Source organism: Notechis scutatus, chromosome 6 (assembly GCF_049901735.1).
Source record: "Notechis scutatus isolate UNSWTSFEM ecotype Mainland chromosome 6, rNotScu1.2, whole genome shotgun sequence".
NCBI classification, from domain to species: domain Eukaryota; kingdom Metazoa; phylum Chordata; class Lepidosauria; order Squamata; family Elapidae; genus Notechis; species Notechis scutatus.
The window spans coordinates 35,572,659-35,644,747 of record NC_142014.1 but is presented as its reverse complement, the minus strand read 5'-3'; the positions used below and the strand labels follow the sequence as shown (position 1 = coordinate 35,644,747).

General features: G+C 35.9%; 1 protein-coding gene across 6 annotated transcripts; it reads right to left on the bottom strand.

The window, feature by feature from the left end:
• Nucleotides 1-30,837: 30,837 nt before the first annotated feature.
• Nucleotides 30,838-71,669, bottom strand: MSRB3 (methionine sulfoxide reductase B3). 6 transcript variants are annotated; one of them, XM_087967949.1, is made up of 8 exons: nt 71,419-71,656; nt 64,470-64,613; nt 61,746-61,872; nt 54,540-54,648; nt 50,705-50,782; nt 47,991-48,019; nt 37,449-37,546; nt 30,838-34,632 (listed from the first exon to the last, which is right to left on the bottom strand). In XM_087967949.1, the coding sequence occupies exons 3-8, from the start codon at nt 61,819-61,821 to the stop codon at nt 34,468-34,470; spliced, it is 555 nt and encodes a 184-aa protein (XP_087824075.1). In that variant the 5' UTR covers nt 61,822-61,872; nt 64,470-64,613; nt 71,419-71,656; the 3' UTR covers nt 30,838-34,467. The 6 variants fall into 6 exon arrangements, with proteins under 6 accessions (XP_087824075.1, XP_087824077.1, XP_026523558.1 ...); XM_087967951.1 differs by having other exon boundaries at nt 71,334-71,431; XM_026667773.2 differs by lacking the exon at nt 61,746-61,872 and having other exon boundaries at nt 71,419-71,669.
• Between the last annotated feature and the right edge of the window lie 420 nt (nt 71,670-72,089).

Here is a 72,089-nt window from a genome sequence, read left to right as displayed (position 1 = left end):
TTGATTCATAGATCTTACATTCCAGGTTCTTACGGAGAATAGATCTTTACAGTATCGGACTTTCCCCACCATATACATCCACAGCTGAGCGTCCTTTCAGCTTTGGCCCAGTCACTTCATTCTTTCTGCCTCTACTAGTACTAGCCCTCTGCTCTTCCCCAGTAGCATATTGGACAACAGAGGGATACAATTGAGATCAAGTGAGGTAGTAATACTCTATAAAGCCTTAGTAAGACCACACCTAGAGTACTGCATCCAGTTTTGTTCACCACATTATAAAAAAGATGTTGAGACTCTAGAAAAAGTACAGAGAAGAGCAACCAGGATGATTAGGGGACTGGAAACCAAAACATGTGAAGAACGGTTACAGGAACTGGGTTTGGCTAGTCTCGTAAAGAGAAAGACCAGGGGATACATGATAGTAGACTTCCAATATTTGAGGGGCTGCCACAGAGAGGAAGGGGTCAAGCTATTTTCTAAAGTGCCTGTAGGCCAGATAAGGAATAATGGATGGAAACTGAATAAGGAGAGATTTAATCTGGAAATAAGGAGAAACTTTCTGACAGTGAGAACAATCAACCAATGGAACAGCTTGCCCTCAGAAGTTGTGGGAGCGCCATCACTTGAGACTTTCAAGAAGAGATTGGACTGCCATTTGTCAGAAATGGTGTAGGGTCTCCCACTTGGGCGGGGGGTTGGATAGATAACCTATAAGGTCCCTTCCAACTCTGATTATCTGTATCTGTATCTACCTTCCAACCTGAGGGGCTCATCTTCCAGTGTATATCTTTTTGCCTTTTGGTACTGTCCATGGGCTTTTCATGGCAAGGAAACTGGACTGGGTTGCCATGTCCTTCTCCAATGGGTCACCTTTTGTCAGAGCTCTCTGCTATAACCTGTCCATCTTGGGTGGCCTTGCAGGGCATAGCTCATAGCTTCATTAAGCTACACAAGCTCCTTCGTCATGACAATTCTGTAATCCATGAAGGAGATATACAAAATACATAGTAAAACAATTCCCCGAACTCTTTGAATGAAACCAAATGTCTCATATGAACCATGAACCATAAAATTGTTACTTATCCTGACATTAGTTTTATAAGATAACCTAACTCTAATTCACTGTATCTTACAATCTAATTATTAAGCAAAACAAACCTTGGAACAAAATCTGAAACAAAAAATAAGCACGTTCAACCTGTGCTAAGTTTAGAAGAAACATAGTAATGTAGTCTGTATTTATATCTCTAGGGGAAAGTATGCAATAAAAGGAGCCACAAAACAATCCCCGAACCAATGCATAAATCTAAGATGACACTAATAGCAATAGCACTTAGATTTATATACTGCTTCACATTGCTCTACACCCCTCTCTAAGCGGTTTACAGAGTCAGCATATTGCCCTCAACAATCCACCGTCTTTATTGTAGGGGACAAGACCTCTGATTTACAAGAACAAAATCTATAATGAAATTGAATTGGAAAATTTTCCCCTGCAAGTAAGTGAAATGGAAAAAGTGACTCATATTTTAAGAATACAAGCTAGGTAAGAGAAGGAAAGAGGGAGAAAAAAAAGAGAGGAATAGATACATATTTCTGAGAGCAAACTCAGGACTCCAAGTTTACTATTCTTCTATTTGCAACAGGGAAAGATTGCTTGCAACTAGAACCAAATATCCTGGGAGAATTTATGAGATTAAACCATTTTTTAAAGTTTGCTATACATTAGGAGTGTGTCTGGATTGATTTATTGAGGAATTACTACTCAATTTTTTTGAGCCACATTCCTTCATGATTAAATAGGGAGAATTTGGGCAAACAAATGAGGAGAATGAAGGCAGACCAGAGGGGGGAAATTCCCATAATTTTAACTAAAATGCTATTTTGGCTCAGATGATACTTCAGGTGGCTTTGGTAATGGATATGATCATAGCAACTCATAAGCTGTACACATTGTGATTATTTCACCCAAGTCCAGTTCATTCTAGAAATATGCAACTATATAAAATCAAAGAGATGTTCTGCTTTGAAGGAAAATTCCTTGACTTCTGCCAAATTGTAAAAATGAATATGTACCCTTAAGGAATTAATTCCTACATGCAACCTGAGCTAAAATTAGTAGAAAATAAGAGAAGAGAAGCTAAGAAAAATCCATTATGATTGTAAATATTTTGTAAACATGATGTTGTTATGGTAATTTTTCTCAATGGAAGGACATCCAGACAACTATTCAATCTTCTAGTCTGCTGACAAAAGAGCAGACAGGAGAAAGGATTGTGTATTTGAAGTCTCTTCATTGCAATTACATACCTCCTAATCATAGAAAACTGCCTTTGAAAACTATGGTATTCTTGTGTACATTATTGATTAAAGTGAAGACAAATGGATAGCAGAAACACAGCAATAAAACCCTACTTCATAGTAGATTTGTAGAACAGCTTTGGAACCATTTACATAGTACAGAAGTATTAAAATTATAATTTCCATAATTGGGAACCTCAGATCCAGGATGCCAGCATGTACAGTAGACACTACATTGGGGAAGGCTGATGGAGCATTTGCTGTGTTTCCAACTGGACAGCTTTTAGGACATCAATCAAAATATATAATTAAGCTAGTGCTTCCCCTTTTATTGTTCACTATGTGGGGAAGAAAAGATAGACAGTGGGAGAGTTGCAGCAGGCAGGGATGGTTGTCTGAATGTCATGTAAAATCTTGTGAAAGAAGCAAGATAGAAATGTCTCATCAGGAATCTCTAGGGATTTAAAACAGTCACATGGACACCATATGGGAATAAACCAACCTCTCATTTTTTCCAGAACTGAATTGAAGAACAAGATCTAAAAAATATATTGACTCTTATTAATATAGCTATTAGGCAAATAACAGCACAATTATTCCTCAATTACATCTGCAGAAAGTTAAGCACTTCAGAATGAAAATCAATTCCAAAACTTTTACCTTTTAGCGCAGCTTTTTTGGATCTTTGCCTTACAATATTCATGTTTGAGCCATTTGTGGGGGGGGGCAGTTCTCCTGTACTATTTCTTTCATAATTGATTTGGGACATTGTGAACTTTACAAATTACTCTTAGTTTGGAAACTTAGGTATTACTTAAAGTGTTAGAAAATGGCTCACACCAATAGCTCATAAATGGGTCAGACAGTGCTATTCCCAAATGCCCCCAGGCTGGGAGTATCTCTTGTCAGCTTCATGATTTGTAATTCATTACAATAAAATTGCTATCTATAAAGGCAGCAAACAGGACAATGGCTTGCCCCTAATGAGAGGGTGGGAGGGAAGAGAAACAAAATTTTCTTTCACTAATCCATGGTTTAATCAATTAACAAAACTTTCTGGCTTGGCACAATACAACACCAAACCATGATCTAGTTACCATGGCTAGATTAGCACCATGTACTACAGTCAAATGGGCTTGCCTATGGCAATTGTGGGGCCTGAAGAATTCACCCCACAATATATATATATATATATGGAGAAGGCCTTCTTGCAAATAAGCAACTTCTTGCCTTGGTAGATTCTCTTGCAAATGGGTAGATGGGTAGCTGGAAGATGGGTAGCTGGATATGTATGCTCCCCCAATATTTGACTCCTAAATCATTAATGATCAAAAACAATTTTGAAATTCATTTGGTAAAATGTAAGCAGCCAGAGCTGATTGTTTTTAAGGATCTCTGCTTTGTGCATTCTGAAAGCTGTTTCAGATAATAGTCTCAAATTGCAACTTATGGTGACTAAGGTAATCGAAAGAAACATCCATGTTTGTCATGTCTGCAGAGATGTCTGCAAAGCCCACAGCCCTTTCAAACGAAGCCTGCCTAAGTTACAACAGTGATAAGGTTCATATATGCCAGACCTGCCTTCTGATTTGCAGACAAACTGAGGGTTTGGTGGAAATATGTGGAACATGAAAGAGCTCTTTGAAGTGGTTATGCTGAGAGTATAGTACATTTGGTCAAGAGCCCTGAATATTAGGATCCAACAGAAACACTTTCTAACTGCTGCACTTTATCTCTGCATTTGCTTTATTTAATGGCTGAGCTATAGCAAGAATGAAGGAGATTGTAGCTGTGACTCATCCAAGAAATTTCTTCAGCTCTGACTGAATGGTGGAGAATGGAAGGATTTATATTCCTTGCAGACAGCTGGTCATTTGCATTCTTTAGAGAGTTGTTGAGGCCACTGGAGGTTTATCTGTGTCCTCACCTGAGTAGTGCAAATGGGTGTCAAGCCTTTTTGGAATTGCTGAAAGGACCGTGTTGTAGACTGGAGATAGATGATGGCTGTTCAGTTTTGACATGATGGCCTCTTTGACCAATGGTCCTCTCTGTCCAAAATATGGACTTTGCTGTCTTCGAAAGAGTAGCCTTTGTCTTTTAAATGCAGATAGGCTGCTGAATCTTGTCCTAATAGGTTTGTTCTATGTTTATTCTATGTTGTGCCATGTGTTTATGAAGTGGTTGTTTTGTTCCCCCAATGTACAGATCTGCACATGGCTCACTGCATTCTACTGCATATACCACATTGCTCAGTTGGTGTTTGGGTATTTTACCCTTGGGGTGGACAAGCTTCTGCCTTAGTGTATACTTGAGTTTGAAGTGTGCACATATATAAAATACAAGCTGAATAGTCAAGACCTTGTTGATGATCCCAACTCTGTCAAGGACCTTGGAATACTCATCTCTAATGACCTAAGTGCTAGAGCCCACTGTAACTACATAGCCAAAAAGGCATTAAGAGTTGTTAACCTAATCCTACGTAGCTTTTTCTCTGGTAATATCACACTACTAACTAGGGCATACAAAACATTTGCTAGACCAATACTTGAATACAGCTTATCAGTCTGGAATCCGCATTACGTATCTGATATTAACACAGTTGAGAGAGTCCAGATATATTTCACAAGAAGAGTTCTCCACTCCTCTACTTGTTGCAGAATACGTTATGCCACCAGACTTGAAATTCTAGACCTAGAAAACCTAGAACTACGCCGCCTTCGGTCTGATCTAAGTATAGTATACAAAATTATATATTGCAATATCCTACCTGTCAATGAATACAATGAATACTAAATAAATATGTTGTGTTGGCTGAAGATCCTCCTGAGCTTTTTAGATATTTCTGCAATGTATGGAATGACAACATTGATTTGTTTATTGTTCTTTTCTTTGTCTGTTATGTAAGAGCTCCTGCTGGATCTTTTTGGGGATTTGATAGCCACACACTCTGAGGACTTCCTTGATGTGTTTTAGTTCTTTTTCTTTCTCATCTTTGCTGGTAGGTGGGTGATGGGAATCAAAATGTAAACATTGATCTGGGGGGGCGGGGTCTGTAAACTTCAATGTTAAGGCTTCTGTCTTCCTTAATGTGTACTGCACAGTTCAGGAAGACTAAACTATTTTCCTTAACATCTTCCTACATAAATTTTCCTTAACATCTTCCTACAATGGGGGGACACAAGTGAACCTATGGTGCAGACGTGTTTTTGTTGTTTTTAAAATAGATAGTGGCCAGGCGGAGGTCCAGTAGGGCACATACGTGGTCTGGGCTGAGGTTGATTCTGTCTGTCACCTAAGGTGCTGTCCTGTAGCGTTTCTTCATTACTGTGACACCTTCAGTTGTTGGAATGCAGGTGAAGAGGGAAATCACTTCATAAGAAACCATGGTCTCATCCAGTTTTAGCTTCTAGTTTTAGCTGCGTCCAGTTTTAGCTTCCAAACCTTACTGACCTTTGAATTGTTAATGTGATCGGTGTTATTGTTAGAGGAGCTAATACGGTGGCTAAATGTTTTGCAATGTTGTAGGTGACAGAGTTGATGCTACTGACAATTGGTCTGTATGGAGTTTCCTCTTTGTGGATTTTGGGGAGTCCATATATGTATGGTGTGGCTTCCCCAGATTTGAATTCCAAAATTTTCTGCATTATACTATGTATATCTTTCTAGTATTTGGGATTATTTTGACATGTCCACCACATAATATATCCTTCTGTTTTGTGACATTGCCAACTTTTATCATTATACAATTTTTCTATCTTAGATATTATTGATAGAGTTGTACGCCATCTGAAGAACATTTTGCACCAGTTTTACTTTAAATTATAATTTTATGTAAATGTTATAAAATTAATCTATAATTCTCTTCCACTCTTGTGTTGCGATCATTTTTTTTAAAAAAAAAGTGTGTTCATTTTATCATTCAGGTTTTTTTTTGTTCTGTCTCCGTATTTATTTATTTATTTATTTGATTTGCCAATTGTTTACAAGATAATAAGTATAAGTGTATACATAGTTGTGAATACATGAAATGGGTACATATAAGAAAAATAAAAGAAGAATAAGAGAAACAATAGGACAGGGACGGTAGGCACGTTGGTGCGCTTATGCACGCCCCCTACAGACCTCTTAGGAAAGGGGTGAGGTCAATAGTAGACAGTCTAAGGTTAAAGTTTTTGGGGTTTGGGAAGAAACTACAGAGTCGGGTAGAGTATTCCAGACATTGACCACTCTATTGCTGAAGTCGTATTTCCTGCAATCAAGTTTGGTGCGGTTAACTTTGAGTTTGTATCTATTGTGTGCTCTTGTGTTGTTATGGTTGAAGCTGAAGTATTCATTGACAGGTAGGACATTGGAATGTATGATCTTATATACCATGCTTAAATCAGACCGAAGACGGCGTAATTCAAGGTTTTCTAGTTCTAGAATTTCAAGTCTGGTGGCATAAGGTATTCTACAATGAGTAGAGGAGTGGAGAACTCTTCTTGTGAAATATTTCTGGACTTTCTCAATTGTGCTAATATCAGATACGTAATGTGGGTTCCAGACTGATGAACTGTATTCGAGTATTGGTCTAGCAAATGTTTTGTATGCTCTGGTTAGTAGTGTGATATTACCAGAGAAAAAGCTACGTAGGATTAGGTTAACAACTCTTAATGCCTTTTTGGCTATGTAGTTGCAGTGGGCTCTAGCACTTAGATCATTAGAGGTGAGTATTCCAAGGTCCTTTACCGAGCTTGGGTCATCAACAAGATCTTGACTATTCAGCTTGTATTTTATTTTCTGATTTTTTTGCCAATATGTAAGACAGAGCATTTATTTGTTGAGATTTGAAGTTGCCATTTGTTTGACCATTTTGATACATAGTCAAGATCTTTTTGTAGGGTAGCAGTATTGTCTGTGGTATTGAACAGCTTTACATCATCAGCGAAAAGAACGCAATTGCTCTTAATATGATCACAGAGGTCATTTATGTAGAGTATGAAGAGAGTTGGTCCTAGAACACTGCCTTGGGGGACACCACTATTGACAGGTACAGAATTTGATAGGACGCTCCCAATTTTGACCATGTGTTGTCTGTTTGCCAGGAATGCTTCTATCCAGTTATTCAGTTGTCCAGAGATACCATAGGATTTTATTTTTAGGAGTAGTTTGTCGTGTACCACTGAATCAAAGGCTTTACAGAAGTCTATGTAGATTGCGTCTATTGCTTTGCCCTGGTCGAGTTGTGTCGTCCATATGTTTTTGCAGTGTAAGAGTTGCAGACTACAGGATAGTTTTTTTCTGAAACCAAATTGTTTATTGGAGAGTAGGTTGTTTGTCTCTAAATGGAGGATGATGGATTGGTTAATAATTGATTCCATGACTTTACAGGTGACGCAGCATAAGGAGATTGGTCTGTAATTTTCAACTAGGCTTGGGTCTCCCTTTTTGAAGATGGGGATGACTGTGGCTTGTGACCATAGGTTAGGCAAGGAGCTGGTCCTGAAAGATTTTTCAAAGATTATGCTTAGAGGTTTGGCTATGGCAGTGGATAGCTTTTTTAAGAAGTAGGCACATATTCCATCCGGTCCAATAGATAGAGATGGTTTTAGATTGCGTAGTGCTTTTTCAACATTGTCTTCTGTATTTATTTTTTATTTATTTTTATTTATTTATTTGATTTGCCAATTGTTTACAAGATAATAAGTATAAATGTATACATAGTTGTGAATACATGAAATGGTTACATATAAGAAAAATAAAAGAATAAGAGAAACAATAGGACAGGGACGGTAGGCACGTTGGTGCGCTTATGCACGCCCCCTACAGACCTCTTAGGAAAGGGGTGAGGTCAATAGTAGACAGTCTAAGGTTAAAGTTTTTGGGGTTTGGGGAAGAAACTACAGAGTCGGGTAGAGTATTCCAGACATTGACCACTCTATTGCTGAAGTCGTATTTCCTGCAATCAAGTTTGGTGCGGTTTACTTTGAGTTTGTATCTATTGTGTGCTCTTGTGTTGTTATGGTTGAAGCTGAAGTATTCATTGACAGGTAGGACATTGCAATGTATGATTTTGTATACCATGCTTAAGTCAGACCGAAGACGGCGTAATTCAAGGTTTTCTAGTTCTAGAATTTCAAGTCTGGTGGCATAAGGTATTCTACAGCGAGTAGAGGAGTGGAGAACTCTTCTTGTGAAATATTTCTGGACTTTCTCAATTGTGCTAATATCAGATACGTAGTGTGGGTTCCAGACTGATGAACTGTATTCGAGTATTGGTCTAGCAAATGTTTTGTATGCTCTGGTTAGTAGTGTGATATTACCAGAGAAAAAGCTACGTAGGATTAGGTTAACAACTCTTAATGCCTTTTTGGCTATGTAGTTGCAGTGTGCTCTAGCACTTAGATCATTAGAGGTGAGTATTCCAAGGTCCTTTACAGAGCTTGCATCATCAACAAGATCTTGACTATTCAGCTTGTATTTTATTTTCTGATTTTTTTTGCCAATATGTAAGACAGAGCATTTATTTGTTGAGATTTGAAGTTGCCATTTGTTTGACCATTCGGATACATAGTCAAGATCTTTTTGTAGGGTAGCAGTATTGTCTGTGGTATTGAACAGCTTTACATCATCAGCGAAGAGAATGCAATTGCTCTTAATATGATCACAGAGGTCGTTTATGTAGAGTATGAAGAGAGTTGGTCCTAGAACACTGCCTTGGGGAACACCACTATTGACAGGTACTGGATTTGATAGGACGCTCCCGATTTTGACCATTTGTTGTCTGTTTGACAGGAATGCTTCTATCCAGTTATTCAGTTGTCCAGAGATACCATAGGATTTTATTTTTAGGAGTAGTTTGTCGTGTACCACTGAATCAAAGGCTTTACAGAAGTCTATGTAGATTCCGTCTATTGTTTTGCCCTGGTCGAGTTGTGTCGTCCATATGTTTTTGCAGTGTAAGAGTTGCAGATTACAGGATAGTTTTTTTCTGAAACCAAATTGTTTATTGGAGAGTAGGTTATTTGTCTCTAAGTGAAGGATGATGGATTGGTTAATAATTGATTCCATGACTTTACAGGTGACGCAGCATAAGGAGATTGGCCTGTAATTTTCAACTAGGCTTGGGTCTCCCTTTTTGAAGATGGGGATGACTGTGGCTTGTGACCATAGGTTAGGCAAGGAGCTGGTTCTGAAAGATTTTTCAAAGATTATGCTTAGAGGTTTGGCTATGGCAGTGGATAGCTTTCCACTGTAAAATCGATATGTATTAGATCATTGTTGTTATCTGTGGTACGGCTAGGAAATACTGGGCATGATCCATTGCTGTTTACAAATACTGAGCCGAAGAATGTGTTAAAGATGTTGGCTTTAATGGTGTCGTCGTTGCAGTCTTTACCATCAGGTCCTATCAAGGGTGGGATGGACCTTGAGTCTTTTAGTTTGTTGTTTACAAAATTGTAAAAAGCACGGGTGGAATTGGTGCTTAGAAGGTTTTCCTCTTGTCTAAGAAAAAGGTTATATATGTGCCCTAACAGATGATGTTATTTTTGTATGAGCATTTCAAATTCTGTCTTTTTTCTTGATATCCCTTCTTTCTTCTTAAATCCCTCCTTCCTTCTTTAATCTAATCTCCTCTTGCTTTACTTGTCCTTAGATTAGTCTATAATTCTCTGATCTCCAAAATCCACATCTCTATGGACAGAGCCTTCGGTTTGCTATGGAGAACAAGTCTAATGGAAATAAAAGACAAAAGCAAAATCCGCTTTGGTTCTTTAAAGTATGGTTTTTGTAGATTTCAGGTCTCCCTGCCTCTTATCTGGCTTCACGGGTTAGTTTTGATTGGCAGAAACATTTCTTCTTTTACATTTCTAGTGTCTGAAACCCTTGGAATGAGATCTTGCTTTCCCTTCCATCAGTACATCTTATAAATTCTGTGAAGTAACTTAGGCTGACAGATACGTTTAAGCAGTAGGAATGATGTGTTACTCATTACAAAACACTAAGTGAGCTTAATTATTAAGTGGAAATCTGAATCTGATTTCCCCAATTCAAAATCAACACTCTGATGATTAGTCCACAGTAGGTCTGCAACTTGGTGCTCTTGTAGACTGCAAAGTTCACATTGACTTGAAAGATGAGAGTTACAGTCTAACATATCTGGAATGGCAATAGGTTGGGATACTTCAACTCTACCAAGCGATTCTATGGACTATCACTTCCAAATAATTTTAAGAATGTAAAATAAATAGTGGTTCAAATTGTTCACTGTGAAATAGCATAATCCCTCATGATCCTAGTATTCACACAATATTTCTTGTCTTTTTTGTACTTAAGTGCAATTTTCCTAGTATTGGCATCTTGCATGCTGTAAGATTTGCTCATTACTAGTGGCCCATTCTATAGCTGGACGATAAGTTACTATTGGAAAGCTAACAGAATGAATACAAGTAAAAAAAACTTTAAAACTTATAAAACTTTGACAACCAATTCAAGAAAAAAATGAAGGAGTCTGATAGCTTTGCAGTTAAAAAGGAGAAGTGGAATCAAATAGCAAGCATATCCCTTGAACAACAGTATTTCAACTTCTGGAAAGAAAAGGAATGTCTGAAACCTGTCATCTCATCTAAAAGAATTACTTAAGCAACAAAATCCATTGTATTTATCACTTGTGATGACTGCTAAGAAAGATCTCCCTGTGAGTTAGATACAATGAAAGATAAACAATACCTGTAATAGCTAGGAAATCAAATTCCATACTGATAACAGCTGGCCTTCTGAATGTTTTAACATTTATTGTACCATATAATTTACAGACACAGTTGAATCCAGTCTTATGGGGTTGAGTGAAGTCCAAGTGGTCATGGACAAAATAAATATGACAGAGAGAAGAATCCAGGGCAGAGGGGGAGGGGATCAAAATGATGAACAGGACTGTATTAGTGAAATCCCTCCCCTCCTTTTTTTACATATATAATATATGTAATATACACATTAAACAATTGCCTTGCCTGCCCATTTTGATTTGGTTTACACCTGCACATACTCCCACTTTTTAAATTTTGATTTGCTGGGTGGAGTATGAACTTTACGTAAGTATTTATGTATGTGTTTCAATTTAAGCATTATTCGGTTCAGAACTGACTTTGGATAGCTCACAATATAGTAAACAATAAAAATATAATGCAAAACAAGTGAACCAGTAGACCCGGTGTTATATGTGATTTGTGAACATTTTGTATGAATGATTATAATGAAATATAGCCATTGTATTAAAACTATTGTGCAATTTTAAACTGAAGCACAAGCAGCTGCAGCTACAGCCATCTGGCCAGCACATCAAGTTTTTATGATGGCAGAAGATGGTAATTAGGTAACAGCAAGAAGGATGAGACAGTAAGGTAGAGAATAAATGAAAGGATGAAAGCTACAAGACAGAACTGGTTAACTAAGTCACAGGGAAATCCCAGGGTCTTGCCATACTTGAGGAAGATGCTGTTGCTGAGTTCCCAAATTGCAAATTGCAAGCAACTACTGCAAGGACAGTGTCAGTGTTCCAGAAAAACTCTACTCCAATTAAAAACTCTGAGACAAGCATCTTCTCAAAGTTTCCTTTTATTAGAGTACTATACTGGCACATCTGGGAAAACCCAAATCTGAGAATTGCAGGTTTTCCCTTAGTAATTCAAAAGTCCAAAACCAACCCCTGCACCCATCAGTCCATCACATGGTCCAATCACCAACCGTCCCAACTTGAGACATCCCTTCAACCACTCCTCCTCCAGGTGCAGGAATAACATGACCTTGACCGAAAAGAATGCTATTATGTCTAACTACCAACATTCTACAATTCCCCCCTCCTACTTTCCCAAGCACAGGAATGTGGCAGCGTGGAAGCTTCTGATACTAATATGGCTTCCAAAGCTGACAGACAAATTGTATGTCCAAGGTATAAAAGCATCCATCTCAGTGTTTTGTTTGTGACTGCACACTGAGTTTTAAGTATCCTTTGATTGAAAACAGGGCCTTTTCATTTTGTAGGAAACTGTTTGGGACTTACAATATACAAAGGAAGAACTAATTATGTTAACTTTAAACTGTGATATACTGGCAGCAAGCACACTTGGTAGCTTCTCAGCTCTACCCAAACCTCTTTGTTAAATTAAGCCACCCACAGCGAAAACATTCACAGAAAGAACAAAATAATAATAATCTTCTAGTGCTCTACTCTTTGTTAATTGTAAAACCTGTCTGATTATGACAGTGTTCTGTTGGAAACTTTCCATCCGGGCATTCCTGGTCTGCTCAGATGGTATCAATGTGCAGATGTTGACATTTGCAGCATTGATCAACTAACGCTAATGGAACTATTCAAGTTGAACTAATGTAGAAAAAATATTTTCGCATTTTTCATTTGATGGAGAAAAGAAAGATGTGCTTATCTGTAAGTTAGTGAAGAAGTCCACGTTGATATTGTTCCAGAAAAATAATAAGATGCTTTTACAGTGATTAGAGACATATTGAAGAATGCACTTCGACACTGATTTTTCTATATTCTGTACACAGTTTTTTTTATCTTAGTCTTATAAAATTGTCACACATAGAAGAGATATTTTTCTCATACTTTTTCTCATAGTCCATAGTGTATCCCAGCTGTTCTTTTAGTCTCTCACTCATAGAGCTATTCTTTATTTGTAGATATACTGTATGTCTTGAGAACTTCAAAACACAGTAAATTTAAACATGATTGCTTATTCTGCCTTGTAAATGAAGTAAAGTCAATGCAATTAACAACCAAATTTTAACAAATAAAAGTTCAGTATATCTCAGCAATTTGCTCAGACCCTAGAAAATAGTTGTGCCAGATTTTAAAGAGGTACATATTAGTGGTATACAATAGGGGTCCCTAACCCCCATGCCGCAGATCACTACTGGGCCACAGCCCATTGGGTACCGGGCTGCTGAAGTGGTGGGCAAGCGGCGAAGCTTCATTTGCATATGCATGGGACTTAGGTTGTATGCATGAAATCATTCTGTCTGCTGCCAAAATAACCATCATCACCAGTCCATGGAGTCAAAAAGTTGGGGACCCATGATATGCAACAATTACATATCAACTAAAATATCCATGGAAAAATAACACATAAATTAAGTCAAATAAAGAATAGCAATACAACCACCACCATAGGCAGGATCATGTGAGGTATTATTTTTAGAACTCTTCTTAGTAGTTCCAGAAAGTTCAACCCTTTTAAAATCAGGCTCATATACACTCAAGGAATTAAATATTAAAATCCAAAATTGTTCCATCAGCCTCAGGGAGCATAGAATGAGTTATTGGAACATTCTGCATAACTGAAGTAATGTGAAGATGAACAACCTGTCATTAATGTTTTACACAATGGCTCTGAACAGATTTTTTGCAACCCCTCCCACAAAACTCCTATAATTATGCACCAAAATTCACTGGTAAATAATACCTGGAGCCTCAAACAAATGGAACATCCCAATTATCAACCAGCCAACTAACCTGAACATTAACTCCGCTTACTTTGTAATGTCATGAGATCACCATACCTCCTCTTTGGCTCCCATGAACTGAAAATAATTCCCTTCCAAAAATGCAGCCACAAGCCACAAAAATTTAGCTCACTTCATAAATAATGTATAGAACAAAATGCAAATTCATAGCAGCTGTTCATTGGTTATTAGATACTGTTGCTCTCCACATCCCTGTGGAAATCTTTTTAAAAGACTTTGGGCATCCATGCCCATTTCCTGCAAAACGTAACTTTAGTAATACTTTTTAAAGCCCTAAGTAGCCTGGTAAGGGATGGAGAACCTGTGGCTGTCCAGATACTTAGGAAATGGAAATACTCTTCCTCCTTGGTCATGCCTGTTGAACCTCGGGATAGAAAACATCCAGAGGACCTCAGATTATGCAGCACTAAAGTGGTTATTGAGTCATTTAGCAAAAGCCTTGATAGGATGTCAGGATCCTCCTGACCCAGCCCCTTGTAGAGATTTGCTTATCAGGAACATGGGAAAAGTTCCCTCCCCCCTAAGAGTTACTGATGGAGGAACATGCTACTTCTGGAATGATGACTGCCTTCCACTTTCTTGGCTCGTGGTGAAGTTCATTAAGGTCTCTCACTTCAATATGAACTTTAACATAATCTGTTGCAAGAGGCTACATTTTTGTTCATGTGTATTAAAAGATTATATGGGTGGGTCTGATCAAATTTATTAATTTTCCAAAACTAAGCAGTGTATTTGGGCAGTCTTTGGTCTCTCTCCTATTCTTATCTTACCCATTCATTTCAGCTAATTCTTCCAGTTAGAACTTTCAGCTCTGCTTTTCAATCAAACTGCTGCTTTTTATTTGTAGACATTTGTAGCCAGAGCCATATGGCAGCCATTTGCGGGTAACTTGATCCCATGCAGTCAGTTTCTGTGCATGAATAACTCCATCGTGTGAATGGGATGGTTGCATTTGGTGAAACATTTTTACAACAGATGCACATTTCAACAACTGTATATTGATATTAAAATTTCATTTATTTTTGTGTAAAACCACAATAATTGAAACTGAAGTACAATGTATTCTATAATGGAAAAAAGGGACAACTAAATCAAGGCAGAAGCCAGCATAACTTTCTGCTAGTGTCCAGGAAGCTATAAAAGTTCTGAAGATTTTATTCAGGAAATGGAAAGCCTAACATAACCAGAAGGATAGAAAGGAACATAAGCTCTGGCAGGAAAAAAAAACATTCAGATTTTAAAAGTTTAAGAAAGAGAGAGTTTGAGAGAGAGAGAGAGAGAGAGAGAGAGAGAGAGAGAGAGAGAGAGAGAGAGAGAGAGAGAGAGAGAGAGAGAATGAATGAATATAAATCTGAGGAGCATATGGTAAAACTCACTGAGTTAAACAATAAGAACCTTTAAATCGATTCAACACATAAAACCAGCCAACCAGGGAAGAAGTTGGGCTGTTAGATCAGGAAGAAGTGAAAGGAATAGTCACAGAAGATGCAGACTTTTCTGCTGTGCCCCACACTTTATAGAACAGTGATGGCTAACCTTTTCCACATTGTGTGCCAAAAGTGTGCGCACCTGCGTGCATGACTGCACTCGCGTGCCTGCACCAATGATGCAACTCCCCCCGCCCCTGCGTATGCACGCATGACCCCTCCCACACTGCATGCCTCTGCGCATGTGTCTACCACATGTGCGTCTCTCCCCACACATGCATAGCAGATACCCGACAATCAGCTGGCTGGTGGGGGGTGCGCATGCACAAAGTGGGGCTCTTCCAGGCGACCTCTCACATGCGAGCAGAAGTGGCTTTGCGTGCCACTTCCGGCACACCTGCCATAGGTTTGCCATCAGTTATAGAACATCCTTTCCCCCAAGGTGAAATTAGCTTCACACCTCTTTAGCTGTCCAGAGGTTCCCCCAAGAACTGGTTGTATCAGAGGGGACTGGTCAAATATCTTCGTATCAGCAATCCCAGGGAGCTGGTGAAATATTTCAATAGCTCCTGGATAATTAACACTTCCTTTCTGCCTAATCTCTTTTTATTCTGTTTTTTGTGCTTTTTATAATTTAGCGTGTTTAATATTAACAATGTTAACATTAATTTGTATATTTTGTTTTTAATTTTATTTATGCCACCCAGAGTCATTTGATTGTGAGATAAGTTTCTCTCTTTCTCCCTCTCTCTCCCTCCCGTTCTCTCTCTGTGAGAGAGAGAGAGAGAGAGAGAGAAAGAGAGAGAGATTATTAAATAAATAAATAATAGTCTGCAGAGAACCTGAATTTATTGCCTTTGCTAAAGATACAGGACAAATTCTTGAGCCTATGTAGACATTTTCAGAAAAAGAATGTATCTAAGAAAACTGAGATATTCTACAGTAGGCTGTATTTAGAAAGTGTACATCATAAAACATTGATAGTACCCACTGAGAATCCTTAAAGAAATTGAAATTGGTCTCTTCTTAGCAAAAAAAAATAAATATATAATTTGTCCATCAGATTGGGCTCTCCAGCAAAGGGACTGCAAGACATCTACCATGACACAAATTTTTGAACAGGGACTCAAGGAAGATCCAGTAAATGATATATTGATTAAATAAATACGTGTGCTAGAAATCTGCTAGAAGTTGATTTCAAAATTAGAATAATTTTGCCTTGCAAAAAGGAAATTAACATGGATCCCATAAAATGTAAATCCTGCCTCACCAAATTTATAAAGAAGTTCAAAAGTGTCAACAAGAACATGAATGAAGGCAGTCCTGTCCACACCAAATGTTTGGATTTTCAAAATATCTTTTAGAGAATTCTTCATCAAAGGTTCATGAGTACACTCAGAAGTCTTAGGATCAGATGGCCTGTCTTTTAAGAGCTTGAAATAGGTATAAAGCAGACAGAAAAGAATATGAATAAATTGGTTATTTTCTCAATACAATCAGGAAAGAAGTCACGTATCCCCCCAAAAATGTATTATAGCTGGTGCTTTTTAATGAATAGTTGAAGCAGAGAGTTAATCAGATTTGTGGACAATGCCAAACAATTGAGGTGGTGAAAATCAAAAGTGATTATAAAGGTGTTTTTGCCCTAAAGTCCTAAGCTATTTACATAATTAAGAAAACTATCTTGGTGTCATAATGGATGCCTCAGTGAAGATGTTGATAAAGTGAAAAACACAGCTTGTATGCTAAGTATTATTAGGAAAAGTGCTATATAAAAGTGTTAATACTATAATGCATTAATGCATTCAGATTTGTGTTGTGTCTGCATCTGGAACAATGTACAGTTCTGGTCACATTTGAGCTCAGATATATCCTGCCTTTTCAGTCAGTGTATGTCCTTAGTAATACCATACACGTTGAGATTTTATTAACCCCAATTTTGCCAAAGTTTCATAAATATTGAAGATGGGGGGAAGGGTATTCCTGGGCTTGTCAATCAGGTGGTGAATTGGAGCCGATATCATCGTGATTCTGAGTTTATTATAGATTGGTTTTATCTTCACTATCTTTATAGCATCTTTTATGCTGTTTTGATGTTATTTCGGGATTATGTTTTACATACTAGAACAGTTATGGTGAGATGGGCAGCCATACATACCTAATCAAATCAAAGTAGGAAAGAGGAAACTAAAGTGATCAGCAGGCATGACACCTATGAGATAACAGGTAGACTGGGACCTTTTAGCTTGTAGAAAAATCAGCTGAAGGGAGACATAAATGAAGTATTTAAGTATATAACCTTTATGGGTATCTGACTCAAATAAAGAGGAAAGAATTTTCAGGATCTGGTTGAAGAGACAAAGTATGGAATTGTCTGGTGTTAGCTTTTGGAAGCTTATCCATCATTGGCAAAGTGGGTAGCAAATGGTGATAATTATGGGAAGAAGCAGATACAGATAACAAAAGTGTTCTTTCAAGGATTTTTTTTCTTGTTCTGGAGATGGAGGCATTTTCCACCCAATTCTTCTTATGGACCTTCATTATTTCATTCTGAAAAGCTAGTTTCTGCAAAGAGAATACAATAGGAAACAATCCTTCCTTCAAATGAAAACCTGGCATCATCATAAACTACAACAAGCATGGACTATCCTGTTTTGCTCTTCCAAGGTGGTGGTTCCCCATCCAAATCCTAGCCTGGCCCAATCCTGCTTAGCTTTCTAAGTCAGGCAAAATCAAGTCACACGCTACAATCTGCAGAGCTTTATGATGAATAAAAAGATGGCAAACAGTACCCAAGGAAGAAGCCACAGCCACCTGTCTCCTGTTGTAAGTGAAATTTAAATCTATATGTTTTGTATTTATCAAAAATTAAACAGTTGGTTTTAGTGTTGAATGAGAGTTGCCTTGGAATATCTTCTTTGCATATGGAAGGATAACAGCATTTTCATCATCTAAATACTGTAATTTTCCTTAATTCCTTAAGACAAAGTTACTTTATAATCCTAAAATATAAAAATCTGTACAAGGTGGAAATTCTATCTGTATATCTCTTCAAAACTTTTTGTAAGGTAGACTTCCAGCAGTGATGTCACAGCTAATGTGGGGAAAGAGAACGGGCTCCATTTCCTAGACCCAATCTCTTGTGCTAGGAGCCCCCCAGGGGGATCGCAGGTCTCGAGGGACACGCAGCAAAAGGGAACGCCCAGGGGGCAGCCTGGTGGAAGGCGACCACCTGTTGCAATGAAGGAAAACCTCCCCAAATCCAGCATGAAAATCATTGGTTGCATGCAAGGAAAGCAGCAGAAACCTTTCTTTCTCTCCTCCAAACTCCCCCAGAAATGAGTCTTTAGGACCCTGCAAGGCATCCTGCTCCAAGAGGCTGCGCTGGCAAAGACTCATTTCTGGAGGAATTTGGGGGAGAGAAAGAAAGACTTCTGCTGCTTTCCTTGCATGAAGCCAAAAGTCTCTCTCTCTCTGTCCCCCTGAGAATGGAGCTGGAGATGGTATCCTGCGATCCCAAATAAAGAACGATCAATCAGTAGAAAAACAGGGTGGGGGATTTTCCTGCAGACTTTTTGGCAGATTTTCCCAGGATCTCTGGTCCGCAGGATTTAAAATGATGAGTTTGGTGGTCCCCGAGGTCCAAAAGGTTGGCGACCCTGATTTAGATGGTTAATCCCGGAAGGCTTGCTTATCACCTGGCAAGAGAAGAAGATTAAAATAGATAGTCTAAGGAAGGCATGGGACTTCTATGATGAATTGATGATAGTAGAGGAGGAGATCGGTAGTAAGGAGGAGTCAGAAAGTAAAAGCCAGGAGGAACAACAGTCAGAGGAAAAAGAACTGGAACAAGAAGAAAGAAACAAAGAAGAAACAGAACAAGGTGAAGAAGAAAGAATCAGGATAAGGACACAAAGGGAAAACAGAACAAACGACCAAGACAACCACATAGGCAATATGATGGAAAATGAGATTAAATTAATATCTATCAACATCAATGGATTAAACTCCCCAATAAAAAGGAGACAAACTTTTACAAATCTTCAAAAACAAAAAACAGACATAATATGCCTCCAAGAAACCCATATTAAAAAACAAAACAAAAACTACCTAGAACAAACAAAATTAGGGAAATTATTTGTTTCATTGGCAGATCAAAAAAAAAGGGATTGTGGTATACATCAAAGAAAAAAATAAAAGCAACACAAATTTACGCTGATGACAATGGTAGAATATTAATGATACAAATTAAAATTCAACCAATTTTTTTTATTAGTAACAATTTACATCCTAAACAAAAATAAAAAACAAAATAATAGAATCAGGACAGAAACATATCTGTTTGGTAGGGGTCTTCAGTGCAGTGGTGAACCTCAAAAGGGATTACAAAAATAACAAAAAGAAAAAAAGGAAAATATTACCAAATTAAATTTAAGAGATAGTTGGAGGGAGCTAAATGGAGAAGAAAGCAGATATACTTTCTATTCAAATTGACACCAATCGCTGTCTAGAATAGATATGATTTGGATGAATAAAGAATTGGAAAATGAGTTTAAAAATATAGACATATTGGTCAATACCTGGGTAGATCACAATCCCCTACAACTAATTTGGAAAGGTTATAATAGAAAAAATAGAAGATGGAGATTAGATATACAGATTCTAAAAGAAAAAGAATATACATAACTTGTTAAAAAAGAAATGGAACTTTTGCTTAAAGAAAACAACAATGAAGAAACGATGCTACAAAACTTATGGGACACTACAAAAGCCTACATAAGAGGAGTAACCATTGCCTATATAGCCAGACGAAAGAAAGAAAAAAGGGAAAAAAACAAAACAAATTACAAGATGAATTAAAAAGGATAGAAAAAGCCTACAGGAGAACCCACAAAATGATAAAAATAAAAAGGAAAGATATTTGATTAAACACAAATTAAATTTACTAAATCAGGAAGAATGTGCAAAAAAAATGAAATTAATTAGGCAGAATTTTTTTGAACAAGCAAACAAGCCAGGAAGATGGCTGGCTTACAAATTAAGGAAGGAAAGGGAAAAGAAATTAATACAAATATTACAAGATGATAGGGGGAATCCCCAAAACCAAATTGAGGGAGGAGGGGAAAGGATTATACAAAACTCCTACGAAAAACTGTATAGTAAGAATAAAATAAATGGGGGAAAGATAGAATAGTATCTAAAAGAGAAAAACTTACCACCAATCTCGGAAGAGAGTAGAGCATTATTAAATAAACAAATTACCCAGATAGAAATGAAGAGAGTTGTTGATAAACAGATAAACAATAAGACATCAGGACCAGATGGGATTCCAGGGGATTTTTATAAGATTATGTATGAAGCTATGGAACCGTTGATGCTAGAGATATATAATGAAGCGTTATTAAAAGCTAAACAACCCAAATAATGGGCAGAATCATATATAACTTTGATACCGAAAGAAGGTACCAACCGCTCCCAAATTCAAAACTATAGGCCAATCTCCCTGCTAGATGCTGATTATAAAATACTGATGACAATCAAGGCAGAAAGAATGAAAATAATTCTGAATGAAATAATACATGTAGATCAAAACAGTTTCCTCCCTAAAAGACAAATTAGAAACAACATTAGGACAGTAATGGATATACTGGAATATTATGAAGCGCATCCATATAAATCAGCAGTGCTGATTTTTCTGGATGTGCAGAAAGCCTTTCATAATTTAAATTGGGATTTTTTTTTACAGCAAATAATAGAGATGAAATTTGGACCAAAATTTGAAAAGATGGTAGCGGAAATCTATTCCACCAGAAAGCAAGTGTAATAATTAATGGTGATTTTACTGAAAGACTCAATATAGTGAAAGGGGTGAGACAGGGATGTCCAATGTCACCTTTGATCTTTATTCTCGCAATAGAAATCTTGTCAACACAAATTAGGAAGAATGAGAAAATTATAGGAACTAAAATAAAGAAGGAAGAATACAAAATACAAGCATTTGCGGATGATATCGTATTCTTCATAGAAAACCCAAATATGAGCAGGAAAATGTTATTAAAAGAAATAGAAGAATTTGGCAAGGTAGCAGGACTCAAGATTAATAAAAATAAAACCAAAATGTTAGTTAAAAATTTGACAGACCACCAAAAGAGGGAATCAGAAAAGGAAATAAAATTGCAAATTACGAACAAGATTAAATATTTAGGTATTTGGCTGATATCAAGATGCTCATCATTAAAAGAGGATAATTATGACAAATTAATGAGCTGAACAAAAAAGGATTTAGGAACATGGAGTAAATTACAGTTATCCTTAGTAGGAAAGATTGCAGCAATAAAAATGAACCTATTACCAAGGTGATTATATTTATTTCAGACGGTCCCTATAAAATTAAATAAGAAACTTTTTGAGGAATTGAATAGAGTGGTGATGAAATTTATATGGGAAGGGGGGGGAAAACCCGCATAAGTGTTGTGGCTCCAATTCCCGAGCCTGTGCTGTTAGAGGAAGAGGACTCGGAAGATGAGGAGGAGGAACTGGGAATGCCTTCCTCCCCAGGACCTTCCTCTCTGGCAATGCCTTCCTCCCTGATAATGCCTCAGGTTTCATCAGACAACCGAGAGGAACAGCCTGAGATTAATCAGGAGGAAGGCATATCGGAGCAGCCCTTGACAGGAAGTCAAGAGGAAGAATGTTGGCTTGATCCTAGGCAGCGTCATAGGAAGAAACGTGAGCAGCAACGTAGGAGGCGTGGGAGGGTCAGAGAGTGAGCTGAGTCATTGAGCCACACCCCACAGGGGATAAAAGTGGGTGTGTTGTCGGCTGGAACTTTGTATGGGACAAAGTTTAATCTTGCTTCAGGTTTTCTTTGTGAATGATTTTATGGTCTGCCTTGTAATTTTCTGGAAGTAGCTTTTTACTTGTTATCAGTTCGGACTTGGCAGGCAGAGTGTGTTGGAATGCCAAGGACATTATCAGTTCCAAAGAATTAACTCTGTGAAGTCCAAGCCAGCTTGCCTGCCTGTGTTTGTGTGAGTTTGTACTCTTTCATCTTTTGGAAAGAAGAAAGGTGAGACAGAACACAGAAGGTTAAAATTATTGCAAAAGAATATATATAAAGGTGGCTTTGGACTGCCAGACTGGGAATTGTACCAACATGCAGCAGCGCTAATTTGGATCAAAGAATAGATTGTCCTGAGTGACAAGAGGCTATTAACTCTTGAAGGACATGATCTACAAATTGGTTGGCATGCTGCTATATGGGAGAAGAGAAATAAGACAAGTTCTCACTTTTTAAACCACCAAATAAGAGAGGCACTATTGGAGATCTGGAACAGAATTAGGAAAAAAACATTACATTAAAATACTAGGTTGGCTTTCCACCATGGAAGCCATGATATACCCAAATAATTTAGATATAAATAAAACGATTAGATACAATCAATTATTAGATGATCAAGGGATACTGAAAACAAATCAAAAATTGAAAGAGGAAGGGATAGTGATAGGTTAGTGGCATACATAATGAAGACTGTAAACTTTTTGTTTGAATAACTCCATAACAACCCACATTGTAAACTTTACAAACCTGTGTACCTTCGATTAAATGATTCATAGTCTTGGTTATATAGATCTCATTTGCTGCCTAATTGATTAATTGATTATTGCCATTCCTGGAGGGGGGAAAAGGGTAAAGCAATATTTGCCAGACACTGGGCCACATACATACTGTTCCCAAGTGACAGTGCCCAGAAAGAGACTTCCAAATAGTTGAGACTTCATTTGATTAATGCTAATGTCATCAATTTTCCACAAATGATAGTCTATATTTTTGAGAGAACACAGCTACTTTTATTGTAATGATTATGAGGTACTTCTCTCCATAATATAGAAAGTGGCCTGAATCAACATCTGAGGCTCATTTGAGAAATAAAAGAATGGGCACACCCTCTGCATGCAACCAGACCAGCAAATTATGTACCAACATAGAACAGTGATCTTGACCAGGTTTGCACCAGGCAGAAAGTAAATAGAATAAGTGCCAGCCCTGTTTCAACTGTTTTTGAAGGGGAAGGGGGGGTAGGGGGTAAAGAATGCTCTTGAGAACCACTGTCAAGTCATTCATACTATAAGGTTCTCATGAAGTTTCCTAATTAAAATAAGGAAATGCTGATCAATGAATAATGCAATCATTTTCTTCCAAAAGCTAATTCTAAGCCCATTTCCCCCCCAATGGCTTGATCAACATTTTCCCCAAATATACAGAAGACCTTTCCCTAGTAACTTTCTGCAAGAATGTTTTTGCCCTGTCCTCTGGGAGAAGTGAAATAAAAATTGTTCAGCATGGTGCAAAGATTAATCAGTTACCTTTAACCAACTACTATGGGAATTTATAAGCAGTTTTACTCTTCTCAGATTAGATTATAAATCAATGACAACTTTTAAGAATGGCAAAATTTTGCTGTTACTATTGCAGTTCCTCATAAGAGTATAATATGTTGCTGTATTGTGCTGGGATTGTTGTAATTCTATCATTTTAAGTTCTGGTTTTAGGATGAAGTTTGGCTTCAGAATCATGATTTAATTAGGGCAATTGCTGGAATCCTGAGAACATGGTTTATGGTGATGATCTATAAATAAATAATCTAGTTTCTTTTGAACTTGTCACTCATTTTTGCATTTAGGGATTCACAGAAAATAAAAAGATTTGGAAACTATAATATAGTACTTTGTTTGAAATTGTTCTCACTAACCTAGAACAAATAAACTTGGATAGTAGGCAGTCTGAAGGGATAGCCCCAAGACAGAAAGCAGAGTTACACTTTTGCTTTTGTTTTGGTTTGTTTGCATGTGTGACTTGCCCCATGGACTGCTGCAGCCGTTTCAAGAGAGCATTGCTCTGAACCATGCTCTGAATGTTTGTAATGTTCCCAATAGCATTTCTTACCAATAGTTACTCATTTCTAAGGACACAGGAAGAATCATCTGAGATTAGACCAGCATTCCATTCCCTACAGCAGTCCCCCAGATGCCTTAGGAAATCCATCTGAAGAATATAAATATAACAGCCCACAGATTCTACAACAACTGGCATTCAAAGTGATATAAGTCCTAATTATAAATAGCCATAAATAACTTTGTCCTCCATAAATTTATGAAAGTGTTTAAGTTCATGGCCATGTAGCAGGTGGTCATTTTTTCATCTGTGGTTGTGAATGCCATAAGTTTAATATATAGAATTAACTTGCCGGAATTCATTACTATAAAGTTAGTAAAAGTACTTCTAGAGAATCTGACAAAATACATGACCTTTTTGCCAGTCTTCAAGATTGTTCTGAATCCAAAATAATGCTGGTTTCTACTATTCTTTAAAAAGGAGACAAAACTTTCTATTCACTTTTGCATACTGTGAAAAATCTTATATACCCATATCATGTATACTCAACATAGTTGTCACTCTTTCGAATTACAAAGCACCAAAAAATCATGACTTTTTCTAAGTTACTCCAACTTTCTTCTGCACCTGTTACAGCACTAATTCTTTTTTTTTTTTTTTAAGATATAGTTATTTAAACTTACACAGTACTCCATGTACGACAGCATGATTAAACAGATTTCTATCCTTATGGACTACAGCTTCTGAAAGTGCAGAGATTGTGAGACAAGTAAGCTAATATGTAAAGAACTCAAGGGCCAGTTCCTCTAAATTTGGCAGAATAACCTCACAATATCAGAGGATAGAGGACAAGGAGCATATAGCAAACTATATGCGGAAACATACATCCTATTCTGCACCCCTCAAGCTAATATGCTACTCTAAATTCTATTGCTAGTTTATAATACTCAACTACCAGTATATCTGGCTTGTTATTTACAATTAATGGGCTAGGACTGCCTGTTCTCAACCTACTTCTGCATAAGAGAATGGACCAGGATGGAATTGCTGTTTAGTATTAACTGCATCATGCTTTTAACTTATGACTCAACTAGAGATCACCATCAAATAAATGGTGCATGAAAAAGTAAAAATCATCAGCATGAAAGGAAGCTTAATGATACTGTTTTATAAAATAATAAAATGCAAAGGTAAACACATGGCATAACTGTACATATATTTTCCTTTCAGTTAAGTGACCCTTAGACAATTATAGTTCTGACTATAAAGCACCTAACTATTATATATTAGCCTGAAGTTTCCAGTTACTTTTCAATCCCTCAGATTTAGTTTTATGTTGTGCAGGAAAGTTCATTAAGCAAATCACAACTTTCTCGGATTAGATAATTAGAGTCACAGCTACTTCCCTTTGAAAACTCAAGAAGATAGAAAGAAAATAATTGTAGTCTTAGCAAAATCCACATATTATACTTAAAGTCTAGATGTTAGCAGACAAAGAGGCTGTTATATTTCAATTTTAATTGAAAATTTGACACACTATCAAATATGATGAATCCAAATATGAATCCAAATATGTCCAGAGGGCACAAAAAATGCACCCAACTGTTGCAGACAATTAAATCACAGTAAGTTCAGTGAATCTTTTGTGCACCACATTGAAATTGGTTTCAAATGTATATTGATCCCAATAGTTGCCAAGACTTCAACTGAATCAATTAACTTTCCAGGCTTATGGGTAATTTTGAGATTTTTTATTTCAGTTGGTGACCACATTAAAATGTTGAAAGGGACAAGGGAATGTAGCAAGATGGGAAAATGATAAAAGCAAAATTTCATCATTGTAACACAACTCCATTTTTTGATATGTATGTGAAAAGTAATGTTGATTTCATATTAATTCCACCTTTACTTTTAAAAAAAGTCTCTTCTGTCTGCTGAATAAATTCTTTATTATTCAGTAGATGCATTCAAAGATTGTTTTAGAAATGTGTTTGAAATTTTCACCACATACAGATTGGACTGATAAGATTTAGATTTTAACTACATGATTTTGGCTTGAAAAATCTTGCTAACAAATCATTTATATACTGCAGCTGACAGCCCAGATATAAATATTCAGCTAGTGGGCAGGAAAAAAAACCAGAATAAAGTAGAATATCTAAGTCTACAGGGAAAAGTAAAAATGCAGCCCATAGGAGCTGAGATTGGACTGAGAAAACCAAATTGTTCCAAGAGGTTATCAGCATGGAGAGCAAAAGGTAGAGAAACAAACATCAAAATACAAAATGCCTTAGTGATTCTTACTGCTTTTCAAGGCCCATGTAGTTGGTGCCTCTTTAGCCCAGCTGGTGCTTGTTAATGTGAAGGCAGCTATCTCTCCCAAGATGCCTGCCCCTTAGCTTGGAGCTCTGATGCTGCTCCAGCCCTTGTTCTTTGATTTGGTGGTGTCATAGGTTGTGACTTGGGGTCAGGGAATTGAGCTGCTAGGTTTATGGGATATGCAGAACTCAGGACAATCATCTCTGAACTTAGCAGCTCTGCTGGCAAGTCTCGATATTCACCTTTAGACATCTATCCTTCTGAGCAGCTTCGAGCTGAAATATACCTCATCACAAACTTCCACTTGAGATATTTTGATTCATTCAACATCCAATCTGGTACTTGTAGTCTTAACAGTAGTTATGATAATTTTCAAATTTCCCCTAATCTCCGAAACAACAGCTATTTCATCTTCGTGAAATCATCTTAAAGAGAGAATATAGCATCAGAAGATTGGCTCATTCTTCTAATAAAAAGAGATGCCTATTTGAGGGCTCAGTAGTACCAAGTAATACCACAATTATGAGGATGTAAATACTACAGGGGGTGGCCCAAAGAAGCTTTTTCAGAAAAAACAACTGGACTTTGATTTTTTTTATTTGAAAACATTTTCTCATCCAAGAAGCTTTTTCAGTTCTAACAGAACTGAAGAAGTTTCTTGGGTGAGAAATGTTTTTTAAAAAACCAAGGAAGTCCAGTTGCCTTTTGGGAAAAAAGCACCTTTAGGACAATCACGACCTGGATGACTGAGAATCTCCATAGAGTGCAAGGGGTGCCAGAAATGCCAATGTCTGATTAACTGTATCATTTCAACTGGAATTTCCAGTTCCAAAAAGAGAAACTGTAAATCACAGCAGCAACATCTTCTTTTACATTTGTAAACTTTTAACTACATTATTATTTAGCTAGCAACCAATTTCAATGAAATCCTGAAAATTTTCTTATTTTTTTATAATTTCACTTCCTAGAAATTATTTTTAAAAATAGGATAAAATTTTGAGGATTTCATTGAAATTGGTTGCTAGCTAAATAAAAATATATAGTTAAATGTTTATGAATTTCCCTTCTTAAATATTACCACATTTTTTGTTTAGTCAGCCCAACACATTCTGCAGAGCAGCAGACGATGTTATGTCCACCCCAGAAAAGGAAAGAAATATTGAAGGCCCATTAAAATGAGGACCCAGATTGTTGGGGGCAATATGATGACTGTGTAAATCACTTGGAGAGGGCTGTAAACTATTGTGAAGCAGTGCTACTGCCATTAATTTATTTTAGCATTGGAAAGTATTGGAATCCCAATTTATTTTCCACCTCCCTTACAGTTACAAATAAATTGTTCAGTGAACAATAACTTTTCTGCCCTTTTATGACACAAATCAAAGCATATTCACTTTGCCTAATAGTAGATGCAAAAAATATCTTCAATGAACAATTGGAGCAACAAATATTAAAGCAAAGGGGGAAAAGAATGGGAATTAAAACCTGGAGTTTCAAGGAGGCAATTAAAAACGGGAATGTTTTGAAAGTCAAACAAAGTAAAAGGAAACAGCAGAAAAGGGAATTACAGAAGGAAGCTTTAAAGAGGGAGGGGGATAAAAACTGGAGTAAGAAAAGGAAGGGAAAAATGAAAGAAAAAAGAAGTAATAAGAATAAGAACCAGGAAATAAAGGAATGTGGAAATCAAATAAAAATGAAAAGAAATTGCCTATTTAAAAGACATAGAGATAATGGTTAAATAAGGATTAAGAAAGGGGATTCTGCAAGGTGATGTGGGATAGTATTAATGTATTTGAAGTAATAAATTACTTAGAAAGTAGGAAAATATAGATTTTAAAAAAGAAAAGATTAGAACAGATACTTTCTTGTTATTAGAATATTTGTTCTTTGTTAACCTATATATAGAGATAAATGGAATAAATATGAAAAAGAGAAAAAAGTTTATTAGCTATGTTTAATGACTTCAAGAATATAGTTGAAATGAATTATGAGGATTGCTGTAATGAGATTAATATCAGTTTTTATGATTAATTGAATAGACCAATTTTCCTTTTTTATTTAGAAATTATAAATGATTTGATGTAATTGAAAGGGAAAGTGCCATGCGGTATCTGATTGAAAATGTACATGTGTTATGTCGTTGTTAGGAGATTATTGTTATTAATCTTTAAGGTGATAATTTAAAAGTTAAATGATTATTGGGAATTAAAGAGGAGTTAACCAAATGAAATAAGTTATAGGGGTGGTACACTCTAATTGGTAAATGTGGGGAAAACTTTTTTGAAATGTTTGAATTGAGTTGTTTTTGAAATGATGAAATAAGAATATGCGACGAAATTGCAAACCTGACAGATAAAAATATAAAGCACAATAAATATGAAGATATGAGAATTAAAGATAAAAGAGGTTAAGAAATGAATGGAAAATATATAAAATAAGTTTGAGAAAAGTACTTGAGAAAATTAATAGAAAATATGTAAAGAAATGATAGGATATGAAACTAAATGTGAAAGATGAATATGTAATCAAAGTCATGTTTGTATGGAAATGTGAAAACCTGGAATCATGCTGTTCACAAAAAAAAAGATGTTTTTGAAATGTGAAAAAATAACTTTTTAGAAAAAAAATGAGTATCAAACCTCATTTATAATTAATTAATTAGATTGAACAATTGATGAATAACTTTTCATTTTGATTTCAGTGAAAACTAAGAAACTTAATTTTCTATATTTTCCCTGTCCTATATAAAATTAGATTAGTTTTGTCAATTGTTCCTCTCTTCAACTACAACTAAAACATCAAATATATTACTGCGATCATACTATGTGCAGGGAACTATATTCTGTTATCCATTTGCTTTTCCTTCTTTTAATGCATGGATGGTGAATGATGGCCCTTTTATGACTTGTGGATTTCAACTCAATTCTGGGAGTTCAAGTCTTAATGTTCCCCAACAGTTATGACTGCTTAGTACCAGAGTGTCCCCCTCTCCAAAGGTGGTATTGAACCGGTTCGCACCTATTCGGGCGAACCTGTAGCAGTTATTTGGCATGGGTCGCCGAACTGGTGCTGACCCTGGCTGGCCACGCCTCCAACCCAGTCGCCTGGCCACTCACTTGTCCCGATTGCTCTCCTAGCTTTCTGTTCCCCACGTCCTCTTTCTCCCTAGGGGGAAAGGAAGAAAGGCATGGACGCTGCAAGTATCATTTTTCCTTTGTGAGTTAAGTGCCTGGAGTGAGAAGGAGTGTGGGCTGACAAAGGGGGTGGGGGAATCCACTCCAGTCTTGGAGAAATTTAAAGGAGCTGCTTCAAAATGCATGTCTGTTAAGCTACAAAAGTGCTCCGTGTGTGTGTGTGTGTGTGTGTGTGTGTGTGTGTGAGAGAGAGAGAGAGAGAGAGAGAGAGAGAATAAATAGGAAGAGAGAAAACTCTGTGCTATTATTTTTAATTGTTCCATTATTTATCATATGTTAATATTTTACACTGTCCCTACACCTAGAGTGATTTTTCTGCCTTTCTTTTGCCCAGGGCTATCACATATTTTTCAGGGTTTACATGCATTCAATGTCAATAGTCCAGAGCATAAAATACATGTGTTTAACAAGAATTGAAAGGCACTTTGGAGGTCTTCTACTCCAACTCCCAGCTCAGGCAAGAAAACTGAGAATGCCATTCTGAGTAGAGATCCTGGGAAAGGTGTCAGAATAACAGAATAACACTTAGAAGGGACCTTGGGGTGAACCCTATACCATTTCAGAGAAATGGCTGTCCAGTCTTTTCTTAAAAACTTCCAGTGATTGAGCACCCAGAACTTCTGGAGACAGGCAGTTCCACTAGTTAATTATTCTCACTGTCAGAAGTTTCTCCTTAGTTTTAGGTTGCTTCTTTCTGTTCAGTTTCCATCCATTGCTTTTTGTTTGCATTCTGCTTCTTTGGAAAATACACTGTCCCTCTTTCTTTGTGGCAGCCCCTTAAAAGCCTGTTGCCTATCATACTCTTGGGTAAAGCATGTGAGCCATTTCCTTTTTTCAGTGGTCCATGAAAGTACATCTATAGTATGCAGATAATAAAGTAAAAAAAGGTGAACATTTTTATAGAACTATAGATAAGTTGAGGCTGGATGACAAGGAATGGCTGGGAGGGGAGGGGCCAGGTGAGGCACCCCTTGATGTGAGTAACATTGAGTTGGCCACGCCCACCCAGTCACATGACTACCAAGCACACCCACCCAGTCACATGACCAAGCCATGCCCCCCAAATAAGCCACGCCCACAGAACTGGTAGTAAAAAAAATTGAATCCCACCACTGCCCCTCTCCCCATGGGACCGAAGATACAGACCATCCTTGAGTGAGAAATAATGAGTCAAAAGCAGAGAATATAGAGAAATGTTTATTTATAAATTAAATATATTATATATCTGTGTTCAGCAAACATATTAAAAGGCATCTTCATTGAATAAAACCTAATGTCTTAAAAGCAAAAAGCCAGTTCTAATGGCAGGTTTCAAATATACTAAAATAATCTTTTTCTTTCTCTTTCAATAACTGTATAAACTCTTATGTAATATAGCCTGAAACGTACATTCAATAATATTATCAGTCACACAATTCAAAATATCCAGGAGACACCAACGGATTCCCAAGTCACATATTGTGCTCAATAATATCCAAATTATAGCAAAGCCATAAACGAAGTGATATTTGGGCTCTGCAGTACTGTAAATGTTACGGTCACATTATTTCTAGTAGATATCAATGAAAAACAATCTATATCCATGGCTTCTGTTTATTAATGAAGTTATGCTCTAATAGCACTTCTATGTGGCCAAGCCGATTCAATTCACCACATTCTATAAAATATAAATATAAATCAACTTATGAAAAGCTTACATTATTGCTTATTAGAGTCTGAGGGATAAATTTATTTAAGAAGACAGAAATAGGTTGAAACGTGAACTGCAAGTTATCTCAAAAATTAATGCCCCATATTTTCTCTGCTGTTACACATCAGAGATTTCATTTAGGAAAATATGATTGGAGAAAACTAACTTCTAATAAAAATACAGTCTCTTGGCAAATGGCAGAAAGATTCACCCAAAAGTGAGAAAGTAATCACATGCCTCAGAATGCTACAAATAATTCTTATGCATATGGTTGTATTCCTAAGTCCTGTATCAATCTACAATTTCAATTTTTGCTGCTAAGATGTATGAGGCTAATAGATAGCAATTTTAATTATTTGTGTGCCAGATATAGGTGATCTGTTTGATACAGATAATGAATTATGGTAAAATTATCTTAAATAGTATGGTAATGTTATACTTTGTAAAATACTGTTATTCTCAAGCATGTCAGTTCATTTTCACAGCAATCACACCAATTCTCTTGTAACATGACGTAGAATGTAGGCATATCCTTGCAAGAGATTTCTGTCATACACATACTAAAATCTGAAACAAATTCACAAATTAAATGATTATCACAGCTGAAGGACAACATGTTGTCTCCTTGCCAGGACAAGTACTGAGATTGACTGTATTGACCTTTTGTTTTTTAAATCAACAGTGAGATCAATGTCATTTTGCCCACCCCACTTTGGGAGACCCAGGTTAGGTTCCATGGCAAACCCAATGGTTAGGGTTAGGGCCACACTTCATACTCAGTGTTTCCTCTTTAAGGCAAACCTGCTCACTCTTAGTAGAACCAGACATCTCAGACTAACACTTTATCATAGGCCACTATCTTTCACTGATATTTGTTGCTAGGGTTTTATTGTTTATGAAAAAGTATTGTCTCTATTCTTATACAAGTGGGCAATACACTGAGGATAGTGGATCTTCATATAGAAATTGAAAAGGAGTAAGAGAATACAGCCTAAATGATTATTTCCCAAGTAGTAATAAAAAGGTAATGTAGTTTGTAAGCAATTTGATGCTTACAATAGGACTTTCCATGTAGCTATTCTACACACTGCTGCTTAAACACTGTAAGGGAAATTTCAGGAAGATGTGTACCATTTAATGAGATATTAACTTTTCCAGGACAACACTAATTGCTAAGGCAATACTGAGTTTTTATATTCTCATATGATCACAAAGTAATAAAAAAATAAAAAAAAATCTCCCTCATATTTGCAGACTAGTCTATGAGTCCTCTTTTGACATTTTGAGGATAAAAATACAATAAGGATTTTTAAAATCCTCATTACAAGTATGAGGAAACAACTGGTCTATGATTACCAGTCTTCATCCACAGTTTTTAAAAGCATATTGTGACTGCTCTGGCCTCTTAAGCTGTTCCAAAGAAAGCTACCTGCTACATAAAGGAGTAAATTTACTATCCTTTCTAGGCAGATAATATAAATGTCATCTTATTTAATTTTTTTTAAAAAATAGTATTTATTTAACTGAAGGCAGGGATGTATGGTTGCCATTTATGTAGATGAATACTTTTGCAGAAATCCAAGACAAAAGTTGGATTGATTTTACTAAATTATACAGCCTCATTTATGGAATGGTACAATAATTACAGTTAGTTGACTACAGGTAGTCCTTGGGTTATGAATGGAATGGAGCCTGCCCATTCCATTCGTAACCCTAGGATTCATGGGAGTGAATCTCATACCTTAAATGTGATCACTCCCTCCTTTCGCCCATGCATTCGCTAATCGAATGCGAGGCTTGTTAAGTGCACATGAGGTATTTCAGAGTGGGGAAACCCATGGGGGGGGTGCTAGTGGTAAAACAGGCCACCTCCTTAAGACCAAGGCCTCCACAACCTGCTGAAATACCAGCCGCACATGTCACTCTGAAGCTCCGTTTTGGTGTGGCAGCCCAAAATTGAGATTTGGAGGGGCAGGGGCCAAAGCTCCATTTTGGCATGCACAGGCCTCATCTGGCACTTTGCAGCCCAAAACAGAGCTTTGGAGAAGCAGGGGACGAAGCACCATTTTGATATGGCAGGCCTCGTTCAACACTATGCAGCCCAAAATGGAGCTCCAGACGAGGCCTGCCCACACCAAAACAGAACGTTGGAAGGGCGTGCATGCCCCTCCAGAGCTCTATCTCAGGCTGCAATGTTCTGGACGAGAAAATGGAGCTGTGAAGCTCCATTTGGACTGCAAAGGTTTTTTGCAAGAATGGCGAAAGGCTTTGCAAATGGAGGGAAAGCTTTGATGTTTCAGGCCTTCCTTTCATTTGCAAAGCCTTTTGCTGCAGATTTTGCCTAGACCTCTGTTTGCAGAGAATGGAAGCCTAAAGTACCACGAGACCACGAAAGATCAATAGCATGAGATCTCGCGCTACTGATCTCAGAAAATCTTGCAGTACTTTAGGCCTCCATTCTCTGTGTGGTCACTGAAGGCCTGAAGTGCCAAAACAGGCAAGGAAAGCAAAGGAACTCTAGATCTTCGCAAGGTGAGTATCCACAGGCCTAGTGCCTATGAAAACCTGGAGCAGAGGGTGGAATAGGCAGGGCAAATGTTGCAGAGCTTCTGTGGTTGTTCATAAGGACAAACAACTGCCTCAGTGCTGCAACATTCATAGTTTTGGGATTTGTTCATAAATACTAGGGGGCGTTATCACGTAACTTCAAACATTCGCTATGGGAACACTTGTAACCCGGGGATTACCTGTATATGTGTAAATCAAAACAAAATTGCCTAAGTACCATTAGAAAATTGTTTTCTTACTATAGTTGTGTACTGAATGAAAAGAATGAAAAATATGAAGGAATATAATTGTTATTATAAGAAAAATGCAAGTAATCAACATCATAGTGTCAAAAGTCATTTTGTTATGGGATGCCTCAAAGCACAGAAGTTGTGAAATAGTTATGTGTGGTGATATAGGAAAAGAAATTAACATGTCTCATTTTGATCAGGAAAAAAACTATATACTGCAGAACATCTTTGTATGTTTTAAAAATAGTAGGTAAGATTGAAAATCATTTAGAATATTCTTTCCACGTCATCTAGGAAAACAATCTTAAGCAACGGATTCCCATTACAGTTCTGTCTTATTTGGTTGTGCAGATGTAGAACTAGCATTTTTTTCTCCAGCATTATTCTTGTCTGCAGGCTCAAAAGCTAATGAAGCTGAATTTATGCAATATCGTTTTCCAGTTGGACGTGGCCCATCATCAAATATATGGCCAAGATGAGCACCACACTGAAAGAAAAGAATGTAACTTGTGTTTATTTTTAAATACAGAAAACCTAGTGGGAAAACGTAAGGTAAATATTTGAAAATTAACACACATGAGCTTTATTTTTAAAGTTGTTAAATTGGATTTAATTTAATCCATTAGTTAGTATTTAAAATGCTGGTCTTCAGTCATTATTCCGTTTTATTTGGTCCTTTGAGAAACTTACTCTAAACATATGTGCTTCAAATACATGCAGTTTGTGTCATGCCTCTGTCGGAATCTGATTCTGAGGGGGAGCCAAGCAGCTGACAGGAAGTGGCAGTGTGGCTCCATTGGCTGTGGAAGAAACTGGGGAAGGGCACAGTCTGGTTGGGTAGAGCAGGGAAGAGATAGAGCAAGGTAGAGGGAATTCAGAGGAAGATCCAGGCCCATCCCCTCTTCATCCTAGGGCACGCAGGGAGGAACGGAGAAGGGAGTAACATGAGTTGCGTGGCTTATGGGGGAGGAAAGGGCCCTGATTCCCTTTATTAGCTGCAGCTGGGAACAGTGTTTAAAAAGGGAATTTGCGCACAGCAACTTGTTGGAAGCAAATCATGAGTTATCTTTTATTGTCGAGGCTTATCTGGGTTCCTGGTGTCTTCCAACTGTGTGTGTTTTGTTGGCCTTTGAAGTCTGCAATTCCTTATCCTGCCCTGTCCAGTTAATTGCTGCAGCGTGGTTTGTGTGGATTTTTATTTACAGTTTATATCTACTTTGTTTTCGGACTGAATTTCTTCCACTTAAAGACTGTTCTTGGGAGAGTTTTTTCAGCTGAAGGTAACTGGACATTGGGGACAAATTTGGAGGTATTAAAGGGACTTATCTTACTTATGTGACTGTGTTGCCTTTGTGCCACGCCCCAGGTCATCACAGTTTGATTGCAATTTGTACAAAGTGAATATGCTTATCCACATATCAAATAGAAGGGTCATATCTTTAACAATACAAATGAAAGTAATGCGATACGAGGTTGGTTTAAGATTGCCATATTGTTCTTTTCTGTCCTCCAAATGAAATTAATTCTGAAGAGGATGTTTAACTACAGTAAATAAACACTACAACACTGTAACATTACAATATTCAAAAATGTTTCTTGTAGGTGACTTACTAACTCTACAAAGAGGTCCTGCAAAAACTAAAATAACTGCTGGAATAAGAAGTGCATGATTATTCCATAGAATTCTGTCAGGATTCAGGACATCATTTCTGAAGAAGATCTCTGAGTACTCAAAAGCTTCAAAAGAAGTTTTATACAGAGAAAATTATAAATAATATGTCCTTTTGTGGCAAAATGGTTCATCATAAGTATCACCTTGCCAGTACAATAAAGAACTGTATGATATACAAAGAAAGTTATTGTTCAGATAATTAAACTTTTATAGCTCCCAGCTAGGAACAGCCACTCCAGAGACAGTCCTACATTGTCTACTCTAGCAAATTTATTTTATATCAAGACAACTTCACTTTAGCTCTATTAGACTTCTATTTTTCCCCGGAAGCTAACATAATATTATGCAAAATATATCTTATTATCTATGCTTTTAATTAATGAGATCCTTTAATGATTCTACTTGATGTTTCTCTTTACTAATCTGCTACTTTATGGTTTACTTTCCTGTTAAATAGCCTATTATAATAATGTACTTGCGAGCTAACATTGCGAGCTAACTTCTGATTGCTTTGGAATGAAAAGCAGAAAAACAAATCCCAAAAACAGGAATATATGAAAGTGGTTAATTATCTATATACACATAAGTAATTTAACTGAAGGTCTTAAATAGACAAAAAAGATAAATATAATTATGCTTTCACATCAGAGCTCCCATGTAGACTCTTCCCTCCAGACTGCAGTTCTACTAGCACTGAAACAATTTTATGATTTGTTTATGATTTATGATTTGTTTATGATGATTGCCAGTACGACAGCTCTGAAAAGAAAAATGGAAAATGACTATAAAATATGTAAGCCCACTTATTAGCTTGTTCAAATGATCACCTTGATATCATTTTTTAAGTAATTCTAGCACACTGATATAGAAAACTTATAACCAAGATCAAAGTTAAAATTCAGCTGAAACTAGTTCAACCGCACTAAAAAAACTGAGTTAGAATTTTCATTCACCATTGCATTTGCCTTTCTAAATACTTCTACTTATGTTTTCCAGTCAAATTTCTTTTGTGCTCTTTTATAATTAACCATATCTTCTTGGTTCTGGGATTTGTTATTTTGCTCAATAACCTTTTCTCCCTGATAAAGTCTGGACCGAGCCATTAATGCTATGGAAGACAGATGATAGTAACAGTCAAAAGGAATTAGAATGAGACATATAATGGAAAACAGAATTTAACATGATCAGTCAAGTATTTTGGCAGAAGGAACTTGAAGATAAGCAGTAAGATACATGAGAATAACTCCTGGATTTCTGTTGGTACTGCTCCTCAACTATTCATAATGATGAAAGTAACACCCATTATCCACATTTAACATTTAGATTTAAGAGAGCAGAGGTCAAAGGGGAACCTCAAAAGGATGTTTGCCTGAAGGACAATTTCTAAGCCTTGTGATTTAGGTCACTTATGTACACACTGTTAAATAAAGTTTAACCTAGATAACAATATAGATTCTCTTTAGACTTTAACTTTTTATACCTACCAGCTGTCATGCTTATGACCAGCAGACAATGGTTAATTTTGGGGTAACTAAGAGTTTGCAAGTCTTTCTATGTGAATGGATGAACTAGAGCTGCTACAAAAAAAATATTTAACATTAGAATGGCTGTTTTGTTATTTTTAAACTGACCTGAATGCAGCTTGTCTCAACCCTGTGCATCCCAAATGAGTAATCATCAGTACATGTAATTGTGTCAGAGTTGATTACATCATAGAATGAAGGCCATCCTGAAAAATAAAAAAGGGACAAGAAATTAATCAGGAATGATTTGAGGATTAAATAAACTTCTGATTGTTTTAATCACAAATGTGATTCTCATTCACTTGCTATACTCTAACAGATAACAGATAATCAGAGTTGGAAGGGACCTTGTAGGTCATCTAGTCCAACCCCTCGCCCAAGCAGGAGACCCTACACCATTTCTGACAGATGGGAGTCCAATCTCTTCTTGAAAGTCTCAAGTGATGATGCTCCCACAACTTCCGAGGGCAAACTGTTCCATTGATTGATTGTTCTTATTGTCAGAAAGTTTCTCCTTATTTCCAGGTTAAATCTTCAGTTTCCATCCATTTTTCCTTGTCTGGCCTACAAGTGCTTCAATGTGCTCTGGATGAGCATATTGAACAGGCAAAGCAAAGCAGTAAGTTTTCACATTGTGAAATGCTGTACTATTTATTCTTGTCTAGGGTAATAATCCTATATAATTTAAAATGTATGAATCATCTAGAGAATTATATTCATTTATAACTGTCACTTTAAAATTCCCACTTTAAAGAATCTAAACAAGAAGCAGAAAGTTAACCGGCCTCCAAAACACAGGCATTCTTATTAAAGTGAGAAAAAAGTGTTTTCTCAAGCAGTCCATTAATTTTCCATCACCTTTGTTTAAAAACAAGATTTCTGCTGTAGCATATACACATGTATGTGCTCTTATTCATACATATGGTGGATGACTAGAAATGCATGTCATTCTGGCATGTTCTATATGGAAAAATGTCAAGGACCAACATTTCTGTAACAAGAGTAAATTGGGAACAGTTGTTTTTTTCTTCTATCGAAAAAATTAAAAACATTATATCTATTAACTGCAACTTTGATATGAACTGGGTTTATACAATACAGCCAAAAAGACAATGTAAATAGCATGCTTCATATCTTCCACTCACCTTCCCCATTTTTTTCTACAAAGATTCTCATGGGAAAGTTAGTATAGTATAGCTCCTATACAAAAACTAATGGAAGCACTACATTCCTACTCAGTCATGTAACACTAATGATTTAAAATTACAGCCTAAAATGTATCCTACAAAGTATATCAGATGAGGAGATATAGAATTCTATAAAATCACTGAAGACGAAGACCAAAATGACACATTTGTCAGGTTGTGGACAGCTGCACTAGAGATGCGTCCATTCCTGCCAACTCAATGGAATTGATCTTCTTATCGATTGCTATAACAGGCAATAGTGTTTGGAAGAAGAATGGCTTTATCATGTAAACAGGTTGAAACTTGTTCAATTTGAGAATTTTTTCTGAAAAGTCTTCATTATATGTAAGTAACAAACATCAAAAACCAGTATGAACACATTGAGAAAATATCCTTTTTATGAAAAAAAGGTACATTGCAGAAATGCTTCAGATGAGTCTCTTTCCAATTTTGATATTAATAATCAATTACTCACTATCTGTTGCAGTTTTTTCCACTGCAAATTTGAGACTGAGCTAGCCGATGGCAGATAGATTGATCACTGAATGATTCTGTGAGCAACTCAATCTGCCTGCCTGCTTTGCCTGATTTTGGGTAAAAGTTACTCTTTTTTATAAAAAAATTCAATATTTATATAAATATTTATAATATTTACATACAAGCCATGCTCAGCCAGTCACATGACCACCAAGCCACACCCACAAATTAGGCCACACCCACAGAACTGGCTAGTGGTCCCTGGGATTAAAAATTATGAGTTTGGTGGTCCCTGAGGTCCAAAAGGTTGGCGACCCCTGGACTAGAAGACCTCAAAGGTCCCTTCCAGCTCATTCTGTTCTATTCTATTAATTATGACGGCTAGCTCAGTCTCTCAAATGTGCTTGCCATGAGTGTGCGCTGAATAACAGAACCTTCAGTCCTAAGGGAGGTTCGGCTGTGCTTAAAAGCAGAACCAAAGATCTAAAGACTAGCTAGAAAGCAAGAAATCCAATCATTTCCTGCTTCCTAGCTAATCTAAATCTCCTGGCACAGCAGAACAGATGATGGTCAGAAAATTATTAATTACCCTATTCTATTCTATTAATTATGAGTAGCTAATTTGTGATATAGATGAAAACTGACTACTTTAATTATAAAATTAAGAAACAGAGTATGAACAACATAGAACAGCACAGAAGAGTTAATCATGAAAATACAATATGGATAAGCTTTTCCAGAAAAATATCCTAAAAAAATATAACCACCTGTGAAGATGGTATGTAGAGAATATATGCACACAATATAGACCATACAAATTGACTAACCAAAGAACAGATTCAGAATCCAATATTGTAAAATTACTTTACTTCAATAATAGGTAGCTCCAATTTAAATTGGAAAAATAAGTGGTCTTTCTATGCCAAATATATGGCAAGAAACACAATAATTCAATAATTTGAATAACTTGAGAAATTTCTCCAGTTTCAGTAACAATGGTGGAACACCTTGGTGGTGAAATAAACAAAATTTTTCTCAGTAAATAAAACACAAACTATGCTGTAACTATAGTGAAGAATATCTCATACACTTCATATCTTGAATAGATAAAGCTCTCCTCTTTAACTCTGTGAAAAAAGAAAAAAAACCTCTCTGAATTCCAATATCATTTTAATCCTACATTAGGATGGAATCTACAGATGTAAAACCAGTGAGCTTCACTAAGGAACATCCATCTTCAATATTAAAAGGTGGACTACTTTCTAACCGATTTATTCAGCTAGTTGTAAATAGTTTCTTAATAAATTTCATAAGGCTAAAAGGAATTATCTTTTTGTGTTTTCTTATGTTTTCTTGTTTTCTCTGACTAATCTTTAATCTGACTTTATTTTTAAGGAAGGGCTGGAGGAACAACCACAGAAATATTTAGGGGCCACAGGTTTTTTTCACCTTCATCTAAAGGAATGAAAAAAAGTAAAATTTACAAATTAGCTTCTGGTAGGTAATGAAATAAAGGGTTCCAAAAAGAAATTGTCATCAGTGCTAATTTCTAACTGTTACTGTGGAATTATTCATTACAAATGAAATAATGTATGCAGCAATATTTGGAAGCTTATTACATTTCTGAAAATCTAAATTATCATAGAATGCCTCCATCTGGTGGCAACAACTTAAATTCTAAATGGAATCTAGCAAATTTCTATCAAAAGGCTAATGTTTCATATCTGTACTCCTGTCTCCACCTGGTGACAAGATCCTTCAAAATTCATGGCTTAAATACTTAAGTCCACCACACAAAAAATGTTAGCAGCTAACCTTGAAGTCATTTAGCTTTGCATACTTCAAACATTTTTTTAAATATCCGTTTTATAAAGAAATGCATTAGGATGCAATACTTTTCCATAACTAAAGCATCATTTATCTGCCGTAGAAAGATTCCCAAGGAATGTGTGAAAAATATAACACTGAGTTGTAGTCTTTTCATAGACTTTTTTAAATGTACCACTTAGGCAACTTGAAGTGAAAGGGTTACTGTTTATAAGTGTTGTTATAAACAAAAATATTTGAATAATTATGAAGCATTCTTGGTTAAAATGATGAAAAGAGCCAATTCCAACAATACTGATATTACCGTAGTCAAACTACAACTGCAGCGGACTTCCTTAATGATGATTGGTAAATAAAGTTATATCAAAACATTATGTTGATTGCCATAATGTACATTAGAAATTGTTTTAGTATTGTGGCTACCAGAATCATTATTGCAAGATGCATGGCCATATAAATTGACTAAGAAATATTTATCTTTTTCACACACAAGTATACATAACTTAATTTAAAAAATAAATTTTAAAAATTTCTGTCATCATTTTTGAAGCATGTCCTTTGACAGGCTAGGCAATTTGTAGGCTGAGCTGACATAAGGCAAACTTCTCAATTAATTGAATTTAATTTCAATTAAAGCCATTCAAAACCCTCCAAAATCTGGTCATTTGCCCTCAAAATTCAGTGGTATGATGTCAGGATACTCTGGACACAGAAGGAATAAGATATAACTGTATTTGGTTTACAGATCGACTGTTCATCCTAAAGTTAGATGCTTGTGAAATCATGCAATGTCGCATCTACGGAGATGATCCTGGACATCATGTACAATTGTTGCTTAACATCAATGTAGTCTGATGCAATACATTTTCTCAGAAATGAACGTAAGAAGTTTCCAAATTTCAATATACCTTTTCAACCCATTTAAAAATAATCTGCACACAAAGAGAACGGAAATGCAAAAGTTAGTGAACAATAAATCATTAACATTTGAAAGAGAGCTTTAAAAAGTTAGGATTCTCATAATATTGGATTTTGAAATGTTAAACATCTATAGTAACAAAGGTATACCTAAACTAATAGGAACAATTATCATTCAAAGTAGAAATTAGTTATTACCTTTTACTTGTGGCTATACAGGTAGACCTCGAGATACATCCATAATGGGCGTTGGTATAATTACCTGAGAATGCCCTTTCTATCTATGCTGCAAGACCGTCCAGGATGGGTTAGTCTCTTCCCTGTGATGTCATAGAGCTGAGTCTGCCTCTATATAAAAAGCCAGCCTTAGCTGGCCCCTCCCAGTTTTGGTGAAGCTACTTGGCAGACTTGAGTGTCGTTGGAAGCCGAAAAATAAGGAAACAGTTAGAACAATCATGCCTTACCAGAACCAGATGTAACAAGGGTGGGGCTGGAGTCTCTTGCAGCGTAGATAGAAAGGATGTTTTCAAGTAATTATACCAGCTCCCATTCTCATCCACACTGCTTTGAGAATCCAGGATGGGACAGCCTGCATGTCCACAGGAGGGTCATGGTCCAGTCAGCTTACTCTGACTGTGGGACTACCCTCTGGAGCACCCACTGCCGAAAGCTGCATTAGCTGAGGAAAAGGAGTCCAAACGATAAGTGTCTGATGGAAGGCAACAGAGATGCCCATGTGGCCGCTCTGCAAATTTCCTCGAGAGATGCCTGAGTAGCCCAGGTGGCTGAAGTCGCGGCGCTTTTGGTGGAGTGTGCCGGCAAGTTTTTGGGCACTGGGAGAGCCAAAGTCTTGTAAGCATAGGAGATGCACCCCTTGATCCATCTACTCAAAGTGGGGGAAGAGGCTTTGTTCCCCAAGGAAGATGGAGAAAAAGTCACAAATATAGCTTCTAAACAACTCAGTGCGCTTAATGTATATACAAAGCGCTTCCTTATATCTAACACATGCCACTTGGGCTGTAACTCATGACGTGGCCAGGGGCACAAGTCTGGCAACACAGTATCTTGGGCCTTATGGAACCAGGTATTAACTTTAAGGATAAATGTAGGATCTAAATGAAGAACCACCCTGTTCTCATGAAAAGTGCAGAGATCCTGCCTGCCTGAGAGGGCAGCCAGTTCAGAAACCCTCCTGGCTGGTGTAATTTCTACAAGAAAAACCACCTTAAGGGTCAAGAATTGGAGAGACACTGACCTAAGGGGTTCAAATGGAGGTCCCGTCAGTGCCTGAAGCACCTTCGGGAGGTCCCACATTGGATACCTGTGGACCACAGAGGGGTGGAGGTTGGAAGACCCTTTTAAAAATCTACGGACTGATGGATGATGTTACAGGGAAGGAGAGGAATCCCAGGACACGACTGATGAGAGGGCTGCCACCTGGCAGTGCAGGGTGTGAGGAGCAAGTCCCTTTTCTAGCCCATCTTAAAGAGCAACACCTCAGCCACTGAAGCTGAAGTGGGATTAAGGTTTTCCCTCAAGCACCAGTCACAAAAAACTTTCCAGGTTGCATCACAGATGTGCGTCATAGAGGGCTTGCGGGAAGCCTGGATAGTGCAGATAACCCTATGAGGTACGTTGGCTTCCCTCACATGTTGCCGTTCAAGCACCACACAGTCAATTTGAACCATTGAGGATTTGGATGGATTGAGGCTCCCTGATGCGGGGAGATCCTGTTGGTTGGGATCCTCCACGGTGTGGCTACAGACAGGTTCACCAGATCTGCAAACCAGGGTCTCCTGGGCCAATGAGGGGCCAGGAGAATTAGCTCTGCCCATTCCTCCAACATCTTCCAAATGACTGCCGGAATGAAGGGAAGAGTGGGAATGGAGTAGAGGAGACCCTGGGGCCACCTGCTCTGAAGCGCATTGGTCCCCTCTGCTCCCTTGGAAGGAAATCTGGTGAAAAACCTGCTCACCTGAGCGTTTAGTAGAGCGTTTAGTGGAGTGACGAAAAGGTCCACTGCTAGAGCCCCAAATATTAGAGAAAGATCCCCGAATAGGGAAAGGTGGAGACTCCACTCTGCATGGTCGACCCTGCTCTAACTCAGCCAGTTGGCTTGGGTGTTGTTGACCCCAGAGATGTGGTCCGCCCTGATGGACAACAGGTGCCTCTCCGCTCACAGCCCTAGACATTCGGCTTCCCTCATCAGGGCCCTGGACCTGGTTCACCCGTCAGTTGATGTGCAGCCACATTGTCCGTCATCACCAACACGTGGGACCCTGCTACCAATGTCCTGAAATGTTTCAGTGCCAGAAAAATGGCTCTGAGCTCTAGGAAGTATATGGGGCAGACTTGTCCACCCGAGACCAACTCCCTTGGGCCATCTCGCTGGCCAGGTGGCTTCCCAACCCTGAAGACTGGCGAATGTGGTGAGCAGGAGTCTGTCCAGTTCCTTGAATAGATGGGCCCTCCAAAGAGCTGGAGATTGCCACCACCTGAATGAGCGGAGGGTCTGAGGGGGTACCCGGACCCTGGAGGAAGTATGACTGGTCCCTGCCTGTTGTAAAGGCAGCAGGAGAGACTTCCAGTGACGTTGTGTTGTGGCAGTGCAGGAGAAATCTGCTCTGATCTCCTGTGCCGGGTTTTTCACCTCTGGACAGCCATTCATGGTGGTATTGGGTCCTGGAGGGATCAACAAAGTGAGGAGAAACTCTTGGAGTCAATTCGGGAAGTTGCGATCCTGAAACATCAAAGAAGAGAGCCCGAAGTCTGAGGTGGAAGAAGTCGGCCCTTTGTGAGCAAACCCGGAGACGTGATGAGCTATCAAGAAAGGAAGCAGCGAGATGATAGTGAACAGATGATTGGCAAGTTAACGAGGTTGGAAATTCCCTTTGGATTATAATTGGAACAGATATCTGTGTACATCAAGGAAGCCCAGAGTGAAAGGGGTGAGGGTGGAAGTCAGCAGCAGAGATTTAGCTTACCACCCATAACAATGGGAAAACAGTGAAAACAAGAGAATAAGAGGAAACTTGAAGAAAAATTGGAGCAAGGTGAAAGAATTAAGAGGATACTCTTGAAGGATTTATTTCCCTTTGACGGTTTGGAATGAAAGTGCTAGGATTATTTGAACTGAGAAAAGTGATCCGATAGGAATCCAAGTAAAACTAGGAGTGACTGTGCAATTTTTGGAGACGGCCATTGAGAATGCTAAACTCTGGTAAACTGTTTTACTGTGAGTGGAAGAGACTGTGACTGAAAAAAGAACTGTCTTGAATTATAAGAACGTTGGAATATATTTTATTATCCTACAGTTATATATAGGAGAAATAATGTATTATATAACTGTATTTAGATTACCTATTTATTATCAGATTGCTTAGGATTTCTTTCTTTCCCTATATAGCTGTTCTTTTGGGGAGGGTTTTTTTGGAACTTTTATAATATAAAATCCTTATTGTAAGTATTTAAATTTTGTTATAATTAAGAGTTATAGATTGAAGATATTATATAGTAATTTGTTTAGATAATTTTAGCCAATCTTTATAAAAGGAAGTAGTAATTAATTCCACCACTCAACCTTCTTCCCATTGATTTATTGTGATCAAATAAAATTATTATAGTGTTTACTATAATTATATTATATATATTTCCCCCTTTTCTTTGACTATTAAGATCTAAAAATTGATAAATTGCATATCGATAGTGATATATTTTAGTGAAAGAGTAATCGTTAAACAAACTTAAATATTTCTTTGGGGTAGCAATAACTGAGAGATATTGAGTGATATTTGATTGTATTCATTGATAGTGATTGATATTGGTTAGTAATGTTTTGGTATTAATAATTAAGAGATTCTGATTATTAGAAACAAATTAACAACTTACTGTTAAATTAAGAATTAAATAATAGATATTAGCAGAATAATTGATAGTTAATATTAATTTGAGTAGGGATAGAAAATCATTTTAACCATTAATTGGGGAAATCAGAAACTCTTTATTTATGGTAATTTGGGATAATATATTTAGGATAACAGATGAACAATCTAAAATCATCAAAGATATGACAAGTATTACTACCACTAAGACCGGGAAAAAACCTGCAGCTAATCAATGGTGGCATTATCCAGTCCAGCAGCCTCTATTCAATGAACAATTCAAGGAATGTTGGCTCCTGAGAAATCAACTACACAACTAGTGCTCAATCAGTCCAAGCTTCCTTATTAGCAATCCAAGGTACGATGTTAATGTTACAAGAATCAATGTCTAAAAATCACATTGAAAGCAGGGCAGACTGGAAAACAATGAAAACTAAATTGAAAACAGAAATAAGGGAAATGAAAATTGAAATTAGGAACATGGACGAGAAAATAGGTCTGATCCAGGAATCAATTAAAAAGAACGAAGAAATGGTCAAGATAACTGAATAACAATCCAATCAAAATGAGAAAAAAATGGAACTCATGGACCAAAAAATCATGGGCCACAACAAAGAAACTGAAGAAGCCTTAATCTACCTCGAGATGGATAGAGCCTCTTACTACTTAATATTCCAAAATGTAGAGGAAGTTAAGGAGGAGGACTTAACATCGGTGATGGCCAAACTCTTAGCGCAATTTCTCCAAAGAGACAAGAATGACATAATAAATGAAATAGACATCTAACAGAGTTTATACTAATTATGCAAGACGGCATAGACTTTGTCGGGAGGTCCATATCAGATTTGCCAGGAGAAAAGTCAGAGACATAATGTATAAGATTTCAAGAGAGGAGACAATAAAATATAAAGACAGAGAAATAACTGTACTGAAACAAATCCAAAGAAGAGTCTGGGAACAGAGGAAGGACTATCGGTTCTTCACAAACTATTTAAACAAAACAAAAAACCCTTTAAATAGATTATCCCAGAAGGTATCTTGACATCATGGAATGAAAAAAGACTAAAAATTGATAACTTAATTAAAGCACAAGACTTCTTTGAACAGTTAGGTGGATCAGAAGAGGAAACTAGAAACGCCAAGTCAAGAAGAAGTACAACAAAGAATTAAAGAAAGAGAGAAAGACCAAGATAAAGAAAGCAGGGGAAAACTACTTATTCGAGAAGAAACAGGAATCAAAACTAGAAGCCAAACAGCAACCAAAACCAATGAGAGATAGAGCCTAGAATAAGGAATAATGGGAAAAGGACTAACACTAATATCTATTAATATCAATGGACTAAATGATTCATCAAAAAGGATAAGAATATTTTTGAAACTAGAGAAACAGAAATTGGACATAATATGTCTTCAAGAGATTCATAAATTACAAGATCAGATATATTTACAAAACAAAAAACTGGAGAAATTATATACACCACTAGCAGAGGGAAAAAAGACAGGAGTAGAATTATACATTAAAGAAGAAATAGAGTCAAAATTGAATTATAATGATACGATTGGAAAAATATTAATTGTAGAGGTGGTTATATCTTGCTGTCTATCTTGCGGCTCATAAAATGGGTCAGATGGAAGGAATCCGCTCTCCAGCTCTTCTCTGTGTCAGTATCAGCTCTAATAGAAACCCAGAAGCAGGTAAATTTGTTCACCCAAGGCAGGGTTTGCAACCACCCACTTCTATTTTTTAAAATTATTTTTGAAGAATGCTTTTGTGGCTACTGAAGGGCCACAAGGCAATTTTCTAAATAAAAATGTTATAATCTTCAGTTTAATAACTAAAGACTAGTTAAGTAATAAAGGTGGGATAAAAATACAGTAAATAAACAAACAAACAATATGCACATCTTGGGATTGCAACAGCAACCAGAACTGCCTGCATTGCTGTTGCTAAGTGATGCAGTCATATGACATTGTACTGGTATTTACAACCGCATCACTTAGCAATGGCAATCCCCATCCTAATTGCTATAACTGAAGCCTACTCTGTGTGTGTGTGTGTGTGTGTGTGTGTATGTATTAGTGTGTTTACTTGTCTCAGCCTCATATCACTCAAAAGCTGATGAAGAACTGACATGGTTTCTCCAGAGTCATATAATATAAAAGAATAAAATTAAATAATGATTTAGTTATGGAACTAACAAAAAAAATCCACTCACATTAAATCCATTGCAGTATCCTGAAACTTGATCATTGGTTTAAAATTGGGTACTCCAGATCTAAAGTTAAGTCTAAACATTAAATGATAAATTCATATTTTGAAACATGAAAATAGCATGTTCTACATAAGGTTTTGAACATACCTGAATTGGAGTCAAACTTAGTTTCAGATCTAAAACAAAACAAAATGAAGACATGATTTGTACAGTCTGTAACTATAAAAAGCTTTTAAGCTCAAAAAACCCTTCACAATAAATCTCAAGCAATAGGCATGAAATCTTTGTTAATACATTTGACCCAATGTATCCTTATTTTCATTCTAGAAATATTGACAAATATTTTCATTTACAAGATTGGTAAAAGCAGCAAGAAACACCCAAGTGAAAAATCCAATGTCAAAATTACAAACGGTACATCTTAAATATTTCAGTTTTAAAACTGTACTAATTTACTTGTGATAAGGATTCCTTTGGAGAACATCATTGGATAGTTATTTTATTTGGTTTTTTTAATCCAACTTATTCTGAAAAAAAGTTTATTTCTTATCACATAGTTGTATATTCAGCTTACTTGTGATTTTCTTTTTACTGAAAAAGAAAAATATATATAAACTTTCTGTTACATGTAGTTTCCTATAGTATTTAAGCATTACACATATTACCAAAAGGAAATATTCAATAGTGAGGAAGAAGGAGAAAGAGGAAAACTAGCCTTCCTGAGAATATCATGTTTCAGATATAGATGAGTAACAGTCCTAAATTCAAATGCCTTTAAAGCTGTCAGATCAGCTATGGGAAAATGTAAGTTGAGTAATTACTTTCAAGATGCTCCTGAAGTGCTGCGAAGCAGAACTAACCAAGTGACAAGGCCTATCTGAACAAGCTGTAAGAAGCATTGTCTAGATCTAATTCTCAAACCAATTAGTGGGCCTGCTCCAGCCAGATTTATATCACAAAATTAAAAACCACTGGGGTATGCCTCTACATGGGACAGAAGAGAAGAAAAAAATATTATTTTATAGTTAAAGCTTCTAACTATAAAGAGCATGTTACTTTAGTATGAGTATTTTCAAAGGAAATACCCCAAAGTCCCTGGGAAATGGCAGATTCTTTCAATCTATACATCCATGTTTGATGTGATTATATAGATTATAAAAAGATAAAATTCTATAAAGAATCATCGTTTCAACCTAATCAGAACATGTTATTTTTTTCATGACATTTCCAGAAAAATCTCATTATGTTCCACAATTCACAAATAGCAAACATTCAACTAGTAACACATTTTAATAATCCTAAATAACAGCAATATAGTAATATAAAATTAATATCCATGACAACTGAATGTCCTTCTCAGTTGAAGGCCTGGTAGTGTTACCATGTTGCTAGAAATGTAATAACATATTAGCATAGAAGTGGTGCATTTTAAATACAAAAATGCATTCAAAGCAAATATGGCAAATGATAATCAGATAGGAAAGGCATGCAGAATCTGGTTCTAGATGGAGAACTAATTAGCTATTGTTACTTATTTGGTTTTCAAACAGTTAAATACAAAAATGCAGTATACTAGTTAATGGCAAAGGAAGAAATAATAAATGATCTTCCAACTCAACTATGAATAATGCACAAAATTATGTCCTTAATGGCAGAGTTCAATTATTATGTATTTGTTGGGATTTATATGATCCCTTTCCTCCAATGATGCAATGCAGGCTATCTCCCTTCATTTTTTCATCACAATTTGCAACTCTCAATTGTGAGATAAATTAGTATAAGAGAATCCCTGTCCACAGCTAATACTGGTGCTCCCACTCATTCTTTCTCATCTTCCCACATCAAACTGATTAATAAACATAGAACATAACATACTACAAACCTGATCTGTATTGTATATTGCATCTTCTCCTCCTGCTTTGTATTCTTTATACCAAGTATACTGTACTTGGCAAAATCACAATTTTATTTTATTTTATTTTATTTTTGAAAACAATTTTATTGGTTTTTAAAGACAAACAAACAAACAAAACATAAAAACATCACAAATTTAGATTCCTGGTAATTTTATGTCCAGACTGTTTAAGGTGCAATAATAGACAATGATCCTCACTACATGTTTTAACACAACATACAGGAAATAATTGTTATGTTGCCCAAACAGAATAATATATTGCTACCCAGAGTCTTAGATGAGTGGAAATCTGGTGAGTCTAGGAATTCAATCATAGAGGTTGAATAAATGGAGGGGGGGATACATCTCTCCCACCACACTATGCGCACAATATTCCAGAACATTTTCTGAGTGTTACACCTCATTTCGAGTTAAATGTCTGAAGATAGCTGTTGGATTAAGAAAAGTTGCCTGTCAATTTAGGTATCTGAAAGATTTCTCCATAACAATGTCAGAGAGATAAAGCTGAATGCTGCTTTAAAATTGAGGAAGGTCAATTTCAAGTATACCTTTTTCAATCAAGTAATGTAAAGCAAAAACATTGTCCACTTTTTAGTATACAATTTGGACCTCAACCACTTCATTGTTGATCAAGCCATCAGATATGATACAGTTAGTTTTAATTGTAATTACAACTAAAGTCTGTACTCTGTATGCTCAACTCTGTAATTAAATAGTAGGTTACTCTTGGTAAAAATTTTCAAGGCATAGATCAGGTTATTTGAGGGACTCCCTATCTCTGATAGTTTCTGCCCTTGACCAAAGCACTCAGAATTCTAAGTCAACATTGCTTAAAAGGACAGATTACATCTACCCACTTTGTAATGATCTAGTAATTACAAAGAATAATGTTTTCCCAAATTAGTCAGATGTCACAAACTGCATTTATTTTCTTCAATCTACTTACTTGAATAAAGGACTTCCACAAACAACACATTTGTATATCCCATGGGCTTTATGGTATGTATATTCTCCTTCAAAGGCACTAAAGCACAAGACAGAAATAATTATTTAGTATGCATAGTTACAAATACATAACTCTATTTTCTTTTGGGCGAGGCAACCTTATGCAAAATGAAAGAGGTAAGAAATAGTCAACTACAGATAGTTCTCAGCTTTCAACTGATATTGGCACTGAATGTCCACTCATAAATTGTTATGATAGTTAAGCTGAGGCACTCACAACCCTGCACCCAATTTTATGATATTTTTGCAGCAGTGGTTAAGTGAAATCATCATGGTCATTAAGGAAACCTATCATTATAAGTGCAAACCCATTCTTCTAATTGGGCAATTTTTGCAGAAACTAGCAGAAAACATCTCATGGCTGCAGGAGGTTATAACTATAAAGATGAGGTGGTTCACAAGCTCTGGAATGCAGTCACGTGACTGTGAGAAGGGGATGTGGCATTATATTTTATGATGGCCAGAAGTGACTTACAAGCCATGAAGCATCCATTCCAGGCTTTTGCATGGTTGTTAAGTGACCAGTCATAAATTAAGGACTATCTATAAAGAAATGTGTTTTATAGTTTTTGCAGATTCTGGGCAGTTTAACTCTGCAAATTTAATCTCAGAATTGCTTCCAATATAGAAATATTGAAATACTTTCGCATTTATAGCCAGAATAAATTGTATAGATACTGATCTGAAACAATTTTCCTAATTTTTTAAAAAATGCTAATATAGATCTAGTGCTACTTATTCCCTAGACTGCTATAATTTCTCCTGGTGCTCCACTCTTAAGACTTCTGGGGATTGAAATTTCTGCTTTCCTGGCTCCAATTCTTCCAACTGTAAGGGGGGGGGGGACATGGAAGACAGACAAAATGAAATTACCTCTTTTAAAAAGCCTGTCTGAAAGGGGAATCTTCTCATTCCCAACTGGCTCTTTAGAACTTGATTTTTCTGAAGCTCTGACTGTCTCTACCTACTACTAGATTTATAGATTAGATTTGACAGCTGAGATATAAATTTCCCTTCACTGTTTCATGTCTGAACCTTTGAGGATGAGATTTCTTTTCATTCACTATATGCTTGTGTTTTAAAGTACTGTATAAACACATATGCTTCCTGGATAAAAGCTGCTTAATGACACAATATTTTCTTCAACACATTTTCAATTAAGTTTTTAAATTGCCGCAGCAAATTTGTTTTTTTAGACCCTAATAATATTTTAGAAACATATTTTATTTACCTTATGTTAAACCAAAGAAAAAATATTTTATTTTGATCATTAACCAGATTTACATAACATAAAAATAAAAGATAAATTAAAAACGGAATTTTAAAAAATGCACGTGGCTAGCACAGATGAAACTGTCTTAGTTCAGGTAACTCACTAAGGCTTTAGAGAAAAGACCATTATACATCATAATTATAACTAGAAAGAGTAAGAGAAGAATTAACCATTTATTCTTATCATTACATTTTGATTCTTTGCTATTTACCTGATACCTTATCAAATACAGTAGCGTAACAATACTTTTCTAAGTTAACCATTTAAAGGGCTAGGAGGTCATTGTTCTAATAAAAATCACCTGTGTTCCTCTAACAAGAAATCTAAGTGCTCTACAGCTTGCTTTTATTATCCTTTCAATTCTTTTTATGGGGTGCCTTTTTATACAGTTGTTTTTAAGTGACCGAATATCTTACTGTTTCATGTACTACATCACTGTGCTAATCTTGCAAACAACAGAAAATGACTTGACTGAAGTCATGGAAAGTGCATGATCAGCAGTCCATGTCTGGAGGCATAAGGAGCTTTAGCACCCAGAGATCTTCATTAAGCAAGCCTAATTAAAAATAAAATATTGTGCAGCGGTACTAAATTGGGTCAAGAATTGGGTTAAATTAAGTGATAAACGGATACTAATGATAGAGGGTCATGACCTCCATGAAGGCTGGCACGCATATTTATGGGAGAAAAAAGGTAAAACACATGCCTATTTCAATAGGCATCTAATAAGAAATTCAATATTACAAACATGGAGAAAAACAAAAAATAAACATTATATGAGAATACCACGCTGGTTGTCAACCATGGAGGCCATGATAAACCCAAATAGACTAGATCTAGGCAAAATGATAAAATATAACGATCTATTAGATGCCCAAGGGAAATTAAAATCAAATCAAGAGTTAAAAGAACAAGGAATTACAATTGATTGGTGGCCATATCTTCAAATTCAAAATAGATATAAAACAGACTCAGAAGAATTTGAATTTGATATGGGGCAAAATCAATTGGACAAGATTTACTTGGAGTGGAACAAACATTTATATCCAAAGTATATAGATACCTTCTAGATTTTAAAATGGAAGAAGAAACACTTAAGAATACGATGGTAGCATGTGCGCGGAATTTCAGTTATAATATAAATTTAGACGAGTGGGAAAAACTATGGAACATAAATTATAAACAAACAACGGCCGCAACATATAAGGAAAATTTATATAAAATGTTTTACCGACGGCATTTAGCCCCAGTAAGATTAGCTAAGATGTACCCGAACTCTAATCCAAAATGCTGGAAATATCAACGAGTTGATGGTACCTTTTATCACATATGATGGCTATGCCCCAAAGCCAAGACCTATTGGACTAAAATTAGAGAATGGACACAAGAAATCACTGGGCACCAAACTGAATTCAAATCGGAACTCTACCTACTTGGGATAATACAAAAACAATATCCAAAAAAGATAAAATATTTAATGTTACATATATTGACAGCAGCCAGAATAGCCTATGCGCAAGTGTGGAAAGAGCATATGGTCCCAACAGAAGAATTAATTTTACAAAAAATAGCAGACTGTGCTGAAATGGATATGCTCACACTAAAAATAAGAGAAAAAGAAGAATCTGACTACTACTCAGTTTGGCATAAATGGTACATGTGGCTAGAAAAGAAAGATGAGAATTAGAAAGGATGACTATAAGAGAATTCTCAAGAGAGTGACACATAATATGTAAATAGGTAGACAAAAAGGTTAAAGATGAATAATAATAGTAATTGTAAATAAAGGTAATATGTATTAATGATATGTACGAATAGATGATGGAAATGTAAGATAATATTATATGTTGATGCAAAAGCTGTTGAAAAATTGAACTAAGATTTGTACTGGTGGAAAACAATAAAAATCTATTGTTAAAAAAATAAAAATAAAATATTGTGAATTAATTGTAAATTAAATATTTAAGCATATTGTTAAGCTTACAGAATCAAAATGATTCAAAACCTTCTTAGCAGAGATATCTATTTTTTATGAATCAAATAGAATAAACTACATTCATTATTTGATCCTTGAAAAAGAACCATCTGCCTTTTTTTCTTTCACTTTACCTTTTTGTCAGAATATAAAAGCTGCTTAATGACGCAATATTTTCTAAGAAAAGAAACTAACAAAAAAGAAATGGAAAAATTGAAATCATACCACATTCTCTTTTCTCTTTCATATTTACTTCAAAAAATTGCTTTAAAGGTTATTTCCATTATAATTCAAATCTCCTTCCCCAAAACAAAAAAAATGACATGTGCTATTTGCACAAATGTAGTAAAGTAAAATAAATATAAAGTGATAATAACCAAGTTACACTGATCAAATTGCTGAACTTCGTGCTACAAATTTTTGGCTTTTTAAACAGAATTATCTGAAACCACTTGAGAGAAAATTACAACATAATGAAAGAGAGAAGAATCATCTTATTTTTTATTACCATCTACCTCCTTGCTATACCTTTCAGTTCCTTTCTCCTGAGTAACATGGTACTGCAAAGGTGTCAGCCGCTTTCTCAGTTCTTCATCAGAAAAAGTCACCTTATAGTTCTTTTTTTCCCTACGTGACCCTGCAAAAAGATAAAATATGGAAAAAGAGTCTTTTCAATTTAAACTCCATAGTCATTGCATGCTAGCCAAATATAGCTTCTATTGTACATTCACTTTTCCAAATAGCTAGATTACATCCTAGTGCATTAGAGAGGTTCAGCGGATTGTTCTATCAAACCCAATTTTTAGAAGATTATTGTACACAAGCAGGTGACTCCATGTGAAAAGAATGTGAGGCAGCCAAAGCTTTCACTATGCATAAAAGTCAACACACGTTTGTGAGATCTGACCGTCACATTATCCTTTGCAGGAAGGTAACATCTGGAGCCTAATATTGTGTTCCTCAGGTCTTCTCAAAAAATACACTTTAGTATTAAAACCCTATAAGACAACTGTAAATAGGTAAAAGGTAAAGGGCATATTACGTTTAACCAGAAGTTGTGATCACTTAAAAATCTTGGAAATGATTGTTAATTATCATTAATTTTGAAGCATATTTTAAAATTATCTTATAGCTGCTGAAAAAATCTAGGGTATTATTCAGATACTTACTTAAACCAGCATCCACTTAAAGCACTTTTTTTTCCAAGTTGAGGGATATATTTTAATTTGAGTGTTGTGTTGTGGGTCATGCTTAAAAAAGTAGACAACTCTTCTAAAGACTGATGGGACTCCAAATTCTTCTTATTGTTCCATATAGTTTATTTATATTAGTTTGTATTTTAATTGTTACCATTTTTATTTAATTATTATGATTATTGTTTATAACTACTGAAGTTTGCTTAATGGCATACAACTCAAATAAATTTGAGGCAACTATTGTGATGGTTACAATATAGGTGCAAAATCAGGGCAAAATCCCTGGATATAAGGGGAATGAATATGATAGCCATGAATTCAGAAAATTCAGCTAAGAAATTAGGAACTTAAAAGACTAAGAATTCTAGAGCTTAGTAAAATGCATGTTGGTTTTAAAGACGAGTTAAAATAAAATGGAATGTAGAAACTTAGGAACATGTGTAATTATCCTTAATAATATAAAAGTATCATTTGTAGAAAAAGCAAATAAACAATTCTACAAATATTATAGTTATATGAAGTATTGAAAAATAAGATTTACAAAATAAAATCTTTTTATCCAATAAAACTGAGAAGCATGAAATAGTTAAAGAATGCCTCGTAATGCCTACAATTTGATTAAATAAGTTTCTTTTAAAAGTTTATTAATTACATATTTACTATATAACAAAATAATATGGAGAGATTTAATGTTGTGAAAGATCTCTCAACACATAGATTAAGAGAATTTGACAGAAGCTTATTGAGTTGACTCCTGATAAGGAACAATTTAAAGATCATATATGCAGGAAGTGAGACTAATACGCATTCCTCTGCTCTACTTCCTCTCCAAGGCACAATCATCTGCATTTCTCAAATCCAATTAAAAATCAAGCAGCAAATAGATAAGGCATATTGTACACAGAGGAGGATTATACATATCTGCTGCTCAGCAGAATATTTTAAGGATGAGCTCTTTCATTTATCTCCAAACATAATGAAAAGAACTAACAGAATGTGAAATTGAAATACTCTATTTTATGCAGCACTCTAGCTGAAATGGAAAAAGACAATATGGAGAATGAACCAAATAACTGATATATAAAAGAGTGCCAACATAGTTTCAAAGTAATATTTATTCCATAGAGGAAGTTATTAAGATAATGGATGAAATTTTTAATATATTTTTTTCTAATACTTAATGGAGGCAGCTACATAGCTAAAAAACTTTAAAAATGAAAATAAAATATTTTCATTCTGCAAAAGTTATCTGTTCTTAGCTTTTCAAATGTGTTCAGCAATACTGCATTTGTTAAGATGTGAATCTTAGATGAATTCATTAATCTTATGGTTTGTGAACAAAAACACTTCCTTATTAAACTTTTTAAGACTGCAATCCTTTACATATTACCTGAAATATAATTCGCTTTGAATTTAGACAGATTACTTCTAAGATTGCTCTTTCATTTTAGACATTTATCTCTCTCATTATTTGATAAATAACAAAATATAGGCTAGTGTGGCAAAGCAATAAGAAGTATGGCTATAGACTTACAAATGTAAACAGATACACACAAATAAATATTGAACATGCTAGTTTCATCATTTCCAAATATTTTAGGCTATAAGTATGTATAGTGAATTTTTCTAAAAGCATTCAGGTGTTTAAGAGATTAAGATCTTAGCTGTTATATTTGGCTTGAACAATTAACATTTTTCAAAATAAACTTTTCTCCCAGTTTTTGAAGAATTTATGCTTGATTACATCTCTACAAAGGGTTTGTTTAGCAAGATATATACCCTTATAAAGAAACCATTGTATTCTCAAAATAGAATGACTAGAGCAATCCATCTGTATGTCATTTAGTACAAGGAGAGAAAGGGCAGGTTTAAATTACATGGTATTGAATTGCAATTTCCTAACATTGAGTGCTTTTCTGCTTTTTTACCCTCAATCATTACTAAGGAGTATTTACAAAAAGTAATTTTAAATTTAAGTAAAGATGTTTCTTTTTTCCTCCTCTTTATACCATGTAAAAAGAAAGTTAGTAAGTGCTGGTCTCTATCAACTAGCCACATTATCTGTACACATACTTTTTAATAGTACAGAACCTTAGCTGTTGGTTGTAAGGTCCTGAAAAGGAACATTTTTATTTCTCAGACGATACATTAGTTTTGATTTAAGCATTCTTTAAAAGTAGTCTTTTTGCTGTAAGGCCTACATTTATTTCTGTAGAACTTATTTTAATGGAAGACTTTGAAGACCACGGCTTGCAAATCAGAAAATTTTTCTACATCCTGGTTTTTGAACCCAAAATATAAATATAATTTCCTAACAGTAAATGAGGTATCTGCTTTATAACATTCATATTATAATATTCATATTATTTTAAGAACTCAAATATTGGAAATTTATATCTTCAAACTATGAAACATTCTTTTATTTGAAAGCAAAAAGGTTAGAAAAGCTATGTTAAAATTCCCACAAATGTTATTATATAAACTTCAGAATTTAAGTCATTATAGTTCATTGATCATATACCATGTCTATAAAGAGGCTATTTGTTTCATTTTTTTAATTGTCTATTCTACTATTTTAGGACACAAAGCAGAGAAAAATGAATAAATAAAAACACAAAGTCCAATGTAGCATGGGGATATTCTCTTATTTGCTGTGGCAAATAGAATCCACCACTTAACAGACAAAGAATTCAAATGGTAACAGAAGAATACTTTTTTAAAAAAATGCGTACATTTTAGATTATCCTCAAGCTGTGAAACAATTTGCTGCTTTTAATATGACTGAAGGTCAACTAAAAACATTTGTTTTTTCCTCATTTTTTAATTTGTAAACCACTTTTGGAGCCCTTTGGGAAATATGGAAGCTTGTTCTTTGCTAAATTCCTGGGAAAGACAATTTGAAAATTCTTCTTGTCATGTATTCATAATCCTGGGTTTGTATATAGATTTGATTTTGGTCAAATTTAAAAGCCAAGTAAATACGTTAAATAAGGAAAATAGAGTTTCCACAAAAGGTTGAGACTATACTCAAGGTTATAAAACTGTAAATAATTACTGCTAAATATTTACTATTGAGAATAAGCCAACACATTCTTCCAAATATATGAGCAGCCTCTGCAACTTAGACTTGTTAACTCATTGAAGAACTCATAAGCACATAAACCTTACAGCTCAAGAGATCAAAACAATGAACTAATTACTGAATCTGCTTTAGTTTGGTTTTTTTTAAAAAGTAATTGAAAATCTCAAGTCACATTTTTGATTTTCATAAAAATATCTGTGTAGGGTTTTTTGGCCACAAAATAGAAGTAATTATCTTTTGCCTTCTAAAGTCCCCCCCCCCCCCAATACTCTTACCATCCTATCTGTATCACTTCTATTGACATTTCAGAATTGGGCAAAGATGGATGTATTCAAGAAGGGACAATAGGTACTATAAGAAGTATGGTTTAAAATGTCTTTTTTTCATTCCTGTTAATTTATTGATTTTATTACATTTTTATGGTGCCCATCTCACTTGCTTGGAACTCTAGGGTGGTGTAATAAAACCACAGCTTTCTACTATTAAAAACAATTAAAAAGTAAAAGCTACAACTAAAACACAACAATAAAAAGACAGAGGAGAATACACTCTAACTATATACAGTATACTGTAACCATTTAATAGGCTCTACACTTCCTTGGGGTCCCCAAATCTGATGTTACATCCAAGTTTTGAGGGCCTTCCAGAAGGCCAGTCTCACTGGGGCAGAAGGAGGGAATAATATTCCACTTATTTTGGTTTTATTAGTATTCAATATGATATTGTTGTAACTTCATGAGGTATATTAATAAAATATGAGACATAAACACAATTAATAATAATAAATTTAAAAATAACTAATAGCATATTTTAAAACCATAGATAAGGACACTATATAGATGAAATATAATTAAATTGCATAGGTATAAAATTCAAAATTAAATACATACAATCAAACGATTAACGTGATATGCCCAGTACCTTCCTAGAGACGTACTGCAATTTTAACTGTGAACATCAAGAAATGTTTTACAAACAGCACATAAATATTCCGCCAATTAAATACACAACACTGTATCTAAATATTTATTTAGAATACAATCACTTTGGAGTTAGAAAGCATGTGTGTCTTTCAAAACATATTCAGCATTAATTTAATTAAAATTATGTAACTACTTTTTCCAGGTTTTAAAGGGCGGGAAAAGAAAGCATTCTACTGCATGCAAGAAGTGATGAAAGCAAAGAACAGTGTTAAAAGGGGGGGAAAGTACATCTTTTAGAGATGAATCTGCTCATACAATACAAACTCACAGCAAAGCAAGGTAAGTTTTTCTCCTATATAAATGTGGCACTCTGCTACAGAAAATGTTGGTAGGTTTATTCATAAATTCAAAATTAGTAGATATTTACTGGAAGACAAAATCACAGGAGGTAATATTTGATTTTTACCTTCCAAATTACAAAGTTAACAAACATAAGGAGTCAAAACAATAATGTACTAGTATTGTTAAAACTTATTTTAAAGGTATTTCACTAGTAATGCTACTTATTAATTTGCTGTTTTTCAAGATCTTTAAACCACTAATTAAATTCTCCAGTTACAATACCAAAAAATGTATTCAGGCTTAAAACTTAAACTTAAGATTTGGGTATTACAGAACAGTATTTTGGTAATATATAAAAAAAACCTAATTAGTGCCATCTACTGGAATTTGAGAGCTATTGTCTTTTAAACTGAAATTTTTCTAGCTCATATAGTAGAATAATCTATTCTTATGTAGTCAAATTCCAGCAATTTAAAAAAAAATTTAAAAAAAATAAATACATGACATAAAAATAGTTTGCACTTTAAATAATATCTGGAAGAAAACAAAATGTGTATGGTGAATTTGGGACAAGATAACTGTAATTATATGAAGGTGTTATCTTTTTTTAAAAGGATATACTGTATTATATGTATAATTCTAAAACTATCTAAAAGTATATACATGTATACATTATATTTAAAATGACATGTTTAAATGTATTCTTAATGTTTTAATTCAAAAACTGTAAATGTATAAATAATATATACTGTGCTTACCTAAGTCAATTTCATGACCATGTCATTTATCAGTTCCAGTATCTCTGAGTAATCTGCCTTTATGACTATTTATATTATAAAGGGGAGATGCAGGGTATCCGAGAAGCCAACTCTCCCTAATGGGATAGCCCCATTCCACTTGTGCCAACAGAAGAGGCCCCTCTATGGATGTCTGCTAAGGAATTGAAGCAGGCAGAGTCAAGAAGTCTCTTCCTGTGGCCTAAACACTTGTGAACATTTTACCCCAAGAGGTGAGAATTGCCCCATCTCTTTTGGCATTCTGGAAGAGTATTAAAACCTAACTTTGCCAATTAGTGTGGGGCCCCGAGGGAGCGCTCACTGCTGAAGGTGACTGGCTGATGGGGTAAAAAGACCTCATCCCTGTCCTGATCATCTCTTAGTTCTCTTAATTTCAGTTTTAGTACAGTTTTTAATCATATTTTAATCTGTGTAGATTTTAATGTTTTAATATTTTAATTATTTTTTACTTGTTTTATAACTTATAAGCCACCAAGAGTCGCCTTGCAGGGAAAATGGGCAGCATAAAGATTTGATAAATAAATAAAACAGATGAGAGCTTTTTCTTCTGCTGTGAAGCATGTTGCCTGTTTTCCTTCCACTATTAATCAGCTCTTATATCCATACTTTTATTTGGAACTTCCAACATAATAACATGGTAGAAACGTGTTATTTGATACTTTACTGGTTGTCCAAGTGGAAATGTTGTCTATATATGTTCACAGGCATGCAAATTGAGGGGAAGCTTCCAAAACCATGACAGGCCTTCCAGAGACTAAGGCTGGATCAGCATTTTGAAGAGTGATTCTTCACATTGCCAATGAATATGTTGAACAACAATATTGTTTATCCTTTTCTTTTGCATTTCAAGGTGGCTTCTGCTTGATTTGCAGAACTAGCAAATACAAAGATAAAGTTATGATCAAAAATTGTGGAAATAGAGCAAAATAGTGGGCTAAATTAGTACATAATTTAAAAAGCAAATTTCATTAGCAACAGCTTATAAGAACTTTGCATTCAATTGACGTATTATTATTCTTAAAATGGCACTGAATGTTTCCTAAGATCAAACATATTGCCCCTCACCAGATTATAGTACCCCTTGATAAAAATATAGTGCTAAACTATTTAAGACTACTGTTACATTTAGAGAAAGCAAAGTGCCTATTTATTTATGAACTAAAAATACAATCAAATTTATCAAACCTTATGTAGAAGCTAAAATGGTAAGCCTTGTTACCAATTATTGTTAAAAAAAGCAGTGACATACAATATAGTGTGAAAGACTTTCAGCTTAGTTAGCTTTAAAAAGCTGATTCCTTAGCAAACCACAGCCTATTATTTCCTGTAGCAGAGATGCCTACTCTAGTAGAAAGAACCTCCATATGCATAACCACAAGTAGCACCCAGTCAACCTGAGGGAAGCCCACAGGCTTGCAGGGCCACTGGCTGGCTCTTTGTCACCAAATGCAGTAGGTTGAATGCAGACATCACTGTAATATCGTCACCAACACAACCAGAGGCAAAGAACAGGGGCAAGAGCTGAGTAAGGGAAAAAAAAAGATGAAAATGAAATTAAAACTTCAAAAAATTAGATACATTCATAGCAAAAATGATGACTTTTTTTCTGAAAAGAAACATACAACATATAATACAAATACACATGTATTAAATGAGTTTCTCTCATTCCTTGCACAACAATCTAGCAATTATTCCCAAGAAATAAAGCAACTTACAAACATATATACACAACAATTTTAAGAAAATGATTTGAAAATGATCACATAAACATTTCAGAAAGAAACATGGTATTTTGTTCATTTATTATTTTAGTTTGCATTTAAGTTCTAAAAGTTTTAAAAATAAGGAACTTACTATTACACAAACAATTATTACCTTAAAATAGTTGAATTTTTAATAATACCCTCCATAATTATGCATGCAGCAAGACCTTTCTTTAGAAATGAAAAAGAACTCCACATGCATTAGACTGAACTCCTCAGAATGGACAAAATGAATCTAAGGAAAGTTATATGAGAGGCCCATATTAAAGCTGTTCTACATAATAACCACTTGCTGAGTTACATATTTTTAAAACAATTTCTAATGAAAGCAGCAGAACTCATCAGAAACATCTAGTGCAGAGTTCCCCAACCTTTTGGGGTTCATGGCCCAGGGAGGAAAGAGGTGATGATTTGTGAGAGAAGCAACTGCATGTGTGGGAGGGGCAAGTGCATGTGTGGGAAGGGCAAGTGCAGTGCCTGTGATGTTTGCAGCAACTTGTGTAAATGGGACTGCGAGCACCCATGAGGAAGTGCGTGCGAACAGGGCTGTGTGTGCACCTGCAATGAAGCTTGTGCAAATGGGGCTGTGAGTGCACTTGGGGGCACGTGCACCAGCCGGGCACTTATGTGACCCAGTGGCAATTAGCCAGTGGCCCACAGGTTGGGGATCCCTGATGTAATGGACAAGTACACTGTGTAAGAATCATACACAATTTCTTGTGCTGTACTCATGTACTTTAATGTTTGTTCAGATTAGAATGCATTACAAAGTTTCAAATATATTTATATCAAAAACTGATAATTATTGTTTGGAAGTGCTATCTATTTCTCTTGGATAATTGATCAAACCAGATAAGTACAGAAATATGATTTGTAGGCCTGTAAACAGCAAAGCTGTTATAAACCAACAATATATCAAGAGAGTGACCTGAATGATTTTTTAGACTGGATTTACAAAAGAGGCTTGCTAAAGTTTTGAGGAATATTGCATGAATGGACAAAGAAGAAATGAATCAAATCTACAGGATTGTTTAAATAGACTCAAGAGTAACACTTATTAGAACTAAAAGGAAGGAATATAAAATTGGTTTATTTGATCAAGGTTAAGATATTTTATTTCTGGTAAACTTCAATGGGCTTTCATTGCATTAAACTATTACAGAGTGAAGAGATACTAAAATTGTCTATACTTGTGATGAACTCAAATGTCTATATATTTACTTTGTTTCCTTGCTATATTCTTACTTTTCTTACTCTTTTCTTTCTGTGCATTAACAGATAATCCAAAATCTTCCATTATCAAGCTGTGATTGATGAGGGATCAGCAGCTGCCTTGTTACCAGCTAGGCAGCTAACTTTTTTTTACCTTGCATTTGTACTGTTCTGTGAGCTGAGTATCTTCACCTTGAACTTGCTATAACAACGATCAGCCTTAGACTGTTAAAAAAAATCACTAGAATAATATCAGTAAACGCCAACAATAGCAGATCACATTCCAACTGTAGTTCATCTGCCCATAGGTGTCAGCAACAAAGCAGGATAGGTTATGCCTGGCATGACATCAGAGCACAAACCCCTCCTTTCTGTGTCTGCAATATGATACTGATGAAAGGCAATTCATAGTGATATCACTGTGTGTCCACATATATTTTGTAAGCACATCTTGTTGGGCCAGTCCAACCAGTTTGTTTTCTGTTGGCAACTGTCTCTGACTGGCTGTGAGCAGACTAGTTCAAGCTGCTGGAATCTGTTTTTGCTGGCAAGGTATAATTAAAGCATTATTTTATTTACTTATTTTGCTGCTCTCTGTTTGGACTATTTAAAAATTTCCTGGAAATCAATATATTGATTATAGTACAGAAGCCTAGGCTTCTACCATAAGTTGTTCGGAAGTGTACTTAAAAACTTCTGGACAAGATTTCTGGGAAGAAACAGCAAGAATATGTTGCATAGATGGTCTTCTGATTATACACCCTTAGGTCCAAATCTCTGTACTAGATGGATATGTACAGCGCTATCCCCATCCCTCAATTTGTTTCCTGCTATATTTTTTTCATTATATCTTGAATTACTAATTTGCTTTAGAGTGTATCTTAATAAATACTACTTGGATTAAATTATTTCAAAGGACAGGTGCCAAATGTTTATAAAAGCAGAAGTGGAGACAATAATGAGCAAGAAAAGATGTAATTTGCATGAATGACTGCATAATGATTTTGTTTTCTAATCATGCACAGAGACCATTCTCTTGGAGAAGGCAATCAACTAATAAAAGAGGCATACACATTCCAAGCAAGCAAATGAAAATGTATGTTCACTTTGAGAAAGAGAAGTGTGCAGTGAAAATGTAATTACCTAGCAAAGCTGTAGTTTTACTGGGGTCCAGCAGCTGATCATAAAAGGTCTTCCTATTCTGTTTCATCAACTGTAGCATCAGGCAGCCTGCACGCCTACCAACTGCAGCCATCTGTCTTGTGTCAAAGCCTATGACTCAAGCAACTACAGTGCAACAGGGAGAAAGGCAGTGATATCACTCTTCAGGTCAGGCAAAAAACAAGGATGAATTCTACCTCTAAAAAGCTGGGTGCCCCAGGAAGAGAATTTCTAGAACACTTTAACTTAGCAATTTATGACTAAAGATGTTCTCTCCATTAAATGAGGAACAGACCATCCCCTAGTGGTTAGCAGGCAAAAAAGTGCAAACAGCAAGCTTGTGTTGCTAAAGCTAGATAAAATAGCTTTTGCAAGTTAATGCAAAACAAAGAATAAAATGTTGATTGACTTGCCCATGGGGAAAACAATTAAATGTTTCAAAAGTAGAATACATCCTGTGATGAAAGATAATTGAACATTTTAATAACGTAATACCACTTCAGATTGTACTTGGATGAGAATGTTTTAAATCCTTCCCCACCTAAAAATAATCCCACACCTAGTTTTAAAACAGATTAGTTGCTCTGTGCTGCACTGTTATAGGCAACTACTACTACTGCAAGAAAAAAAATCAGAAGTCTGATAGCACCTTTTCAACTAACAAATTTTGTTAAAAGTCATAAACTTTCATGAACTGCCTCATTTTATCAAATGCATGTGTTGCATAGTTTATAAATTAATTTTCCCTCATGAAAGCTTATGTGTTTTAGCAAAATTTCTTAGTCTGACAAGCTACACCAGACCTGATATTCTGCCACATTGTCTAACAGAGTTTTCTAAAATTTTCAGAAGATAACCAGATACCGGGAGACATTCGAAAAGGATTCTCTCAGATTCTAACCATTCTTCAGCATAAAGTTATACCAGTGAAACTTAAAATAAGATTATGACCTACACTTTTTAATTTCTTAATGTTTTCTTACAATCAACCTTAATGATTTAATTTGAAGGCAAGCTATACATTATAATGCATTTAGCCAATCACAGGAGCTGGGATGGGCGTGGCCTGCACATGACCCATTTGGCTCACAGGCTGCCAGTTTGACACACCTGATTTAGAACAGGCTGGATAGGGAATTCTGGGAATTGAAGTCCACACATCTTAAAGTTGCCATGTTTGAAAAAATGCATATTTATAACATGTAATACTGTCAGGATTCCCTTGAGTAAAGACTTTACTGGCAGATATAAGGAATATAAAATTATTTATCCCCTTGTAAAGCAATTTATGATTACAAGTTAAAACAGTATAATTTGGCACATAAACACATGAAACAGCTAAAAACAAGACAATTAAAGCAACACAGTAAAAAAAGACGGGAAAAAGGCTCCCATAACATAGAATTCCTATCACTAGAGGGAAACAGTCACTCTTAAATGTTGTCCAAATGATGACTTATATGGCATGTCTTAAGATCGCCTCTTTCTCAATTCCTGCCACTGTACACAAATAAAAGTTTATCAAAATTATCTCAGGAACAGGCAACAGCTGACAAACTACAGCTTACAAGTACAAGTACCAGTAGTCCTCAACTTATCACTGTAATGAACTCATAATTTTGGTCGTAAGTCATGATGGTCGTAAAGCCAGTCACTTTGTGATCATGCTTGAATTTAGTTTTTTGTGGTAGTCGTTAAGCAAACATTGCAGTTATTAAGTGCCACAGGCTATTAAGCGAACCCATTGGCCGGAAACCAGAAATAAATACAATTTCTGGCAAAAACTGCAAATAACCCTAAATACGGGTTGGTTATCAAGGGTTAAAAATGGGGAGAGCACATATCATAACTTCAAATCCTTAAAAGCCAATTTCAATATTTTTAACTTACAGAATTTTAAATTGCTAGGATTTTTTTGAGATTTTTTTGAGATTTGATATAAAATTTGGAGCATTTTTATTATTACATTTTTTTTAAAAAATAGCAATTACACTGTGGAGTGAAATTGTACAATGATGCATAACCACCTTTCCTAATATTCTGAGATTTCTAATAGCCTGAAAACCTGAAAACGAAGTATTTTTAAATGTCCTTTTCTTTATGCATTCCAACAGCAAAAAGAGATCATTTCTGAATCGAGATAGTCTGGTTATCTGACTGAAAGGCCCTCTTTGGCATCAAAGTGCTGACACTAACTTTGCAAAGACTTGGGAAGATGATCAAGTTTTACATATATCAGCTTCAAAATGGTAACTTTGGTAATTTTCTAGTAGAAGTTATGTGGTTGGATTGTTTTGAGGAAGGGTAAACTTTTCTCTTTTGAGATTATCTTGGGTCACATTGACAAACAGAATAATACACTTGGCTCTGTTATTATATTCAAGTACAAAAACCTAATAATAAGGAAAAGCTAATGGCAGTACTTTACTGAGCTACCTACAGAGGATTTAATATACTATATATCTGACTAGAAAAAAATCATTCTGCAAGAAAATAATAAAACTTTTGTTTGAAACTTTTAAAACTGCCTTGTGTGTTCCGACCTGCATTCACTTTCAACATTCACTCATTCCATCAAAGGATAAAAGCTGACATATTGTCTGTTCTTGGCAGAGTTACAGAAAGCCTTATCTCAACCAACAGCTGGAATTGGTACTGTGTGTCTGGATAACTGTAACCTAAGAATAATAAATACCGTTAGAAGATCAAGCAGTGCTTTAAAAACTTACAAAATGATTTAGTTATAACTTATCACTTGTATTTCATATGGCTAATAAAATACATTTCTTCCTTCTATAAAAGGCAGAATTGATATTCAGCAGGTTCTGACCAGTTCTGGAGAACCAGTAGCGGAAATTTTGAGTAGTTCAGAGAACTGGCAAATACCACCTCTGACTGGAGATTTTACAGTATCCTTCCCCTGCAACACCCACCAAGCCACACCCACAGAACCGGTAGTAAAAAAAATTGAATCCCACCACTAATAAAAGGGTAGTAAAGGCAGAAAGCACATAGGCAGTCAGATGATTAAAAAAATCTTTGATTTAGAGTAAAATTTAATGCAGGAGATATCAAAGAATTACCTTCTTTCGCATCCCCCACATTAAATTAATTAAATAAAGACCCAATATGGTTACAAGGTCAAATGTATTTTCTTAAGCTCCATGTTGGATACCTAACATCATTGGCATCTCCTGCATTAAGCCTATTCTAAATCAGAGATTTTTTTTTAATGAACTATATACCAAATCATGTGCAATTCTTGCCATACAACTGTGTCAGTTGTAAAGAAAACAAAAAATATGGTAATTATAAATAAAACTCAAAAATAATAATAAAAAACCAAAGATAACACCACCACCCCAGATAGGCAGCTGCAGTCCAAAAAACATTAAACAATTTCAAGCTCTTTATTGTGGAATTGTAGCAGGATGGGGATTTCATGTACTTCTGGAAGTAGAGCATTCCATTAAGTCGGGACTATTACAAAGAAGGGCTACTTTCTCATACCTTACTATATCCTGTTTTCAACAGACTCCAAGATTGGCAGATTTAATAATATCAAGTGGTGTGGCCTGATGTAAATAGCCATGTACACAAACATTGTTTCCCATGCAGGACAGTAACTTATTTATCTTTTATCCAAGATGGAGTCAAAGAACAATTTATAGTTACAATTCCAAAATGCTAAATTGGGATTTCAGGCATTAACAGCAGATTTCTGTTGCTGATGATGGATGCCATGGTTCTCTCCCCAAAAGAGGAGCAGAAAGAAGAGTAGAGACATTTATGGGCTGGATGCTGATAAACAAGTCAGATCACAGAAATAGCTCTTTCACTGCTCTGAGCACCAAAGCAATGCCCAACTGAATATTTTTAGACAGTGCAAACTAGTAACTTGGAAAGCTCATTGCTTTTCATATAGATGGCACAATGGGAGGGGTCACCCTTGCCAAGCAAGTTTTCTATTTATCACCTGCTTTTCACACTCAGTCCATGAACAAATTATCTGTCCAATAGCAACTATTATAACTCAATTTAACTAAAATATTCTTGTATTCTTAATTAAACAAGTGGTTAGTTTTCTGCTTGGCAGAAGAAATATGGGTAGAACACTACAAGATTTGAAATAAAGGAAAAACTAAAATAACAAACAAACAAAATTTATTTATAAATAATAAATAAGATCTTAGGTTTAGCAGTTTGGAGAAACCAGTAGTAGAAAGAAGGCATATTTCCAAATGTTCCTGGTTAATTTATCGTATACAAGTGTTGGCTGCCATAAAACTCTGCATTTATAACTATGATCTTCACCTCTGAACAGGAAAAATAAATAGCTTTGCATTGGTTTGTCAGTTTAGAGCCATGAGGGCGAACCTATGGCACGCGAGCCCCAGCCAAACTTGCCTGCACTGCGCATGCGTGCACCTCCCAGCTGATTTTCGGCCCGTTTGAGGCCTTTTTCGCCCTCCCAGAGGCTCGAGGGAAGCCTCTGCAGCCTCAGGAGGCCGACAAACAGGCCTTCCAGAAATACCAGAAGTGTCCATTTTCAGCCTCAGGAGGGCCTCTGGAGCCCGGAGGAGGCTGTTTTTGGGGCTCCTGGGGGCTCGAGGGAAGCTTCTGGAACCTTTGGAGGCTGAAAAACGGGCCCGTTTTGGTGCTTCCGGTATTAATATGGGCTGAAAATCAGCTGGGAGGCACGCACATGCACAGTTCAAGTAAAGGGGGGGTGTTGTGCGTGCATGCGCTGGGGGTGTGGGGCGCATTGCATTGTGGGTGCCAACATATGCGTGCTTTTGGCACACCACAGCAAAAAGGTTTGCCATCACTGGTTTAGAGCAAAAAACATAACACAATCTTTTTCTTCAGACCCAAGGGAAAAAACGTATCTTTAGAAGTTAACACTGAATATGGTGTTTGAAGAACAGATTAAAACAAATCTAGTACTCTCTTAAAAATTAATTATAACGTAAATCTGTGTTGGAAGAATATGTTATTTCCCCTATTTTCCAAACTTTAATTGATTTTGATATGTGATAGTGTAAGCTGCCTAGTGAGATTGGTGGCATATAACTTTAATAAATATTAAATTACCCAATTATCAAAAGCCTTTATATTTTTATGGGATGGGGAATATAATTCAATAAAAGATAATAAGATTTTAAAAATAACATGAGAATGTTTTGCTTAAACTATCAAGCATCAAAGAGCATTTCTGGAACTCCTTTCTTCCAAATACATTGGAACAGCCTGACATAATTATAAAAAATATTTTTCAAAAGCAAACTCAGTTTGCATAGGAGTCTTAAATCAAAAGATAAGCAAAACTGTCTTTGAAATCACTTGGCTCTCTTCCTCTTCAATCTTGATTTCTTTAAAAAAATATTTGAGTTTTAAAAAATAGAAAGTTGGCATGCTGCAATAATGCATGTTGTCCTTGCAAAGATCCATTGACACTCCACAGAACAGCCTGAGAAAACGGAATTCTAGAAATCAGTTGCTTTGAAATTGATCATGCTCACCATGACATTCACATGGTAAATATACTTTCTATGGCTATTTGAATATTTATAAAATATCAAATAGGGTCCTGGCCCAAAACATTTGCCTAATCCTGTAATAAGACATCATGTGGCTTGTTTGGTTTCATGATACCACATTAAATTAATCTATTATTGTTTGTAAATCATGATTTGTGTTGCACAAACCCAGTCAATTGTGGTTTATCCAGCAAAATATGGCTATAAACAATCTACTCGTTATAGACTATTATCTCTGGTAAACCTAAAGTGTCAGAAGAAAACATGATCAATATGAGAACTGGAAAGCAATATATATATAATGTGGTCCAACCACATTAAATGTATTTAGATTATATTAAAGGTTGATTGAGATAAAAATCCCCTTTGTTAACTTGCATTAACTGGAGAACCCTGAGAAAAAAATTTGTTAACTCTAAAACAGTTACTCTAATCTCTAATCCCTACAGACAAGCAAAAATTTCTGGATTAATAACAAACTTTTGCTGCATATTAATGTAATGGAAACAATAGCACGCTAGTTGGAACACACCCTCATCACATCTCCAAACCTGGCAAATTGTCAGGGGCCTTATTTCTGTATGTCAAATGCTAATACTTCCTATGAACCTTTAAGGAGATTATTCGCTTTAAAAGTGATGCAACATCTCCAATCCCATTCAGAAGAAAGTGATTTTTAAAAAGAAAAAAGAAAAAAGAAAAAAAAGGAGGGCTGACTTCCCAACTAATTTAGAAAAAAAAAATCTTCAAGAACTCCTTCCCACATTCCCAACCTGAATATAAAAAACAGCCAAAATTCCTACTTTGGTTACATATTGAACGCTATCACATAATATCTGTATTTAGTTACAGCCATCACCCAGACGGATTCAGCCTAATCCTGAACAGATACTCTTGGTTTGATTACATACATTCAAAATACAGGTTTATATCATCCCAATCTTATCCTTGTCTAATCAGAAGTATGTCCTGTGGATATTGACAGGGTTTTCGGAAGCAAGTGGAGTCAGGGTAATAAGGAAGAAAGGTGTCCTTAAATTAAACCATGCTTAAAACAGTTTATTGTGGATTATTCGACTTCGCTGGACACGAATGACAAGGTAGTTTATGATGACTACAACTTTAGATGGAACTATCTGGATAGTCAACCTTACTTAATTCTACCAGAGTTAGTTAAGGAAAGCTATCGCTGCTGGACTGGAATACGTGTCTCACGGCAGTAGGACCCCTCCACCTTTTTTCTTCCTTGCTCATCCCCGCTACAAAGCGCCTCCAGCAAGCCATCGCCCTTTAATTTTCAACTCACCGCAGGCCGGATCGAATAATCTAGAAATCCGAATAGAGAGACGAGAGGGTAACCTTGCCTTTGCGAGGGGCTACGGCTCCCTTACCTGGTATCTGCGTAAGAGTCGCTGCCGCCGCCGCCGCCAAGCAAAATAAATTCAGGAGTAAGGGAAGCTCGGCACGCATGGAGAGGCGAGGCAGAAAAATAAAGCAGCAGAGCCTTGGCAGGAGAAAAGGTAGCTACTGTTTCCGCAGCCGCCTCGGGCCAAAGGCGTCCTCCACCCCCCCACCCCCACGGTCCAGCTAAAGTCCAGGCCAAGCAGCCTCTCCAAAAGGCATGACGGGAAATTCCTTGGGCGCCAGCAGCTCAATCAGCTCCAAATATGAGCATAGAGCCGAAAGAGACCGCTACCGTCCCAGGGCGGGGGCGGAAGGGAAACGGGGGGTTGCACGTGTTTTTAGGGCTTTAAAAGTCGATGTCGGCCAGCAAAACTTTACTTTGGTTTTTTGTTTTGACTTCATTTGCAACTGAGAATCCATAGAACCCTATAGAAATTTATAAAGAACTTTAATAAAATCATTTTTTTTTCTCCTCTAAGTTTGGTCCAGTCCAGGTATGACTCCATCTAAATGTAACATACGAATTCCTGATACTTTGCCAATATCTGACCATTTAATTCAGAGATGTTTCCAATTCAGTGGCATGACACAGGAAGCAATACAAGTAGTCTTTAACTTACAACAGTTCCTTTAGTGAAAGTTGTTACAATGGCACTGA

What these genes read in the sequence shown, in the direction of transcription:
- MSRB3 (XM_026667773.2), bottom strand. Translation starts at nt 64,581, where the DNA reads ATGGCTGCAGTTGGTAGGCGTGCAGGCTGCCTGATGCTACAGTTGATG. An exon ending in TAAGTTTGACTCCAATTCAG is followed by an intron (nt 37,547 to 47,990) that starts GTATGTTCAAAA and finishes TTTATTTTTCAG; the next exon opens with GATGGCCTTCATTCTATGAT. An exon ending in TTGAGACAAGCTGCATTCAG is followed by an intron (nt 34,633 to 37,448) that starts GTCAGTTTAAAA and finishes CTTTTCTTTCAG; the next exon opens with TGTGGTGCTCATCTTGGCCA.